The 72,089-nt window shown below is 33.6% G+C and overlaps 1 long non-coding RNA gene across 1 annotated transcript; it reads right to left on the bottom strand.

Annotated features, from left to right (window-relative positions):
- Nucleotides 1-26,584: 26,584 nt before the first annotated feature.
- LOC112636720 lies at nucleotides 26,585-52,211 on the bottom strand. Its single transcript, XR_003122232.1, has 3 exons — nucleotides 52,028-52,211; nucleotides 51,186-51,269; nucleotides 26,585-27,915 (listed from the first exon to the last, which is right to left on the bottom strand). It is a non-coding gene; the product is annotated as an uncharacterized LOC112636720 (long non-coding RNA).
- Nucleotides 52,212-72,089: the final 19,878 nt, after the last annotated feature.

Raw genomic sequence — 72,089 nt, 5'->3', positions numbered from 1 at the left:
TGTTGGATAGGATGTCCTGTTCTTGAGACAACTGGTGTTCAGGTCATCTATATTCTTACTATTTCTGTGGTTGCTTATTCTATCAGTCACTGTTTTACTTTCCACGTTGCATATACATCTAGGCTAGGTCTTCCTTAAAAATCGGCTTCATTATTAGTTAATACCTTCTTGTTTCAAACAATCCTTCTTGTTCTGAAGTCTCAAATTAATCTTTATCTGAAGTTAATATAGGTAAGCCAGGGCTCTTTTGTTTAGTATTTGCCTTGTATGACCTTCACTGTTCTTTTACTTTTAACATATCTGTATCTTTAAGGTAGGTTTCTTATAGCTAATACATAGTTCAGTCTTGTTTTCTGTATTTAAAGTGAAAATTCTTGAATTTTTACTGGTATATTTATACAATTCACATTTACAGCAATTATTGATATATTTGAAGTAAAATGTAGCATATTACTAGCTATTTCTATTATTAGGTTTTTATTTTCATCTTTTTCTGTTTTATAGTTTTAACATATTCCATTTTATCTCTTCTATTAATCTCTTCTATTAACTTGTTACTTATACTTTTTAAAACCCATATTAGTGCTTGACATATGATTTACAATATAAATTTTTAAATAATCTGAGATTACCTTCAAAATAATTTGTACCACTACATATTTACCATACAGACTTTATAACCTTTCAGTCTTAATTTTTTTCCTTGCCTGATTGTCGTACATTTCACTTTTACATATACTGCAAGTACACAGGTACTTTTTGCTATTATTTGCTTCAAAAATTCGGTTTTTAGAGCATTTAAATTAAGAAAAGGTAATATTATAGACTAAATATGCCCCACCCCCAAAATTCATGTGATAAGTCCTTACCCTTAGTATGGCTATTTTTGGGGACAGGGATTTTAAGAAAGTAAATTAAGGTTAAATGTGGTCATAAGGGTAGGGCCCTAACCTAAGGAGATTAATGTGCTTATGAGAAAGAATACCAGAGACCCAGAGAGCACTTTATCTTCTCCCACTTCATATGCAAAAAGAAATTCCATGCACGTCATGACATAGCAAGAAGGGGACAGTCTACAAGCCAGGAAGAGAGATCTCACCAGAAATCAACCTTACTAGTACCCTGATCTAGAACTTCTAGCTTCCAGAGCTATAGAACAATAAATTCATGGTGTTTAAGCCACCCAATCTATGGTGGTTTATTACTGCAATTCTGGCCAATGAAGACACAAATTATTATTTTTTTAATTTTCATCTATTTCATGCATGATGCTCTTAATATCTTTGAGTAGATTTCAGACATTTCAAATACTTTCTGCTTAAACATTTGCTTTAATTCTTGTAGCCTAGATCTGCTGGCAATCAGGTTATCTAATAAATTGCTTATTTTTCCTCACTCTTAAAGAATATTTCACTAGGTATTGAATTATGGCTTGATACTATTTTTTTTCTTTTAGTACTTGAAATATATCATTATGTTGTCCTCTTGATTAGTTGGTTTTTATAAGGCTTCTTATGTACTGTTTATACTTGTTCCTCTGAATATAATGTATACCTCTTTCCTGCATCTTTCCTCAAGATTTTTATCTTCATCTTTACTTTTCAGCAGTCTGAATAATATGAAGAAATGTGGATTTTTTTTTTTTCATGTATCCTGCTTGGTGGTCTTTGAGTTTCTTGAACACATCCTCTGCCTCTAATTTTGAAAACTTCTTCACTATTGTTTTCTTAAATATTTCATGCCATTCTTTCTTATCCTTCTGGAATTGTAATTATGCACATTATACCCTTTTTTATTATCTCAGTAAATTGGATGCTTTGTTTTCTGTTTTTTATTCTTTATTTTTCTATTTGTGTTTATATTTTGGCAATTTTTATTGATCTTTCTTTAAGTTCACTGGTTATTTTCTTGGATGTGTCAAGTCTGCAGATAAGCCTGGTGAGACATGTCATTTTTATTAATGTGCTTTTGATTTCCAGCATTTCCATTTTATCTTTACTTTCAGTGTCCATCTCTCTGTTGAAATTACCTATTTGATCTTGCATTTGTTTTACCTTTTACATTATAGTCATTTAAACATATTAATCACAATTATGTTCTCTGTCTGATAATTCCAGCATCTATTTCATATCTGAGTCTGATTCTGATGACCACTTTATTTCTTTAAACTGCATTTCTTTTGCCTCTTTTCCTGTCTTGTTTCTTTGATGAAAGTTGTTTTGGTAGTAGAGTAGATGCTGAGGTAAGGATGTTTTATGTTAAAAAAAAAAAAAAAAAAAAAAAAAAAAGCACATCTTTCTTTCTACATCTTTGGTGTAAATGTTTGTACTAACCTCATCAGAAATCAGGCTACGACTGAAGCTTGCTGATGTTACAGCTATCTTTATTGTAACTAGAGATTTTAAATTCTAGTGAAACCTTGTTTATTTCTCCCCAGTTGGTTTTGGCCTTACCATTGTCCTATTCCCTAGATAAAACCCAACTCTTAACTTGTCTCAGAGCTATATTCTACTGTTCAATTTGAGATCTGGTAGCATGGTTAAGGATAGTTCTCTGGTGCCATGTTTGAACCTCAGTCTTAAGCAGGCACAGTTAATTTGGATCTCAGGGGCATGGTCTTCGAAAGTGTTTATGCCCTTCTTTGAGTGGTAATGCTAGGTTTAGCATATTAGCACATATTCCCGCCCGTTTTCTATGTGTAGAGTCCACCCCGAGCCCCCATTCTCCTGCAACTGTTTTTAATGACATTCTCAATATACACTTTTCCTACCCTTGCCCCTGAAAATTAAGTTATTTTTCCCATGGGAGAGATAAGATGAATCATGGCTAGTACCATGGGAAGCCACCCTAGGTAGCTGATGGGGTTCTACAGAAAATTCTGCCAGAAACTGGAAATATCTCAATGTCTGTAACCACATCAGCTTCAAAATTTCTTTCTAATCCATATGTGGCCTCCAGCAAATTGTTAACGATTTATGGCTTAATCTTCTTCCTGGCTTATATGGCGTTCAGCAATATTTGTTCCATGACAGTCAGTGCTTGAGTCTTGCTTATTTCTGCATGGTTTTGTTTTTCTCTAGATTTCAGGTTAGTTTTTTGTCCTAAATTTCAGTTCTCTGATTAGTTCAAAATAAAATCATTAACGTGAAATCTGCCTATCTTTTTTTACAGGTATATGTGATTATAGTCTCATCTCTGTATATGTCTAAGCTAAGATATGAGTGCTACAATACTGAAATTTTGTTTTCTTCTAGTTACATCCTCTCTATCATTTTTACTCTGTGTCCATTAGCTGCTTTTAATGTTGCTTATGGAACTATTTTTATGCTTCTTGCCATGCTTACTGATTTTTATTGTTAATTTGTTGAATGTTTGAAGTTGTTGTTTTTTAATAATTGGCTTATGTTTGTTGTGCAATTAAATTAATATCAGTTTGATCACTGTGAGGCCTATTTGAAAGCTTTGTTTTTCTGGATCTAAAGAAGTTTTCAACCTAGTTCACTAAGATGTGCATTTCCTGTCCACTCTCTATTGAATGTCCTGGAAGAATAGTGTTTTTCTTCTGTCTGCAAAGTAATCCCAAAATTTCCTCAGAAAGCAAAGGTGCTATGATTATAAAACTCACTTCATTTGTCTACCTTCTCCAATGGATCAGTTCTATAATGACTGAATCCAAAGTCTGAAAGCATTTTGTAGATTTTATTCAGCTTCATAGTTGTTTATGTTAGGAGGTCACATGTGATCTTTGTCACCCTGTCAAGGCTAAATACAGAAGTGCAAAAGACTTTTAAAAGTGAAGTTTAATCTTTTATCTCTCCCTGCCTCACCCTATATTGATATTTGTGATCTAGAATCTAGTAAAACATTAAATGTAATCATTATTAAATTTTATATTTAGTTATTTTTATCAATTAACATTTTACGTTATCTTGCAAAGGACACAATGAATTCTAGGTGCCCTGTGCATCCTGAGTAAGCATAGAAGTGTTTGCCTACAGCCTAATGAAATGAATGTTAGACTTGATCATTTTAGGAATATTCTGGGGGGAAATAAAGTAAATTTGAAATACCAGGATAATATCTATGCAATTTTATAAGAACTTATTATTCTGAGTGTTTATAAACCTTCTAAAAATATATTAATTTAATTTTTGACTCATTTATTGGTTCTATTGTAAATGTTTTAAAAATCTTGAAAACTCGTACACTTATCTTCCACAGTAAAATGAATATTAAAATACTGATGAGTTTTAAACTGTTTATATGTTTATATTTGTTAATCTTATATTTCATGTGTCACTCAGTGAAACTGTAGATAAAGTAATTAATATCAGTTTTTCTGGGTTTTAATAATTCAAAAATTTAAAAATAAACTCTGTAACAGTTCTTGCAGTAATGATGTCTTACATTCGTAAAGTAACTCTATATTTAAAATAAAAAATAAATATTTATTTTAAATCCATCTCAGTCTTTTAAAAATGTACTGAATAAGCACAGGAGAATATGCAGACCATGTATTTCTGAAAAATAGCATCATTTTGTGCTCAATCTTCTTGTCTAAGAAAATTACTAACAAACCACAGGTGTGCTTTGCATGTGTTGATGAAAAGCGTATGGGTTCTGATAATAACTTGACTTTTAAATGCTGGGTGGGTTCACTCAAGCTTTCCAATATCTAATTGCTGTGTGTTTAGGCACACTATTATTATGCTTAATTGTACTGTCCTCTGATCAGAACTGGTGCATGATTCAGAGATATTTTACATTTCTCAGGTTTATGGTGTTTGAAGAACGTTGAGCAAAAGGGCCAGGAAAACAACAACAACAATAACAACAACAAAAGCAAAACATAAACACCGCTAACAGGAATAGTAAATAAGCTGCAAGAGAGTTTTCTTGCCTTATTCGGGTGTTGGCCTTATTCGGGTTGTAAGATTTCAGTTTAGTTAAAAGTATTAGCAATAATATTAGTGATGCAGCATCCTTCAGTCTATAGATATCACAAACACTCACACAACCATTACCTTCTGTTAATAAAATACTAAAAACTGGTAAGAGCCTTAAAAGCCAATGCTAAATCAATGGCCATATTAGCTATAAAGCTTAATGTTGAGAAATAATTATATCTTGACCAACCCAGTCACAAACAGGTAGGTAATTCATATCAAGATTATAACTTAAACAGGAAAATGAAATATGAGGCTTACTTTATTTGAGATATATATATACATCTTTGTAAATAAGAATGTAAACAATGTATGGTTTTTCTTGGGAGTAAACAAATATCTGATATTCTTATATTTCTGGGATAGCCTGTGCTCCAATGTTATTAGCTATATGGTAAGTTTATAAATATTTTCTGAAAACAAGATATACTTAGAAATATTCTTTCTCGGCCGGGCGCGGTGGCTCAAGCGTGTAATCCCAGCACTTTGGGAGGCCGAGACGGGCGGATCACGAGGTCAGGAGATCGAGACCATCTTGGCTAACACGGTGAAACCCCAACTCTACTAAAAAATACAAAAAAACTATCCGGGCGAGGTGGCTGGCGCCTGTAGTTCCAGCTACTCAAGAGGATGAGGCAGGAGAATGGCATAAACCGGGGAGGTGGAGCTTGCAGTGAGCTGAGATCCGACCACTGCACTCCAGCCTGGGCGACAGAGCGAGACTCCGTCTCAAAAAAAAAAAAAAAAAAAAAAAGAAATATTCTTTCTCATAATATCATATGACAATAAAAACAATTAAATTTTTCTAAATGATTATTACTAAAATGGAAATAGATTTACATCTGAAACTTAGATCAAAACTTTAATTTTTCCGAAGTCAATGCGACTAGTATATCAGTTTGTCTTTCTAGGCTGTAGAATGAAGAAACTGATACATTCTTAAACTGATTGTTTTTTGAGCAAAGTTCAATATGAACATGCATTAAAATATCTAGGACAGAACCTGGCAGATAAGATACACTTAATAAATATTTATTAATCAATAATTCATATTAATTAACATGAAATATTACTAACCAATTATAATTTGACATAATAATGCATAAATAAATTATGGCCTTTGAACTCCAGGAGCTCATTAACTTACAGTTGTTTGTGAAGAAAACTATATCTAATGCAATGTTTAATGCATTCTACTCATTTTTTCTACGAAGTGATATGAAACCATTTCATCACTCTGTCTGAAAGTGGTGGCTCTATTAGAAATGGTCCAAATACCTTACTACATTTGTAGAAATTAGTCACTTTACCTTCAAAAACAGGTGTCACCGAACTAGTTATTGTAATCTACTAAGAAAAATAAAGGTTTTCATTACAATACTCATAATTTTCCTCTCTGATGGTACAATATTTATACATCTGTTGCCTGGAATTGACATTTTCATTAAAACTGTCTCTGCTGTTCTACAGACCACAAAATTCTTCTATGAAAATGCAATTCTGCATTTTCTGTGCAATAAAGATTGACTATATATCTAAAATAATTGATTTTGTCTCTAATGTGGATAAATTAGCAATAACCCTAAATTCTGAAAACTACTGGTGAAGTAGTTTTACAATAGGCCAAGTATTTATGCTGTCTTCCCCTATATTATAGGATTATAGGTAGACAAATGAAGATCAAATTGACAGTAAATGTGCTTTGTACTTCATAAAATAAGCATGATAAGTGGGAGAATAAAACTCATTATTTTTATGAGTTTTATTATATATATTTATAATGAAAGAAATAAAGCATTCTTTCATTATGTAATACAAAAGTCTTGAAATAATATATATATATATAAAATATATATTTATATGGACATAAGATAAATGTTGACATGCAAATATACACACATCTTACTAGAAAAGTAAATAAGATGGGAAGTCATAATGCTACTTAATGGAGACTTTTATCTGGGACTGCCTTGTCAAATACAAAAGATATGCACATGGTCTAATGAAAAAAGTGTACCATATCCCCAAACAAACACATATAATATTCCTTTATAGTAGAAATTCAAATGAAATTATGAGAATATGAATTTATTCCAGAAATATTTATTATCTTACAGTAGCTGACTTCCATCTAAACTAGAGTGCAATATATTTGTATATTTGCATGAAATATGAGTTAATTTTAATGTTTATAGATAAATGCAGTAAATAAAAATATTAAAAATGATTGTATTTATAATCTACCCTGTTGTGATGGGCTATAAACCAGAGGTTCTCCAGAATGCTTACTTAGTACATGAGTTTTATAACCTAATATAGTTGACTTCAAATCTGGGACCCATTTTTTATTAACTACATAATTTTGGACAAGTTCCAAAACTTGAATGAATGTACTTCAATATCTAGAATAAGGGTTAATACCTCATACAAATATAGTTTTGATAATTAAGTGGTAGTTTAAGTGGTGTTTGAACAACCATCCCAAAGAACAACCGGAAATACCCAAGAATACACAGACACAAGGGCACACTGGGATATATTTCAAGGAATTAAGAGAACTATTAAAGCAGTGAAGAATTGTGGGACCAAGATCTGGGAAAGGGCAGTATCTCAGAGAGGGAAGTAAAACTCAGAGGTTGCTTATGCCTAAAGATATTTGCCTCTTTCAATATCAGAGATGAGAGCTTAGAATATTCTATCACAACAAACTCACAAAATCCAAGGGATACATTTTGGAGCTCAAGACTGGAAGAGGATTCAGGACCAATAATCCATCAGGTTTTGAATTGGAACCTGAAAAATTTACACTGTAGTAGTGAGAATAAGCTGGAAATAATATGAGCTAATAAGGGGCTAAAGCCCATTTCTAGAATCATTTCAATTTATTTAAAGGTGATTTTAGATTGCAGATGCTTCTAGCCTGGCCAATTTGCAGGTATTAAAATAAATGATCTCTCATAAAAAACTATAAAATAAATTTTATTTACCACAGCAATTTTTCATATATAATATATGGAATAAAATTTTAAAACATAGTCATGAGAAAATAAGACAACACAACCTAGAACAACTTCATGAAAACAGGTTAATAGAAGAAGAATAAGAAACACAAGGGACTTAAAAAGAGTTATCATAATTGAACTTTAAGATAGCTATGATTTTGACACTATCAAGTAATAAACAGCATAAAAAATTATTGGCAGTATGTATTTTCAGGAAATGAAAATGTATTTTAAAATCTGGTGATTTTAGAACAGAATGGATACCTTTAAAAACAGCACAAAAAGGAGTTAATGAATTGAAAAGATGAAATGACTCTCCATATCTGTAGGTGAGAATTATATATGTCAAAAGTTGAAAATAATCTCCACAAAGGCAATAAGATTAAAAAGTAAATTTATCAAACTAGCTCAATAAATTCAATATATACAAAATCAAGTGCAATTCTACATCCTACAGGAAATAGGAAATATATAGTGCAAAAGTATATACCATTCAAGTGTCAACTAAAAATATAAAATACTAAGGAAGACACAGACTTATTCACAGAAAACTAACATTATTAAGAAAAGTTTTTTTGTAAAAAAACTAAGTAAACAGACTGAATTTGTAGCAGAAAAGTCTGGAAAAACTAGTAAAAAAAACATTGTTTTGAAATTGTTCTCTAGTTTGGATGCAATCTGAATTAAAATTTCAAGAAACTCTTTTTCTAACTATTTTTCTGGCAATTAACAAGTCAAGTCTAAAATTTATATACGAAAGCAAAATACCAAGAATAACAAAAATTGTTGAAGAAATAATATAAGGAGAATAAAGAGAATGAAAAAATGAAGGAGGACTTGTGACTTTGGGTAACAAATATATTGCTATGTTAAAGTAATGGAGGCGGTGTAGTCTTGCCATAGAAAAGACATATACATCAATGGAACTCCACAAATAATTCAAAAGGGGCCTATGTAATATCAACATTTGATTTATGACAAATATTGACCTTCATAGCAGTGTTCAGATAAAGCAAAACAGAAGTATTTTCATTAAAATATTCTGAGTCAATTGCAATATCACTATAAACACTTTTTAAACAAGCTAGACCACTATTTTACATCATGTATAAAATTACTTCTAGGTAAATTTTATATTTTTTTGTTGAATTAAAGATAAAACTTGGGCCTGTGATAAGAAATTTTTTATTTAAATAGAAAGAGAAAAAATTCTACCCCAAAATGAAAATATTGGTACATTTTAAAATTAAAATTTAGCACTACTAAAAAGAAAAAATATATACGTCAAAATTAGAGAATAATAGATTCATATTATTATCTGAAAATAAAGGAAAATTTTGTACATCAAAGAAAAGACAGGTAATGTGATTAAAAAATGGTTAAGAGATTTGAACAGGCATTTCATAATGGGGTTATTCAAAAGCCTATACAAATATGAAAAGTTGTTCCAACTGTTATCCACAAGGGAAATGCAAAGTAAAGCTACAGTTAGATAAAGGTACTATTGTAGGCTGTTTGTAAAGTTAGTTGTAATTATTTTCATTCTTATATTCATGCTACTTCACAATGATATTTTTTAAAGCCCCCTATCAAAAACTAGAGTCCGTTTCCTCAGACTTGAATTTGGTCTGTCACTGTCCCAGCTGAAGAGATCCCAGATCAACCAGCTCAAACTGCCAGACAGCTGCAAAAGCATTAGTGAGCCTAGCTGAGAACAGAATCAGTAAGACTGACCTGATGACACTCATAGTTTCAAGCCAAATAATTGGTTGTAGTTTAAGGCCAATAAATATTGGGGTAACTTTCTATGTATTAAGAGCTAACTAATATTATTAAATACTCATCAAACTAGTTATTTAAATAGTCCAATTTTAAGATATAATAAACAGTACCTCTCATTCTCTGTTGTTGGCAATATAAATTGGTAGAAGCACTTTGGAATATGTTTGGACATTTTCTTCTAGAAATGTAGATATTCATATCTGCACATGTATATGCACATGCACACTGGTATAACTAAACAATATCACTCTTAGACCCCTGATATGTACATCTGTGCATCAAATAACATGCGTCCAAATGTTCAGATCAAAACCTAAATATTCATAATAAATCATAGATTACATATTGTAGTACTGTACAGCAAGAAAAATGAAAGAACTACTGCCACTTAAAACACAATATATGCCTCTTACACACTATTTCAAGTGAGAGGGTCAGACACTATATAATTTGTTCTGTGATTATACAAAGTTCAAAAATAATCAAAACTCACCTAGTGACTGAGAAGTCAGGATAGTGGTTACCAGAAAAAATAGTGGTATGGAGGGAGCACGATAAGATTTCTAATATTCTCCTAAAATTCTCTTTCTCACTGTGGTGGGATGTTTACATGGAGGTGTTCTCTTTGGGAAGATGATTAAAATGTACTCTTACAATTTATGCACTATTCTATATTTACTGTATACTTTTAAATTTAGCAGAATCTAATGAGGCTTCTAATAGTTTACTAGAAAGATGTAGGTCATCCTATTATAACATCTTAATTCTCCTACAAATGTGTGATTACATTCAGTGTTATTGGTAAACCATCCTGTATAAATCCAGACCATGCAAGTACTTCTTCTTCCCTGTTTTATACTTCAGTAGGCTGTGTTATTATTTTACCCTATCTTCTCATTTGAAAATTTTTATAACATGTAAAAAGTGTATAAAAGAGAGACATCTTCTCTAGACGTGTTTTGGCTTCTTGCTTTAGATTCTGCCATAATTCTTTCTCCAGTAACATTTCTCTCTAAATGTGCTCTACACGTCTCTTAAGTCAGTCAAGGTTTATTGAGTGCCTATGACATGCCAGGTTATACAAAGGGAAACAAAACAGAGGAAAGACTTGCCTTCGTTGTGCTCACATCCTATTCAAAGGAAATTAGACAGCCAATGAATATGGCAGGATAACCAATCAATCAAGATGTGACTTTCTGTGTGGTTTCAACATTCTTCTTCCAGCCTCCTGATATAATTATGATTACTAGAAGCAGATTATCTTTTATTTCTAATACACTATAACGTCTATCCTTGTGGCATATTGGATTACTTTTCCTAGTTCTTTACTATGTCTTTATTAAAAAATAATACATCCATGACTATATTCATGGGAATTGTCTATGCATTCTTTGGAAAAATTACTTTCTCCCACTTCCTTAAACTTTGGTTTGGTCATATGACATGCTTTGGCCAATGGTATGTTAGCAAGATTAAAGTTTGCTACATCCCAGTAGAAGAATTAAATGAAATTGCATAATTAGGCTCTGACTCTTTTTTTCATTTCCTTCACCGTGAAAATATGTTTCCCAGATAGTGGCTATTATTTCTACCTGTGTTTGTAAACAATGAGTTTTAGTGTAGAATTAAGTCCAGCCCAACAGAACCCAGTTGAGCATGGCTGAGCTCAGTTGACCTGCCACACAGGTGGCCTACAGCCTTGATGTGATGTGAGCAAGGAATAGAAAAAAAGGTTGTTTACTTTTGCAGGAATAGATGACTACTCCATGTTACATAAATAACAAACTTAAAAACTAATTTGGAGAAATAACTGCCAGTGTACCAACTCTACCCTCTCCTAGTGCTCAAATCTATTTTTTTTCTACAGTAACTATTCTTTTATTTCACCTAAGCTATCCAAAATAAACTTTTTAACATTACACAACTTCTTGATTGCCTTAAATTTATATTCTCTTGGAAATTGTGTTGAATATATACATTTAGCTAAGATCTCAAACAAAGTTTCCATAAGGTTGTGGGAGAGAAAAAAAAATCTTAGATGTAATTAGCTCTGTGAACTCATCCACTTCATAGGATATTGTTAAAATGCCATTTCTGGCTTAGATGTAATTTACTGTAGAAAATTTGTATGTATGTATACAATTGGCATTATAAAAGATCAGAAGCTAGCATTACTGACTAGTGGAAACACAAAGAAGTTTACACAAGGTGGGTAAAATGGTATTGTTTTAAGAAGCTCGTAGATTAGAAAATTTTTTAAAAATCAGAATGTGTTTGTTCAATTTTGTCATCAAGGAGTATTCATGTTGTTTACTCTTTTTACAGGTGCACTAATACAAAAAACATAAATAATAAGTCATTTTTTTCTATAACTCAATTCTTATATTTAATCATAATATTTGCCTAAATTGAATACAGACTTATCTAATTTTATTGTTGCTCTTTCTCCCTTGAATCTTCTGTTTTTAAATCCAGACTGTTTTGCAACTGTTCTTTCACCTTTTAGAACCAGTCAGCCAGGCTTGCCTATGACTCTGATTGCTTGTATTAAGCTTTGTCATGTGATCGTGTCCCCTGTATATACCATAATTCCTTTCAACGGGCTCAGCTAATTAAGTTCTGTAATCAAGGACATTGCAGCCAAAAGCTAATTTAAAAATTAAATGCTGAAAACAGAACAACATAATTTACTCTACAATTAAACGATTAGAGATGAAAGAACTATGGCATATTTTGTCTGTTTGTTACATTTATAAAATCTTCACAGTGCATTTGAACATTTTTCTTTACAATATCAGACCTTTTAGTTTAACCCCATAAACTCTTTTGTCTAATCTAGCTAGTTTTAGGTGTTTTCTAGCAGGTAGCTTTAAGCTTTCTATGTACCTGTTGAAACTGAAGGGCCCTCTGGCAATATTGCTTTGCAGACATTGCTTCCCTATGTCTGCTGTTTACAAATGACACATTTCCATACAGATGTGAATTTGGTAGTCCTGTAATAGTGACCCCAGAGCATGATGCTTGGCTGTGTGATGTCTTTGCAACCCTATTTTTTTCTCCCTCTGTCTTACTTCATTTCACTGTCTCCTACCCAAGCATCAAAAGATGACCACACATATCTCTTAAATATATTCTGCTGCCTGTTAAAACTGGGTAAAAGAAGATACTCCCCAGTTTACTAGATTTGTTAGTATTTCTGTTAGCTGGCTCTGTGAAATGACTATTTATGGCCTGGAAGTTAAAAGAGAAAAAGAACTATTGCAAATTTTGGTTTTACTTATTTGAGAGAGCTTTCAGTGATGTAGTGATATCTGTAGTTTTAATATTGGTTTAGTATCATTCTATATCAAACAGTAAGTTAAAGCTTTTCCATTGACTTGGTCATATGTTGCCTGAAATTGTTCTCTTCTACTTGGAAATGGCGGCATAGTGAAAATGTGAATGTTTATTTTACACATTGATGAACAATAAGGAATGGGATGTAAACTATTCATAGTTAAATATCAAAATTATTAGAAACAAAATCTTTCCCAAAACAACTTATAGTGCCTGTTAAGTTTAAAATAATTTTGAATGTAAGAGAAGATTCTGCATTATTTACGATAGTACAGATTCGATTATTTAATACTGTCTGAAGACCAGCTTATAATTTGAAGATTAATGTGTAATACTAATAATGTTTGGTTCTAGGAAATGTACCATTAAAATAATCTTAACCTTAAACTTTAGTAATCTGGGTAAAGTTAACAAATCAATTGTTAAAGTTAATATATAAGCAACACAGTCTCTATAAATATCTAATATTAAATTATCAGTACTTTAGGAGTATGTATCATACCTTTATAATCAATCACTTATATTCCTTATTGGTTTTAACTTTACTGAGATCTTTATTTCCTCTCTCATGTGACTTCTACATAAAAGACTTTTATGTTTACTTAAAATGTTTTGGGTTCATAAACTTAATAACTTGATAACTATTTCATATATAAGATGTTATTGTTTTACTTTTTAAAGATATTTGACTGGGATGTTTTCTATTTTGAACTTACTCATTTTACAATATGATTTTCGTAATTGATATTAGCAAAGCTATGACCTTACTGGAGATTTCATCAATTGAGGCAATTTATTAATCTTAGTGGCCTGACAAAATAGATGTGTATTTCCCATTCATACCAAGTCCAAGAGGATGCTGAGAAGAATGCCTTCAGGTACCAAATCATCAACACATGAATTCCAAGGTCATCAAACAAGAGGAAGAGATACTAGAGAAAGGACATCCATTTCTACATCTATTTGTTTGTTTTCAAAGTGAAATAAATCAGTAAATGAATTTCTTACTGGTAGTGTACCAAGTTACCACAAACTCTGTGGTTTAAAATAACACAGATTTATTATCTTAAACATCTGTAAATCAGAAGTCCAGAATGTGTCTCACCAGAGTAAAATTAGTGTCAGCAGGGCTGTATTCTTTTCTGGAGATTCTAGAGTAAAATGAGTTTTCTCACCATTTCCAGCTTTTACAGGCTGCCTGCGTACCTTGGCTCCTGGCCTTAGCCCATTTCAAAGACAGCAGTGGTCAGCAAAGTCGTTCTCAAGATGTCTTCTTTCTGATTCTGACTCTTCTGCATTCTTTGTCCCCATTTAAGAACTCTTGTAGTTAAATTGGTCCCACCAACTTATTCCAGAGTAATCTCTTTATTTTAAGGTCATCTGATTAAGTAATTTACCCATCTGTAATGTTAATTTCATCTCTGCAATGTAACCTAAGAGATTCATCAGTTATGGAGATTAGGATGTGAATATCTTTATGGAGCCATGACTCTGCCAATCAACTCAGTATCACTCATGTTGGGCTGCTGAAATATCATTTATCCACTGACAGAGGCCATGAAATGGCCACTTCCCAACAACAAACATAACCGATAATTCAGAAAGAGAACTTAGTACACACAAGAATTCAGGGCATATATAAATATGTTTCATAAGTTAATGGCAAATGATTTGGGGCAAATAATTTTCTAATAACTATTTTAAAAGTAATTAGTTTTTATTATGAATGCATGTTGAATTTTATCAAAGGTTTTGTGTCTATTAAGGAGATCATTATCTTTTTCTTTTTGATTCTGTTGAATCACATTTATTGATTGTGTATGTTGAACCAAACTTACATCCCAGTAATAAGGCCGACTTCAGTGTGGTGAATTAACTTTTTGATGTGCTGCTAGGTATTAAAGGAACATACCTCAAAACTATCTTTCTTCACTGAAAACATGATTCTAACCTAGAAAACTCTAATGACTGCCAAAAAGTTCCTAGAACTGGTGAACTATTTCAGTAAAGTTTTAGGATACCAAATATATGTACAAAAATCAGTAGCATTTCTATGTACCAGTAACATTTTATTTAAGAGCCAAAACAAGAACACAATACCACAAAAAATATAAAATACCTAGGATTACATCTAACCAATGAGGTGAAAGATATCTACAAGGAGAACTACAAAACACTGCTGAAAGAAATCAGACACGATACAAATAAATGGAAAAATATTACACCCTCATGGATTGGAAGAATGTTGTTAAAATGACCATACTGCCAAGAGCCATTTACAGATTCTATGCTATTCTTATTAAAATAGCAATGTTGTTTTCCACAGAAATTTTAAATAAAGTTTCTGCCCCTCTTCCAGAGGTGGAGCTTGCTCTCCATTCCTCCCAATACCTTACCTAACCTCAGCAGATATCTTCCATTTTTCCTATTCTGTTCCCAGAAATAAGAGATTAAGGCTCTTTCCCCTCCTTAGTTGAGAAAGGGAGGCTAGGGTTGGGTGAACTTCCCATCTCCTACCCACAGTATTTTACATGTACCTTTCTGTGATGTCCTTTCCCTACAAGGTAAAGCTTTTGTTCTAGGAGAGGAGTTGTGGTGGATTTCATGGGCGTTGCTCTTCTCTTCTCCATCCTGAACCTTGGGGGAATTTTCTCTGGATTCTTTCTATCTGCCCTGTAAGAACCTGGAGGGATTCCTGGAGGAAAGGTATGAAAGTGTGAGGACTGTCAGTGAGCGTGGCCCTGAGGAGACCTTCTCACTTACACCAGCTCACATTTAACCTCCAGCAACTTGTCAAATGTGCTCTTTTAATGTCCTACTAGTTTATGGGGCTTTGGGTGCCTTCACATAAACAAATACTCAGGTCTTGTGTTTTAAGGTAGATGCCTGTCTTTTCAAATTTTGCCATAGTGGCTTGCGATTTCAGTTCTCTCAAAGCAAAGTCATTGATTTTCAGCTTGTGTTGTTTTTTCTTCTTGTAAAGGCAAGCTTGATTTCTTTCAGCTCTTTACATTTCACACTGGTCCAGGCACTCTGTATACTTTTTCGTGATAATGATGGTTTTTCTCCTACATTAATGTATGAAGTTATTTAAAATGTCTTTTTAATAAGAATATAAACTACTTGTTCTGTAATGATTAGGGAATGATTTGTCCCCAAACCATTTACTATTAACCTATGAAACATATTCATATATACATGAAATCTTCCCATGTACCAATTGATAGTACTCTTTCAGGACTATCAATTATCTGTTACTATTTTTCCACTTTTTTCGTTAGTAGAATTTGTGTTTATTTATTGTAATTTTTATAAATAATTTTAATAATCAGTGTGCAAAGTTTTCACCTCATTATACTTCTTTCTAAAAAAAAGTTTCAGTTTTTAACAAGTAAAATTCACAACCAAATTAAAAATTAACCTCTCAGGAAGCCTTTGAGACAATTTACAACAAATCATGTTATATCATTTTATATACTACTAAAAATATTTTTATATACCTGGATAATTTTTCAAATAATCAATGTTTCTATACATGTATTTTTTATCATTCTTTATGTTTATTTATGCTACCTTAATATATTTTTTCTATTATGTGCTCCATATGGTTTATATTATATGTAAACATGAGTTTTACATATTTAATTTACTTCTAGATTCTTTAGTAACTCACACATCCTATTCCAGTTTACCTTTTTATATTGAAAGACGCCCATCACCAAAATTGCAACTAAATGTATCAACAAAGAAGAGTACAGTAAATGAAAATTAGACAGTGAATATAACTGAAAACATACTCTTTTTGAGAAAACAAAGCAAAACAAAAATAGAAATGTTCTGTGAGTTTTACTTAAAAAGCCTTATTTCACCTTCATTAGGACAGGAAATATTTTTCATTAGGAAAAAAAAACTCAATTATCATACACAAGGGTTTAATATGACTTTAACAAATTTAAAAGAAATACACAAAAGTATACTGCTGCCAAACTGCAGATTCATATAAATTTTAAAAGATAACCTTAATGTTTTCAAAAGTCTTGTTCTATTTTATTGAATTCTAATGTAAATTATTTAATATGAAAAATTGTACAACACAGGGAAATGTAATTGCTGTTTAGTAATTTTTGTCTTATAATATTTAATTACTTTAAAGTTACTGAACATAGCTTAAAGTGTTCCATGGACCATCACTCTCTTTCATATACTCATTATTTTTAGTTGTCTTTTTGGACCAACACTATCATTTTCCCTTTCTGTTTCTTGCCAAATAATTCAAGTAATGTAAACTCGTGATATCATAACATTAAACAGCTTATCCTCTAGCCCTCTTGTACAGCTCCTACACCATGGGCCCAGCAGGCAATACTGCATATAATGATATTGCAGAATTGATCTGATTTGCTTGACTTACAGAACTTTCACAATTCAGTTTGAATAAAACAGTCTTCAACATAAGTTTTTGAAAACTAACATTTATTAGTGTCTATGCCAGTTCATACTGTGAACTGCTTTGTAAATATCTTTTGGGAAATTATAGCTTAAGGTCAATTAGTTTGCTATAGATTCCATTGCCTTTGATGGACTGAGAAAATTTCATATTATTTGGTTCATGACATTTGAAACTATTTATGATTTTCTAAAAAACATTGCTTTTTTTCCTTCAAAACTATTAAATAAATATGGCCATATGACTATGTTAACATATTTTCTATTCAAACTGTTACCAGGAATTCTGCATTGGGCAGATTCTTTAACCAACGAGATCAACAGAGTCGGCGCTCTGGACCAGCAATCTCGGTTCTTGTGATAGTGAGCAAAGAATTGCAAACTAACACCAAAGTGCAAGCTCAAAGCAAAGCTTATTGAAGCACAGTAATACACTCTTAGAGGGATAGCAGATTGATTCCTGTGAAGGGAAATCAGCCCTGCTTTACAAAACTCAGGGGGCTTTTATGGGGTTCTAGGGAAAGGAGTTGAGGTTTGGGCTGTGTCTGAATGACAAGATGATATCATTTGATTGGGAGTTTATGGTTATATAACTAAAACTGAGCATGGTCTTACCCATAATTTGTTAAGAAAAAACCCGCAGGAGGATAGGGTGTAGGGGGAAAAACCACATGTAAATTCTATTATAATGAAAGTATTATGAGCTTGAGGTGACCTGGGGGCATGGTTTTGTGTTACTGGGCATGCGCCATTTTAGGGGCTTTCTACCTGTGTCCTACATTCTCCACCTTCAGGATGTGCTGGCTACAAACTTTACCACGTTCTTTATCCATTAGGGTGGAGTTAGGGCAGTTCTGGCGCTGAACTTAGGTGGGCCAGGGACTATGTTAGTGATAGCCTTTCTTTTCTCTTTTCTTACCCTCTCCCAAGTTCTAACGTCTATTTAACTACCTAACACAACCTATACCCCAAAGTTTAAAAATATGTGTAGGTAAAAACATGAAATTATTATATATTTTAAAACTTTAAATTTTACTTATCTTACCTCCCATTCTGTCTTAAAATATAATACAAAATTAATACAAATATATTTACATTGGAAGAAGAAATTATTTTCTGGGGTAGCAGTTTGAAGGGAAATTCATAAATGAAACCCAATAACACACACAGAATTCTCAATTTGTCCTACATAATATAACAAGAATAATTTGAAATAGAAGACTGGATTTTGAATTTTAATAAAATGAAGGCTAATTCATATAGTTTAAGTTACTCTAAGTTGTAACCGAATAATTGGGTCTATCTAATATATTCACAGTCTTCTTGATTTTATTCTCTGTTGCTACATCGCAGTACCAAAATGATAGGAGCTTTCCAGGGTAAAAACCTCAGGCTTATTAATTTTCCTTATTGTGTGACTTCATTTATAGTGCTTTTCCTTCTTTTCTATTATGACATAGCACGCAGACACTGTCAACACTTGACTAAATTTAATAGGATAATTAGTTAATTCCATCTATTAAAATTATTATTACATATGATTTTATATTTTTTTGGCCATTTAGCCAAGATAAAATATATTGGTATAGTACTAAGTGTTGTGTTCTAGGTGTAATTTTTCTTATTTTAATCTTAGTTTGGGTGATTGTATAGTATACTGACCAAAAACCCATTGGAAATTGAAAAAGTCTAGGCCCAGCACAGTGGCTCAGGCCTGTAATCCCAGCACTTTGGGAAGCCGAGGTGGGCAGATCACCTGAGTTCAGGAGTTCAAGACCAGCCTGGCCAACATGGTGAAACCCCATCTCTACTAAAAATCCAAAAGTTAGCTGGGTGTGGTGGCGTGCACGTGTAATCCCAGCTACTCAGGGTGCTGAGGCAGGAGAATCACTTCAACCAGACAGGTGGAGGTTGCAGTGAGCCGGGATCATACCATTGCACTCCAGTCTGGGTGACAGAGTGAGACTCTATCTAAATAAAAGAAAGAAAAAAGAAAGAGAGAAAGGGAGGGGAAGGAAGGAAGGAATGAAGGAATGAAGGAGTGAAGGAAGGAAGGAAGTCATTTATTTGTTCCAAAAGCTGGGATAGTAGTTATAAACCAGGGCTGTACTGGGAAAACCATGGTAAAAATTAATCCAACTTTTATGATGTTAACTACCTTTCCCTGGGTCAGGGGTTGGTAAACTTATCTGTAATGACCAGATAACAAATGGTTTATGCTTGGTGGGCCATAAAATCTCTGTTGCAACTATTTAACTTTGCAATTCTAGGGTGAAATCAGCCATAGACAATATGGAAACAAATTAACATGTCTGCATTCCAGTAGAAGTTTATTTACAAAAACATTGTGGATTTGCTTTCAACGTGTGGTTTCCCAACACCTGCCCTAGAACTTGTACATTCCTGTCTATTCTAGTTTATTTGTAGCTTTTCCTTTACTTTCTCCTGCTTTTATTTATTCAAGTATATGCTGAAATCTTTCAAAGGTCTTTAGCCCCAATATCTCTCCTGTATCAGGCTTGTATTTCTAACTGTATTTTTTTTCTCTTTTCTTTTGTGACAATGTCTGGCTCTGTTGTCCAGGTTGGAGTGCAGTCACGTGACTTCAGCTCACTGCAACCTCCACTTCTCAGTCTCAAGCAATCCTTCTACCTCAGCCTGCTGAGTAGCTGGGACTACAGGCACATACCACCATGCCCTGCTAATTTTTTTACTTTTTGTAGAGATGGGGTTTCTCCATGTTGCCCAGGCTGGCCTTAAATTTGTGAACTCCAGTGATTCTCTTGCCTTGGCCTCCGTAAGTACTGGGATTGCAGGCATGAGCCACCGTGCCCAGCCACTAGCAGTATTTTCAACATCTCTACTTTTGTATCTCATAGGAATCCAAAACCAACAACTTTATCATCCTTACCCAAATCTGCTCTTTCTAAGCCGAGAATAAATGGAAACAGTATTTTTCCAGATTCTCAGGTTACAAACACTAGAGCTATCTTTTTGTCCTCCTTTTTCTTCCATTCCACATCCAATTGACCAGCAAACTCTGGCAGCTCTACTTTTACAGTATATCCCAAATCTAATAGTTTCTCTTCACCTCCTTGCTACCAGTTGTTTGAAATACCATCTCCTTTCTGATTTGTTAGGATAACTTCCTTCCAATTACTCTCCCTGTTTCCAAACTCAGTATCCTAAAATTTATTCTCCACAGAGCTCCTAGGGTCAGCCTCTTAAAGGGAAAGTCAGAAACTGCCACTTCACTGCCCTCAAATGAGAGAACCGTTTTTCATTCAGACTCCAAAACCTTACAATTACCTTTAGGACTGTATAAGGTTGTGGTTCTCCACCAGTCTCCTACACTCATTCTCTATCTCCAGCTCCAGCCACAACAGACCCCTGCTGTTTTCCACGAACATCCCAAATGACTTTCCATTCAGGGCATTGCAAGTTGCTGTTCTCCATGGAACAATTTTTTCAATGTTTTGTCAAAGCTCATTCTCTCACATCCTTCAGTATTCTTCTCAGATGTCACCTATCAGAAAGACTCTTCCTGATCATTCTGTATTTAATGCAAATTGTTTATTTCTATTTTCTCCATAGCACTTTATTTTCCTCCATAGCATTATGTCATGGGACATAATATATATTTATTTGTTGGTTAATTTTCAGTTTTACTCTAATTGGAATGTAATAATAACTTCCATGCATGGCAGACTTTTATTTTAAGTCATTCTCAACACTTAGAATACTGTTTGGCACTCAATAAATACACAATAAAATGGGTTGCATTAATGAATATGTGAATTTACAATTTTCCTTTTTAGTAGGGTATACTGCTTTTCAGATTACTTACCTCTGTGTCAATTTTAGTATTTCTGTCCACCAACCTGAATTTACTATTGTCATCTTAGTTCACACTCTAACATCTGCTCTGTTAAACCTCTTCTTTTTTATTCCAATGCATTATTTTCATTACATGACCTCACATGAATTCCAAATTATTCACCTCCTCATCCATGTTTTAATTCATTCAACATAAATCTATTACTCACTTAATATGTATGTTCCAGACACTGAGCTATGATTTTGGATAATGTAAAAGGCATTTTCCCTTTTATTAAATGTAGATCTCACATTCTAGTGTGCAATAAAATTATAGCATACATATTTACCACAATGTAGTAAGTTTTATAAAACATGGAACATATACTAGGGCAGAACTAATTTTCACTGGGAAAATCTTGAAATATTGTCCAGAAGAGCAATAATGATTGTTTGGAACTAATTAACAAGTTTATGCAAGAAATGATAAGCCTAGAATGAATGCAGAGCAGCAGAAAGTGAAAAGAGGCATTGATTATACAGCAGGAAATGTAAAGAAAGTAGTGAAACACAGGTTTCTGACTTGAAAATGATGGGTTGCAAAATGAATAAAAAGTTCATCTTTCATGGATTGTAATTTGGACAGAACTGATAATGAGTTCAGAATCAGATATTTTACTTTGAGAAATGACCAAAAATCAAATGAAAAATATCCAGCAGGAAGTTGGATTTCTATTAATATATTTGATAATATCTGTTACATATCCTATTGTCATTAACACTGGATAGAGTGGGATGGGTGGCCTTTTAATTGGTCCTTTTTCTTTACACTTTTCAACGTTGTTCTAAAATTGTCCATATAGACTAATTCATGTCATGATGAGAAAAACATAAGCATAGGTTTTTTCTGATAGAAGGAAAACAGCAGAAGTCAAGACAGTAAATGAGAACAAATCTTTGAGAAAGTTCAGTTAACCAAAGGAGAAGAAACAAAGCTGTAGATGTAAATTGGAGGTGAGTGGCTCTTGGACTTATTCTTATTTGTTTAAGTATTGTAACATCTTTTAAAATTTTTATTTAATGTATTGACAGTACATGGAATTTCAAGATGTTTCAATGAATTGTGCTATTTGTAAAGCTACATATTTATAATCTTGATAACTTTGACCATTTTTAAATTAGATACATGCACCATTTAGAACTCTGCATTTTCATATTTTCTAAAATAAAAATTAATAACTTTATAAAGTAGTATGTGTAGTTTTGAATGTCACAATATTTATCCTTTTTAAATGAATTACTGCTTTTGTGCTGTATACCTATATGCATGATTCAGAGTAGTTTCTTCTTCTAAGGTATCATTTCTATTTTCCTAGATATCATCATTAAATTCATTGTCCACCTGAATTCCTTGGGTTAATTTCCTAGAAGATATTTAAACACAGGATACTTAACTCACCTGATAGTTTTAAGACTCATCATAGTTTGTGTATAACGATAGTATGCTAAAATAAACATAAGTTTAGACATATATAGTGAAATCAGACACATCTAGAAGGAGGGAAAACTACTATTAATTTTTTTAAACAGAAAAACTGTAACTACAAACAGGAAAAGTTTTGCTATAGTAAAAAAGTCAATGATATATGTTTCACTTGTATATTTCCATAAACTAATGATTGATTATCTTATCAAAATGAACAGGACCCAATAATATTGCCAATAACAGATCTAATAATGGCATTACATTTTGAGGAAAAATGTTATTTGTTTTAAAAATAATAGAGAATGAGTCATAAGAATGACTTCATCTTATAAAAATTAATCTTATTTAATAAGAATTAGGGTAGGAATAAACGAATGGATTTTAATACATTTCTTCTCACTGATGAATCTTAAGGACACGGGATAAAAAAAATAAAAATCATACATAGATAAAAATGAAAAACAAAGACCAGAACACCCAAATCTAATAAACAGTGATATTTAAAAAAAAAATTCAAGTAAAAATTCAAGATGGTCAGGGATGACATTTAAAATAAGTAAAATTTCCATAAAAATGAATCAATTAGCTGTCTAGACATTCACTTAAGCCTTGTGCTTCAGTCACATCTCCACTGATTATATATGTGACAAGTAAGTCACCCAGTGATGTTTTGGATTGAGTGGCTTTTTATTATGATTATTACCGTATGGCCGTATTCTTCAGAGTGTGAATTCTCACCATTTCTCTGACAGTTCTGCTTGGTTGCATTCCCTGATTATTTATTTATTTATTGCCACCACCTTACTGCAGGTTACCATCACATAATATATTGTCATAGGTAACTTTTTTGACAGGTTACAGTACTCCTTTTGATTATAAATGAAGCCCCAAGGTAGAATGTTTACAAAGAAAGGAATCTTATATTGACAAACTCTTGGGCAGGACAATTCTAGTCACCATGCCATATGACTTTTGAAGTAGACAAGCAAGGAAAGAGAGACAAATAAATAACAGTTATGCCTGGAAAATGTTCAAATTATTTTATATTTCAGTTGATGTAATGTAAGCTTTTAATTGACGCTTTCATCGCTTACACCAATTTACTTTAAATTCTTAACTCTACATATTTTGAGCCAGCCTTGCCAGCCATGTGATAGGGATGCTTGTGACTTGAAAGGCATGCTACATTTTTAGGAATGTGTTACTTCCTCCTCTTCCATCTACTCCAATTTCTGGAAGCTCTCTATTAACCAGTTCAATAACCTGATAGCAAAACCCCAACTAAAAAGTGTGTGGTCATTGTGAATCAAAAAGAAGTTTAGTCTGAAGTTAACATCGCACACTTGACAGATAGTGTCTTTGCTTAAATTGCAGGAACATAAAGTCACAGAATGGCAAGTTAAGTCCTAGAGCCTGGGAGTCAGACACATGAGTGGAAATCCATTTGTGGAGAATGAGAAACTAATTTTAGAACTTTGAAACTTGTTTGAATCTCAATTTCCTTATGAGAGGTGAAGCCAGCTGTGCTTCTGTGTTGGGTGGGGACTTGAAGAACTTTTGTGTCTAGCTAAAGGATTGTAAATGCACCAATCAGTGCTCTGTGTCTAGCTAAAGGATTGTAAACACACCAATCAGCACTCTGTAAAAACTCACCAATCGGAACTCTGTAAAATGGACCAATCAGCACTCTCTAAAATGGACCAATCAGCAGGATGTGGGTGGGGCCAAAAAAGAAATAAAAGCCGATCTCTGTACCCAGCAGCAACCGGTTCAGGTTGCCGTCCGTTTGTGGGTAGCTTTGTTTTTTTGCTCTTCGTAATAAATATTGCAGCTGCTCACTTTTTGGGTCCGTACTAGCTTTATGAGCTGTAACACCCACCGCCAGTGTCTGCGGCTTCATTGCTGACATCAGTGAGACTACGAACCCACCGGGAGGAACAAGCAACTCTGAACTCGCGGACTTTAAGAGCTGTTACATTCACTGCAAATTGTCTGCAGCTTCACTCCTGTCAGCGAGACTACGAACTCACCGGAAGGAAGAAACTCCAGACACATCTGAACGTCTAAAGGAACAAACTCCGGACACACCATCTTTAAGAACTGCAACACTCACTGAGAGGGTCTGCGGCTTCGTTCTTGAAGTGGGCAAGACGGAGAATCCACCGGAAGAAATAAATTCCGGACACACTTACATGAAAGATACAGATAGCAATACTTTGTAGTTAAAAATAAAACCTATAAAATGCTGGGTTTGTTGTAGAAATAAGTAAATATTTGTTTGCTAGAATTCTCTCACAGAATCCTAGTGTGCCACAAGGAATCCTTTTGCCACATAAATAGGTATGGTAGCTTTTGGTAGCAGAGATGTCTGGGAGATTGAGGCAATATAATATATGAAGGGTAACTTTTGACTCTACTTTTTATCAACTCCATTTGGTTTCCCCACATGTCCAATAGAGATACTAGTACCAGTTTACCAGTTCATGGATTAATGCACAGCCCCTGGCTTATTACGTGATAATAATAATGTTTCTTTTTATTACTGTTATTTGCTGTAAACTTTGTTCATGCAATTTAACAAAATTATAAAAGGCAGTGATTCTCACCTCATGGATCATTACATTACTTCTTGAAAATCTGTGAGTAAGAAGAATGGCAAGGTATAAGTTTTTAATCTTAATAAATCTGCTATAATTTAATATAAACCAGGCTCTTTAATCTTACTATACAATGAAGATTGTTATAGCTCTATTCTTCTGATTCAAACTGCAATGCATAATCACTTTCCTTGGGAGTGTGCTTTTCTAACTATTCGGTTTAGGTAGGTTGTAGAGTTTCTGAAAAGCCTACTTGTGCATAGGTATTAGAAGAGGTTTAATTCTTCTCCTCTTGCTCTGTTCTTTGTTAATAATCCTCGCTACTAATTTTCAGACTCTAAATCTAACATGTAACATACAAAGTAAAAACTAAGGTATAGTTTTATGCAAACCGTCATCAAAGTCCTTTGTGGTCTATACGGTCAAGCACTTAGCTACAATTCTCCAAATACCGTAAGAAGGAAGATAGTCATTTGTGGGATTTTATGTATTCTGCAAAAAGGATATATGAAAGAGATTGATTATTATTTATTGTCTGGCCAGTGATTATAACAATAGCCTGTTCCACATAAACAGTGCCTTATTTTTTTTTTCTCTTCTAACTAGTATTTTGATTGTGTTAGCCTTGTGTTAAAGAAGAAAACCTGATATTGGGCTGGGCGTGGTGATTCACGCCTGTAATCCCAGCACTTTGAGAGGCCTAGGAGGGTGGATCACCTGCGGTCAGGAGTTGGAGACCAGCCTGGCCAACATGGTGAAAATACAAAAACTTAGCCAGGTGTGGTGGCGGGCGCCTGTAATCTCAGCTACTGGGGAGGCTGAAGCAGGAGAATCACTTGAACCCAGGAAGCGAAGGTTGCAGTGAGCCGAGATCGTGCCATTGCACTCTAGCCTGGGTGACAAGAGCAAAACTCCATCTCAAAAAAAAAAGAAAAGAAAAGAAAAAATGAAAAGCTGAAATTATACTTTCATTTTAGAGATGAAAAAAGTATGAGGAGAATGAGATGGGTTCACTGACTTACACGTGACCACATGGCTATTAAGGGTAGATTAGGGACTAGAAATCTTGCCCTCTGCTAATCTAGTAATCTTTCAATCAAAAGCAGTCTTTCACCCAGCATCCTACTTTATGAAATAAACTTTTCATTTCTATGTATGTGAACAACTCACATATTCTATTTCAAAACCTTTAATATTTGTTATAATTGCTATAATTAGCATCATATAAATTGAATAGAAAAACATAAATGCTTTACATGTAAAGTAGTAATTTTAGACATGGGACTAAGTACAAAAGATTTCAAGGGGCCAAGCTTAAGACTCCTTATGTACGTAAAAATGGCCACATACAATTAATGCTGGATTGTTCCCACAATTTTATTATTGCGTAATTACGAATTAAAACTCTGTTTTCTAAAAACAGTCAAAAAGACAATTCTGATAAGATGAAGACATTGTAATGAAAAACAATCTATAATTGTATGTTAGATATATTTGTCGAATATATGACCTTCATAGTCTAAAATTTAGGCAAGTAATGTTTTTGAATTGATCTGCACAGCTAATTAACCAAATTCACATACTTAAAATTTGAAATTCTAGCAAAGATGTATATAAAAAACAATTAGACAATGTCCAACTGAATTTTAGAATTATCCGAAGTATTGCTAAGAATTTGTAGATTAGTCCTCATTTTAAATAATACTTGGAAGTATTCCATAATTGTTTATGCCCAAAAGGAAGCAGGAATCCTTTAGTCCAATTACACAGAAAATATGAAATCATAGGTAGGGCTTTTGATTTTTTGCTCTTGTGGGGTTTGTTCATCTATAAGTTAAAGGTTGTATCCATTAAGTGTAAATTTAATCAATATAACCGATATTTGCAACAAGGGCATTTCAGAATGCAAAGAGCACCTTTCTTGATTAACTGATCTTGAAGAATGCTTTACCCTTAGTCCTGCACATGCCTACCCTTAGGAAAGCATGCTCTCCGCAAAGGTTGTATCTTTAAATTATAATTGCACACAACATAAATGAATGACCTGATCCCATTTATGTGAATTCCCCTCAGAAATCTCAGGGCTTGTCAAAAAGAAACATAATATTGGCAAAGGCACCTTTGTTTTCTCCAGATTTTTTTTTTTTTTTTTTTTTTGAGCAGATTGTTATGCTTGGCCAAAATAAAAGCAAACATACGGCATTGAGAAATGTATGAAAAGACAGTGCACTCTGAAATGCCTCATGATCTCTTTTCCCTCTGCTTGCCTGCTGCCACATTTTGCTGCCCTAGGAGTAGGCCTAGTGTCTTGTAAGTATGAAATGCGTTTATGGAGCTAGAGAATTTCATTTCGAAGACTGACAGATTTCGCACTTCCCAGTCCTTTTCCAAAGGGTCCGCTGTCCCTGGAGACTCCCAACCTGATGATGTCATAGTCCTCTTCCAGGAGCTGTTCTTAGTTCCACTTTGGCTGATTTCATGAAGTGTCAAATGCACCAAGCCTGCTGGGGTGAGAAATATTTTAGTCTCAACAGATTTGTGCGGCATTGGCATTTCTTCATTATTGTTTTACCATTAGGTTTTTATTAATGAGGTCTAGAGTGGCCCCGGGCTTATTATGCAGGATTAGAAATGTAAAACTTGTTTTCCGGAGATAGTTGGTGTCCTAACACTCAGATTTTCCAGCCCTCAAGAATGTTATAATAAAATTACTTAATTCCTAGAAAAATGAGGCAAATAATTACATTTATTCTGTCTTATTGTTAGCCTATTCCAACCGACATTTTTTGAACAGGTCTGTTTTGGTTTGACCCAAAGCATTGGAACCCACTGTGAAAACTGGCAGGCCATAGGAGACCAAATGTCTGTTCAGTGTTCTGGGATCTGCCAGCCTTGGCCATTGATGCTCTCAAATAAAGAGAGAAGTAAATGTTCTGCTGGGTTTTCTTACTGAGTGCCACTCAGTAAGACCTGAACTGCCCACCCTTAAACTATTTTAACTGAACTGGCTCTATATTTATTACAAGAGATATGGTGGAAAAATAGTCTCTCCGGGACAAATATTTTGTTCATGATTTATGGAACTGGTTGACAAGTCACTGTTTATGTTTAGGAGTACTTATTTCACATGCGAATTCTCAGTGAAGATTTATGAACAGTTGTTTCTACTTTGCTCTTTAAACAAAACATGTAAGGAAAACCCTCAATTTTATTTAATTCTTCAATCCAGTGGTCCATTTTAAGATGGGAATTGTCTGTAGGGTATCAGTGAATTATTATCTATCAGTCACATTTCATCACATTTCAAGTGATAATATAAAGCTAAAATTGGAAACAATGGCTATGATTTTCTAGTATTTTCTTAAGGACTTTGATAAGTCAAAACAAGGAGTTCCTTCAATGCTTTAGTCTTTATCTGTAAAGACAGATCCTTAATATACAGTATATAAAGATTCACACTCACTGCATGTAGAGAGATGAATCACAGGTGTGAATATTGTTTTGACTATCCTCCCACTGGGCACTGAGACAGACAGCAAGGAGTATTAGGAGCTACTCTGTGAACCAAGAGATTTGGCTTCTTCTCCTCCATTCTGTTTTTGTTGTTGTTGTTGTTCCAGGTTTACTGGAAATATTACAGCAGAGCAGAAAGATTCAACTGGCTTCAACTGGTGTTTTGAAATTCATCCCAACTGTAGGCTGAGTGACCTGCAGTTTGGACAGACTGCTGAAGTCCAAAGGCTTCAACATTTATTTTTTGGCATGAAAATCTACTTCAGTGATCTCTCCTTCTGCACCTTGATAGAGATAGCTGTCACTAGGTCTCTCTCAACCTGCTTCATCCAATGCAAGACGTAGCATGCTATCTTCTTGTGAGGCTTCCTGCTGGGATCTCCTTGCACACTTGCTTGTTCTTGTTGAAGTCGTTCCCTCAGTGCTTGTACTACTTCTCAGTGATGACCTGGGCCACCTTCATGATTTTGATGCAAATGCAGCCCCTGTTGGTGGGTCCTAAATAGAGAGGAGTATATTGTAAATCTTGACTAAGTGCCAAGGCATTTAAGTTCTCTGTCTTTAGTTTCCTCAGCTGTACTATTTAAACAATACTGTAAAAGAGATTGAACTTTCCTCTGGAGGTTACAATGTTACGTGAATTTGTTTCTTTAAAAACTGGGAGGAAATGGTCGGACCCTGGTAGGAGCAGATCCTGAGAGTCTGTTGCTTGCTGAAAGCAGTTTGTAAGCTAAAAAAAGTGTATGTCTACAGGATAGAAATATCACTTAATATCTCTACATATTTTCCATGGAATAATCAAGTCACTAGATATTAGTGTACTGTATACCACCATCTCAATTCATAATTACTAATTTTGACATTCTATAGTGTAATCTTTTATTATATGCTAAGTACTATACATAAATATATAAGATAGGATCAAAGCAGTCAGTGGAGAATCTGCAATATTTATAAACCTGGTCATCCAAGGGTAGAAATAAGATTTGAACTGTTGCAGAGGTATCCCAAAAGAAAACAAAACAATGTTGAATCCTTGAAATTGAATGTAGATTTGTTCAACCTTATGGCAATCCAATACCTTATGAATATTCTTCTAATCTTTAGGACGATAAATAGCAAGCTTCATAAATTCTGCCTGAACCAAGGAGAAACAGAAACTCTAGCCACCCTACAAACGTATGATTTGGAAGAGAATGAATGAGGAAGCAGTTTCTGTATTAGGTATCTATTTCACAGCAGAGACATCTGACTTTCGAGTTCAACAACGGTCACAAGGTCCACTTCCTAGTACACAGAGAGCACTGGTGCTGATGTCAGTGGCAGTGTAAGTCAAGTTGAAGGCTCCAAGCACAAGCATCTAGTGGCGGGTGACAGCAAGCAAATTTGTGCTGTTCTCCTTGCTGCCACTTTTACAGTGGTTTTGGACTTTGGTCTGCACGTACCCTGGTGCCCTCCTTCCTCTGTATGCTTAACTTTTATGAAACCTGTGTGATATCCTTTTAATAAATTTCTGTTGAATCAGCTGGAATCATCTATGACTAACCTATATTTATACAATTGAGTACAGGCAGTTTGATTATTTTTCCCCAACATAAACTTCATGGAAACAAAAGCTTCTCTGGATCAGAGTACCTCAATTCAAATCCTGGTGCTGATAATCAATAGAGGTATGATTTAAGAGTGTCTTAATCTGTGCTTCAATTTTTTTATATGAAAAGTGAAATAATAAATATTTATATGATTATATCAGGTAATACTGGCACAGTGTTTATTTAGCATAGTGCTTAGGATATACAAAGCACTCAATCAATATTTGTTGGCTGATACAATAAAATAGTAATATAACAATATATTATGTCAGTCACTAATGAAAATCCATATCTACATGTTTCAATATTCTGGTTTTCATAATAGTAGCTGTTAATAAGAATACATATTTAAGTCAAACTGCATAGGACTATTTTGTCTTTATTTCTTCAAATTTTTAGAGTTATTTATAAGACTCTCATTTCTTCCGACAACTCTACCACATATGAAATGTCTTTCTCTTGGGATTTATCTGATTTCGGTATTAAAATAGAACACTAAAAACTTGTGACAGGTCAGGCATGGTGGTTCACACCTGTAATCCCAGCACTTTGGGAGGCCAAGGCCGGTGAATCACGAGGTCAAGAGATCGAGACCATCCTGGCCAACATGGTGAAACTCAATCTCTACTGAAAATACAAAAATTAGCTAGGCATGGTGGCACATGCCTATAGTCCCATCTACTCAGGTGGCTGAGGCAGGAGAATCACTTGAACCTGGGAGGCAGAGGTTGCAGTGAGCCGAAATCATGCCACTGCACTTTAGCCTGGCAACAGAGTAAGAATCCCTCTTAAAAAAAAAAAAAAATTGTGACAAAGCCTGGCAATATTTGTGGCCCGGCAAGAATTTTTTAAAGATCAGAAAACCCTTGAATAAAACACACTTATAAATTTGTAGTCAAATTATTTACACATAGAAGTGAAATATCAAATGTTATCACATCAGTGAATCTGAAAGTTTTGATATTTGTCTATTGATTTTGAAGAAAAACAAACAAAAAATAAACAGCAACCAAAACACACGTGTACATTTACACGCATACACAGTACTCAATTTCATTTGCCTCATTATGTAAACTTAAAAACATTTACACAGCTTTTATATTACATTTAATTTTAACTATATGAGAATTAAGAATAAAATGTAAAGCATTGTCTGTTTATTATGAAATTTAAGTATTTACTTCTCCACTTAAATGTAGACTGTCAGTGGAGGTATTAAGCAGACTTTTAAAATATGTGGCTTTATTCAAAAATGATTTTTTATTCTTGAAATCTACTTATTAAATCTAAAAAATAAAATTGACATTTAACCTTTATTCATATAAAAGTGAACATATAACTTGTCACTACCAATGTGTTTTGGTGCTTGATATAAACAGATACTGCTCTTAAAATCATCTTATTTAAAGTAACTCAGTTAAGAAATGTTAAAAAACCTCTTTTCTCTTTTTAGAATTGTGTGTGGAGCACAAGACATTTAAATATGTAAATGTCAGTGAGTGATTAATATATTCCCTAAGCTATTGTAACTAGAGCATTTTACGCTATAATTAAAAGACTTGCTTAACTACTATAACTCAGATAATGAAATTCTAAGGCAATGGGAATTATAACATAGAAAATCAGTCTTGTTTTGATAGAAAGAACAAAAAATAGAGTCTCCAGCTTATTGCTCACGGCAAAAACATAAAAGTGTGAGCATTCAAGGGCACCTAGAAATTGATGGAATATTTCCCTTAAGTAATATTACCTTCTAGGTCACCCGCCTTTTGCTTTCTCTGCACTTCACCTTTTAGGTCATTCAGGTTTGTGATTGAATAATACTTTATAATTCTTGAGGAGTTTTCCTCATGTTAAGTTTCCTTTGTGGCAATATATTATATCCACTCTAATAAATGTGAATTATTTTGAAATTAAAGTAGGAAAATATCAATAAATGGTATAGCCTGCTCCTTTTCTAAATAGACAAATCCTTGACTTTATGGACTATTAAAATCCTTTTAACCGTTTAAGTTTTATATTACAGTTTCTTACTCTATTTTTTAAAATTTTCTCATTATACATTCATTCTCTATTTTACCTTATACCTATTTATAACTGAATGAATTTCTACCATCAACTCAAACCTTGAGCCCTTCACTGGAAAAATCTCTATATTATGTATCATTCTACACTTAATGCAGTTACTGCCACATGGAAGGCACAAAGTAAAATTGGCAGAAGTGAATAGAGGAATGATTAGATGTTCATAACTCGTATTAAATAACCCAAAAGTTTATTTATGGGCAAAAATCTCAACATGATCTACTAAACTAGAAAATTCATATTATGTTTTGACACTTTCATAAACATGAAATAATTTATATTCCAATTTGGTATTCTTTATATTTTATCTAGGAAATCTTTCATCTCCATTTAAAACAATATGAAAATTATGTGTTTTGATCTTTGTAATGTGAAAATGGAAACTTTTTACTATTGAAGAAAAAGTTTTAATGATATATGAGCTGGATTACGTTTTAAAATTAATCCTATATAGCAATATTTGCAGAAGATCCATACACTCCATCAAATTGCCATTTTATGGGTATAGTTAAGCAATTTTTTTCTGAGAAAAAATATTACTTTAATCAATATTTATAGTCCACAAAGGTCCTTCAGAATTGGAAAAATATAAATACATTACATAAGCCTTTTTGTACTTATATACACACACAAATACATATACAATTCTTTATTAAACTGAATAAAACACCCACTTTTGTCAATATATGCAAGGGTAGTGAAAGCAAACTTATAAAGAGATTAATCCCTTCCTAAGCAATAAAATCAGTAGTGCCAGTTACACTTTTTCATCAAACCAACTTGGAAAATTCCAAGACTATCATTGCTTGTTTCTTTGCATATGAAGCTGTTTTATTTGAAGGAAGTATGGCAGTTCACAATTTTTAGGTTAAAAGTAAAGATTCTTACTGGAAAATGCAAAAGGCTCAGACTGATTGTAACTATCAAATATGAGGTTCTTCGTATTATCTATAACCATCAATTTTTTTAATTTCTCCTATTTTTCATTCTATATGTCTTCTTTAATAATCATAATTGTAAGAAGAAAAGTCAACTATAGCTAGATGAGGCAGCAAAGGGTTTTTATGTGAATAATGTTAAGAATTTGAGAATTAATGACAAACTATAGGATCAAACTTTGAAAAGAGGTAAAAAATTAAAAGGAGGTCAGGAAATAAGTATTAGACAGTCTGGTTGGGACTCTGTCCCTACCACAGTAGAAACCTCACACTACGGTCCTGGTGCTGCTCTCACTGAAAAACACCAAATTTGTTATAAATGAGCCCTAACCCTTCTTCTTTGTGCCTCTAACTCCAGATTCAAGTTTTGTGTGGGAGCAACTGATTGGCTGAGCCGAAGTCACATGCCCAAAACTTTGGTCATCAGTGGGCAGAGAACTAAAAATTAGTCCAACTTATACTACCAAGGTGAGAAACAGGACACTGCATCTCATAATAATACACGAAATTGGACAGTCCTGCAAAACGAGAGAAAGCTGACCCAGAACAGCCCAAATAAGCAATGTGAAATATTCATGCCATTCTTTCATATTGTCTTATCACTGCTTAAGGTTTTGTAATTTTGTGATATATTAAGAAGTATATATATTTGGTCTTTGTCTCCATTTATGACACAAAGTGCCTAAAATCCTTGGAATCTCCAAAATAATAAGTGTTTTTCTGTGTGCTAATGAGATGACTAGTAGCTGAGGGTTCCAGGATAGCCTCAGGATGGTGACCGGTTGCCGGGAGAACCAATCTTGTGATTAGAGGGTTGGAAATTTTAGCCCCAACCCCTGACCTTCTGGGAGGGAAGAGGGACTATGGGAACCTATTCAGCAAAGGTCAATGGTTTTAGTTAATATTGCCTAAGAATGAAGGCTCTATAAAAACCCAAAGGCACAGGGTTCAGAGAATTTAGAGAGCTTCCGGGCTGGCAAACCTGTGGAGGTGCTGGGATAAGGCGTGGAAGCTCCACACCTCTCCTGGACACCTTGCCATGTGATTTTCTTCCATCTGACTCTTTCTGAGTTGTATCCTTTTGTAATAAACTGATAAGCTAGCAAGTAAGCTTTTATCCTGATTTCTGTGAGTTGTTTTATGAAATTATTCAACCCAAGGAGGAGGTCATGGGAACCTTTGATTTAGAGATAGTTGGTCAGAAGCACAGATGATACCCTGAAATTTCAGTTGGCATCTGAATTGCATGTGTGTGGTCTGAGCCTATGGGATCTGTGTTAACTGTAAGCAGCCAATGTCATAATTGGTTGGTTGGAAAACCCACATATTTGGTGTCAAAATGTTGACAGCACATAGAACAGTTTTTGTTTGCTTGCTTTTCATTTTAGATTTAAATTACCACTGAATGATTGCTCAATATGTATCTTCATCTAAAAACTCATTCCTGGGCTTCATACTCTTATACACAAATGCTGATGAATATTTAAACTTATGTATTTCACATATGCCTCAAAAACTAAATACACTGCATATATATTGTTATTCACCCATTCCCCTCTGAAAAAAAAAATCTGTCCCTCGATTCTTTTCTCAACAAAAAGTACAATCATTCTCCTAATTGCCCAAATCAGGGAGCTGTTGAAATTACTGTACCTTTTCTTACCTCCCCACTACCTGCAACAAATCATTTACCAAAATTGGTTGTTTCTATGTCCCACCACCTCTCAATCAACAGCCTACCACCTTCTTCCTTCAGGGTTCAATATTTGCCAGATTGTGGCGAACATCTGTTTTCTCTGTCTATACTATTGCTCCTCTCCCATACTTTTCTTCTATGCCGTCTGTGTGATTTCTCTAAAATGAAAATCAAATTATATGAAGTAACTTCTTCAAGGAAATCAAAAACTTTGTGTGATCACCAGTATGGTTTAAAAGTTCCTTATCGTGGTTACAACTTGTAATGTGTTTGACACATGTTTTGATCCTTAGTCTCATCTCTCAATATTTTCTTAGCATCATATAAACCAAATTTATTAAATTACATTATATTCATATTTTTAATAGAAAATATAAAGTATTTAGGAATAATTAATGGCTACATTAAATGTACTTAGTAATTGTAAGAAACATGCTATTTTTCTGAAATAAAGTGTAAGAAAAGTATGTGTCTTGTGGCTGACAGCTAGAATTCCATGAACACTTACATTTCCTGTCATTTCCATGCCTTGGCAGAAGCTACTCTGTCATCCTAGAAGGTATACTTCACCTCTGCTGTACCCTTCACTAACAAACATTTAGTTATCTTTCAACACTCTACTTAAAAGCTGTGTTTTGGCAAAGTTTACTGACCTACTATTCAGCATCTTCCTCAATACCTTAGGATGCTCTTAGCTGCAATATTTTGACTTCGTACCTGCCCTTGTCTCTACCCACCTAGTTAAGTAGTGTGGTATGCTGAATAATGGCCCCCAAGGTTAATGTTCTAATCCTCAGAATCTACAAATTTTGCCTTTCATGGTAAAGGGGACATTGCAGATGTGCTTAAATTAAGGATCTTGGGTTTTGGAGATCATCCTGGTTATCTAGGTAGGCCCAATATAGTCACAAGAGTCCATATGAGCAGAAGGCAAGAGGGTCAGGGTAAGAATAAGAGACGTGACAGTGAAAGAAAAACTGGAGGAGTAAAAGGAAGAGGCTATTTACAAACGAATGCAGATAGCTACTGAATACTGAAAAAGACAAGAAAACAGATTATTCTCTCAAGGCCTCTGGAAAGAACCAGCCCCCCAAAATTGTTAACTTTAGCCAGGTGAGAATGAATTTGGACTTCCATCCTTCCAGAATTGCAAGCGATAAATTTGTGTTGTCTTAAACCACTATTCTTGTGGTAATTTGTTACAGCAGCCAAACAAAAACAAAACAAGACAAAACAAAAATAGGATAAAACACTAAAAGTAATTCTAATACACATACTTTTAAAATTATGTGTTATATTTATCTCTGTCATCATTAGGTGTCTTAATGACAGAGATCATGTATTTATCTCTGTAACCATGCACTTAACAAGACAGCCAGCATAGAGCTGTGATTAAAATGTGTTGAAAGAATGAGTGAGTGGGTGAGTGAATGAATAATGTTCAGATGTTTAAATTAATGCATTAATAAACAGAAATCCATAGACATGTTTTCTGGTTTCTAAGAGACTTTGGACTTTCTAAATAATTCCAACAAGGGCCAACGATTGTACATCAACTCTGCATATTTGATTTATAGTGAAAATATGCTGACCTACTTGAGTTTCCTGAAGTTGCTAATGCTTGAAATTCAAGATATGAATTAGGACTGTAATCATAGACTCTAGAGTGTTCCTACTTTGATATGTCACCAATTGTGCTCTCTGAAAATAGAAGCAAAGTGTAGGGTACAGGATGTTTATTAGGACTCACTACATGTGAAGAGAGATGTCAGTATCAGACTAAGGAAGAAGTCAAACCAAGATGCAGGTCTGACAAAACATCAGAAAAGCTAGCAAGGAGTTATGGAGTATTGCCTGCGGAAGTGACACTCTTAAGGTCAAAATGGCAAAGGCCTTTGTACTCTGTCTCATTCATTCACCAGATGGAGCTGCCCTGACCCGTGTGTGACCTCTAATAGGTTGTCTGTGGTTGAGGCACACCCTGCAGGAGTTTCAAGCTGGTTTGTAAGTCCTTCCTTGAAGGACTGAGCAGCACATCTTTGTATCGATAATTAAACCCATGTACTGAAAGTTTTCTTCGTCCCAGGTCATTAAGAACAACTAGAATTCCAGACACATCTTCATTTTTCTTTTTCACCATGAATAAATGCTATGTTTAAACTGAAATACATAAATGCTTTATTTGTTTGGAAATATATTCAACTCAATATTTTATTTAAAAATAGAAAATTGGGTGTAATGTCGAGAACTGGTGGATAGATTGGAGTACTTACTAGAATTACTGGAAATTATGACATTTGACTAAGCCTATGGAATTAAAGAAAGATATGTCTCTGATAGAATGAAAGGAAGATATGTCTTTAGACACATGGTAATATAACATGTTATAAAGCAAGCTTGTCATTTCCCATGCTTCCTACTTCAAAAGTAAACACATGTTACAGACTTCATGTAATTTTTCATAATACAAATAAACATGGGTGCATGTGATTGTATAATCTTCAAACTATGTTCAGTAAATAAAAGCCTAGAAGTTTTAATTAATTTAGTAAAGAAAAAAATGAAATAAACATTATTAAGTGAAAAAGATAATTAAACAAAGTCATTTTGACATTTGATTATGACAAAATATAAATAAATTTATAGTAAGTAACTCATTGTAAACAAATAAAAGAGATGATGATTTTCCAAATAGTTGTTAAAATGTAAAAGTTTCAAATTACAAGAACATAAAGACCTGACTGCAAGTCTACTTAGGTAATAGTTGTTTAGATTGAGGGACTGAATACGGAAGTTTTAAAAAGTCAAAATAGAAAAAAAAAAAAAAAAGGAGCCAAGAAAGCATAGTTTAGATAGGTTTTGGAAACATATTACTGCTGTCAATTAAGCTATTACTTTAAAAGTGGCTATAATTATGTATATTTAAAACCTGTTAATTTTCGGTATAGTATACAAAATTTAACAATAACATATTTTCAAAAGGGCTATGAAAAACAGGAAAGATCTCATTGTTAAGCAGCAGTCATTTTCAGCTCAGTGTCTCACATAGTTTCTGTTACCTAGTAGCCATTAGTTATTAGTTATTTGGTGAGTTTATTCTACCCCTATCCCCAACATACTCTTCAGCTTAAATTATAATAATTTGGACACTGAAGAATCTTTGCAGTAGTGACTATTGTATAACAGATTGATTTTTTTGGCTCCAAATGTTCACTCATACCCCTATGTAATATAGTACATTTGAAATGCTATCTTGACCCAGTTTTGTGGTTTTGACTAGAGCCTGGTCAGTTCCCGCTTTCGAGCAGCTAAGTATTTGCCTTATTGTATTTTCACACTTGAGCCCAGTAAGCACCTGCCTAAATCACCCTAGGGCCAGCTATCAGACAGTTAGAGACAGCCTGTATGTCCCTGAGCCAATGAAATTATGCAAATTGGCCAATCCTACTCATTCTTGTGCTAGTCTCCGTTAGAGAGGAACATGCTGGCCACATACTGGTATCTCCTGGAAATAGAGTCTTTTATAGACCTTAAGTTTGTGACTCTTTATATCAAGCTGCCAATTATGTTTTGAGTTGCAGAAGCAGAACCAGACAAACTGGGCACAGCTACAAAGGACTTCTTGATGTAGAATGGAGTAAATCTCAGCCCTCTGGCATATTCCACTTGCAAGAGCGGATGTCCTCCAATGTCCTCAATCGCTTGCCAGATGCCATGGTGTTGGAGGTTACCCCTTTTCCAAGCCCTTTGGATATCTGGGAGCCGCTTGTGATTAAGTGAGTGAACAGCAGTGGGAGTTTGTAGAGTGTACAATAGTACTGGCACTATCATACATTATGGAGTACAGGGAAATATTGCTGCTTTCCAATTTTTACCCAGAATGTTCCAGATAAAGAATGAAACCCAAGAGTCTGGTCGCTTGGTCAAACTAGGTAGTCATCTTAACACCTTAGATCTTAGATATCTTATGTCATCTTAACATCTTAGATACCATGGTCAGCAAATGGCTCTATCTCCACATTTTTGCAAGCTTTTGAACCATTGTCTGAGAGTTGTCCCCTTCAGAGTAAAGAACTTTGAAAATCTCTTGCTTCACAAGTATCCAAAATATAAATCAAGGTTACACATGTTGCTGTTTATACTAAGGCCACAATACAGAGTCTTCCTGGGATGCTTCTTATTCCATTTGAAGTGTCAGACATTACTAATAGTGACTAAGTCACACATTTCGCATCCCAGAATGCACAATAGCGGGCTCTTACAAAAGGCATTCAATGGAACTTTTCTGTCTGAGATAGGTCCCAAACAGCTAATTTAATTGGGAGACTTAATTGGACCTATCAAAGAACCCCTATATAAGTTACAAAATGACAAATGAATTCCTAAATGCATCTGTATCTTGCCCCAGAATTTGATTTTTTAATTCAAGGCCCAACATATGTAACACTAATTTTAAATATTGTTCCCAATTCCCTTTGCTATTTTGAAAGTTAGATACCTCTGGCTTCTGTGTGTACTCATGGCTCTCTGTAAAAACATACACTCCTAAACTCCTATGCCTTAAGGAAGAACTCGTAGCAGTTACTACCATCTGTGCCTTTCTAAACATTAATGAAGATTATTACTTTCCCCAGAAAGGAAACTACCTCATATCAGTCCACCCATTGAATCCCTTGGAGAGTGAAACTCCCATTTCCCAGTGCCCTCTCCTACTCTTCCCACTTCAACTCACCATCACGACCTCCCACTCTGCATTTCTGAACATGACCACAACCACCTCTTCCCTTGGTTTCAAACAAATATCACTAACCTTTACATATGCTTTACTAACTATATACCCTCTACAAGATAACTACTGGAACTACCACCTTGACCCAAGGTATTATTATGGTAAAACCACATAATTGATACTTTTAAAAGATTTTACAACTCCCCCAAGATATTGTTAGGGCCCCCAGAAATTCCAGCTCTGTTTTCTTAGTAATGCCATAAAATGGAGACCTTGGTGATGGACTGGCCTACAAGGACTCTTCATTCTTCTACATGTTTTTCCCCTATTTACTCCCATAATAAAATGTTTTCTATGCTCTTTTGGACAATTTATACTCTACTTGGTGAAAGTCTTTACTCCTACTTGGCCATTGAAATATGCCAAGTAATCAAGCTCAAAACTGATGTCAAGACTTTAAGGGGTAGATTGTAACACAGTTTTTGCTGTTGTTTAATCACTGTCTGGAACCAGGTTAGAGGTCCTGGCTAGAGGGTAGTAACTTCCCCTTCTTGGCAGCTGATTAAGTCCACTCCCCAAGCCAACCACTGCCCTTATTGAGCTTTCAAACTTTTGGCCACTATGTAGACCCCTCAATAGCCCCAGGTCCAGGTATCAGGCAAATAGACACACTCCCTAAGCCCTCCAGCCTGAGAAATTGTTCAAATTAGCCAATACAGAAGCATCCTGGGAAGGTAGCTGAATCCACTATACTTGTTATACATAAATTGCCCCACCATAGCTTCAGCTTGCTGTTACCCTTTCTCTGGATGCAGCTCCCTAGGTGGCCCTGCCTGGAAAATTTGGAGTTGTAAGTAACAAGGATCTGTCTTTCATCTATTAGAGTGTTTTTATGATTTGTTGTTTTTATCAAAAGGATCTTTAAACCTTAAACAAACACCATATGCATGCACTTTAACTTCCTCCCACTAAAGTTGGAGTACATGTTCCTGTCCCTTTACTTCACTGTTGTTCGATTTGATTTATTTTTAAACAAAAAATATTGCTGGAAGTGAAAGTGCACCAGTTTTTAGCCTAAACCTTCAAAGACATCTCATTCTTCCCTCTTGCTCTGTTAGCGTTGTGAGAAAAGATACCCTGGGGTAGCTGCTATCCCTTCAGGAATAATGAACTTAGGTGAAGCCAAGCTTCCCTAACTAAGCTCAGGTAGACTCAGACCGGATAGTAGAGCCATCCAGTGGAATTGTGGAACCATTCCAAGAGTGGGATTTGAATGAGCTGTCCCAGTTGACCATGGGTGGATCAAAAGCAAATGTTTATTTTGTAGGCCAATGAAATTTTGTGCCTCTGAAATTTTGTGTTTTTGGCAATAGTTGACAGCTACAATATGCATACATGTTTGACTAACTCCTCTAATTATGTTTGAAAAAAAGGATGGCCTGCAACTTTTGAAATCTGCTTTAGTATCAGGCAGCTATAAAAGAACAACACACTAAAGAGATCTATCTTCTCTTTATTCTTTTCTGTAGATTGAAAATATTATGCAGAAGCAAGATGGGATGTCAGGAATGACAATAGATCATTTTCTTTCAACAGTGAATCTACATGCACAAATACCTGAAATAGTACTTCTAATTTGGCAAAGACTCCTCCTTAGTAGTGGTGACAGGTAGCCATGCCTGTTAGTTTATTGAAAATAAGCATGCAAGTCCTCCATTTCATATGAGTGAGGACACCACTCCTCAAACTAATGAGTGAAGAGTAATTGGTCATTATCCATTAGGATTCAATTATTCTAAGGTGGAACATCAGAAGCACCTAGAATGGACAGGATTAGATCGTGGATATCACATAGGGATAATCACGTGTCTCTTATCATCGAGTTCCAGTGAAAGCCACGCCATTGACAAGCAGAGCCCCTCAGCAGGTGCCAGGGTAGAGTCATTTCCAGGTTTTGTTAGGAGCACCTCTTCAGAAGAAATCTGTTACTAGAGGTTGATATATTATCTTGTTTGAAAGTGGTATAGTTAATTTCTGAATTAAAAAGTAAGGCCAGGCTGGGTGCAGTGGCTCATGCCTGTAATCCCAGCACTTGGAAGCTGAGGCAGGAGGATTGCTTCAGCTAAGGGGTTTAAGATCAGCCTGATCAATGTAGTGAGAACTTGCCTCTTACTAAAAATCAAACAAATAAAAAAAAAAAAATCAGCAGGGAGTGGTGGTGTGTGTCTGTGGTTCCATGTGTCAGCTACTCTGAGGCCAAGGCAGGAGGATCACTTGAACCCAGGAATTTGAGACTGCAGTGAGCTATGATCGTGCCACTGAATGCCATCCTGGGTGACAGCAAGACCCAGAGATCCTGTTTCAAAAGTAAATAAATAAAAATAAAAAATAAACGAGGACAGAGATTCGAAACTGGAGGCAATTCACGTGATCAATGAGTAAAATAATGCATTGCATTTCTCTTATTTGCTCAGTATGGTCATATGATAAGTTTAGGGGAATAAACCATTGTTTATACTGTAAGGATAATTTTAAGATACATAAAATAAATTCTTTAGACAACATTTATAAGGAAAATAATATTTAGGATTGAGACATCTCATTAATATCCTGAAAAAATATTTAAAAGTCTTGATACTGAAATTATTTTGAGGAATGAAAATATATCAAAGTGTCAGCAAATACAAAGACTGAATGAAACTATAAAATACTTGTTAGTTTTAAATTTATTCGACCTTCTACTTGTTGAAAGTACACAAGCAAAAATTTTGTGAATAGTTAAATGCTAAGTATTATGGGGAAACAAGGCAATGGAAGACCACTCTTCTCATGAGGAATTTATATTACAATAATTAAACAAGTCGACAATATAAGAATACTCCTAAGGCAAAGAAGTTTCATTCAATATTTATTATAATTGAAATATATCTTTACTGTATGGATAAAGTTCCTGTCATACAGAAAGTTTCAATGCTTTATTGAGGCTACACAGCTAAATGGAAGTAGAGTCCTAAGTAGAACCCAGGTCTCTGGACATGAAGTTCAGGGATAATTTTTTATTCATGGATCTGTACATGAAAGTAAATAGGGTGGTAATAATGTTTTATTAAGCATAGTAGAGATTTGAAAATGAGAAAAAAAATTTGGTTTCAGTATTCCCGAAGGTTCTCTGGAAGTTGTACACCCGAAGATACGTCTTGAAGCATGGTTGAATATAGAGACAGAGGGCTTGGAGAGGTGAAATAGGCTAAGATAAGCAAAAAATTAAATTTTGGGTTTGAATACCAGTGATTAGAGAGTTAGCATGACTCAAGTGTTAATATAAATAAACAAAGTATGGAAACTAAGTTGCAAAGACTGTGCATTATAAAGAAAACAAACTTCACATAATAAATTACAAAGGGGATTTTGGAAGAGAGAAGTATATTAGTGTTCTACCCCGTAACTATAGTTTTGAAAAACAGTTTAACAATGTTATGCAAAAATAATAAAAGCAAATAGATGAACAAGTGATTGCAGTTCTGATATGAGAACTGACATATTTATTGTTGGTTGGGGGAAAATAAAAGGAATATTTATATATGTGTGTGTATATAGATATATATATGTGATATGATAGACTCACTGAATTTCATACTTAAGAACATTTACTTCAACTAACTAAACATTGCCTAAGTCTCTTCTACAATACAGATCTAGTATTTGGTTTTCTGGTCCATGTTTGAAAACTCCAAGATCACTACATTAATATTTTCTTCCAGTAGTCAACTCAGTTTTTGAATATTTCTGGCTCTTGATAAAAGTTTTCCTTATTTGGGCCTAAAACTGTAGTTCAGTGCTTAGAGTGCTTTATAATTTTCTTTTTCAACCGTATACTTATATTTTCTTCAACCATACATTTTATACTAATAATATTGAGCCTCTAAATGAATAATCCTATATTCCTGTGTTTTGAAAGTAGAGTGTCCATATACAAACATAAGACTTCAGGCATAAAATATTCAGTCTATAGGAGAACAGAATTATCCTCCTCAGTATTCTAAACACTCAGTTTCCATTTGTATAACATACATTTTTTTCTTGGACAAAATATCATATTGTCTTAAACTGAATATGAGATCTCAGGTTCAATTCTTTTTCACAATGCTATTGTTAAAAAATCCTTTATTTACATGAGAAATTGGTATTTTGTAACCAAGTACAAAACTTACTCTTGTTAAATGCGCATTTGCTATTTAAATATCTGCAAACTGCTTGTTCATTTTTAAATTTGAATTTTGTTATAAAATGTAAAAATTACTGTTTTATAGCATCTACAAAATTAATAGGCATACTGTCTAAATTTTTGTCAAAATACTGAAAAATATTGAGTAGGAGAAGAGTAAAAGAATCACACTGAATTGAAAGTAATAAATGACCAATTGGATTAAAGTCTGGCTATTGCTAAGACACAAGGAAATAATAAGCATGTAGCTTAATAAATGGGAGGAAAGAAGATCAAAAGTTCCTAGACAATAAGGAGAAAAAAAAAGCAAAATAATCACTTTTATTTAATTATTATACTTAAAATCAGTGCTACCGTTCCAAGTCTTTGCCATATACATTCACAAGTAAATATGTTCCATACGCCACACTGTAGAGTTCATAGTTTTTCTCTCTCCACTTAGGAGTTCTTCAGGGGTAGAGGACGTGAACCATATATTGTTGATAACTCTATAGTTCCCAGAAAAAGACTGAATATATAACATTATCGTTGTAATCACATTTTGATTAACTAAACAAAACATCTCTTTAAGCTTCATGGTCAAAATGATGTTCATGTCAATTAAGGCCTTTTTAAATTTTGGGAAAATATTTCTGCATTCATTTTAAAAAGTAGATGTATAAAGAACATAATGACATTAAACATGAAAACATATTTAGGCTGGTTTCAAACAGAATTCCATATAGAACATGAAACACAATGAATCTATTAAATGAGCCAGAATATCAAGTCACAGCTTCCTAAGTTATTAGAAGCTGTGTGGCTCCTCTCAGCTGGAAGTGACTAACTCTAGGTGTCAGAGCATCCTGCTGACAGCTTAGCTCTTATATGACAGTCGTGATTAAACATTATCCATAAATTTTTTTCATTTCATCAAATTGAATCATAATTTTCAAGGCAAATAAAAGATTCATTTTTCACAAATATTCATAGAGCTGTCCTCAAATGATACTGTGAGATTCGACTTCTTCCAAACCCAACTTACAGAGAATGAATTTTAAAATCTCAATATAATGTGTCAAAAGTGAAAATTAACTCCATATTCATCTTCTACGTAATGATAGGGGAAATTTTCCGTGGCTGTCCTCTTGTCAGATTTTCTATTTCAGATATGCATATAATAAAATACAAGTGTTTTAAAAAATGTGATATCCTTTAAGAATGTAATTCTTTCTATGTCTGAGGTGAAGTAAAGGTAACAAAGGAGCCTCATAGCTTCCCACGTCACGTCAGAAGATATTGACTTCCGGCTTTTTCTTTGTTTTGTTTTGTTTTTTCCCAATGAAATAAGGTAATAGGAATCATGAAAACCTTAAACTATAAATCGACAGGATTCGATATAAAAGTTATGTGTGTAAAAAAACTGAGAATGTCTAGTCTTTTTTGGCAGATAAATTATTTGAATTTTCCTTTGAAACTTCCTGAGGAACAAGTTTAAGGAGGCAAAGTTATCTTGTTAGTTCTTGTCAATTCTACTTCTGAAAGATCAGAGTAGTATTGAGAGAGGCCACCTCTGAGCCAGAGGCGAGAATTTTGATGCATTTATTTTGTATTACAACTTTTTCACTGAGCACCTGTTATATAACATACAGGGCATTGGGTGTTACCTGGTGACAGGGAATGAGAAAAACATTGTTTATTTGCTAATTAATGCAACAAAGATTGGTCAAAGCAGGCTGTTCTACAGGTGCTGGGGATAATGCTTTAAACAAATCAGACAACCTCTTGTGTGTTTTATATTTTAGTGGAGGAGGAAAAGACTGAAAAAAAGCATTATATTATAATATATAATGTTGCATAGTGAATAGTACCATGAACAAAATTGAAACAGAGAAAGGAGATAGAGTTAATTTGTTCTTTCTTTTACCAAACATTTATTGAATGTATACAGCACTATATGCCAGGTCCTTTTAGGCAAGAAAGACCTATCAGTTAATAAAAAATTGAAAAAGTAACCCTCATAGAGCTTACATTATATTTTAAAGGGAAAAGCAATAAATATTTTAAGTAAGCAAATGATATATAATCATAGAAGGCAAAATGTGCAACAGGAAGTTCCTCATGTGCAACATCGAAGAAGGAAAGAAATTGATCTGATTAACAGAAGAGACAGCCCAAAATGTTGGTGCAAGCTTGCAGTGGACCACTACCACATTTCAGTCCCAGTCAGCATTGGCCTTAGAGACAGCAACAAAGGGAACTTCTCCTGGTGAACAGAGCTTTGAGCAGTCAACTCAGTCATTCGTTTTGCATGAAATGAGAGATGATGAAAGGTACAGATAATATATTGATTCCTGGGTTGTGGCAGTGGCATGACTCAATGGTCAGCGTCCTCAAATGAAAGACTAATAAGTCAGGGCTAAAGAACTCTGGGAAGGAAGTATATGGAAGATCCTACAGGAGTGGGCACAACACATGCACATATGTGTAACTAATATTAATTTCTTCCAGAGAGAACCCATTTCCAGGGAGCATCTCTTCAACAAGGTAGACAGGATGACTATTGCAATGCTTGCACAATGAGCACATGAACAGGGTGGTCATAGCAGAAGGATTAAGGCTATGCATGAGGGTGATAACATGTATTCATCTTCACTAAGGCTGATCTATTGCTACCATTGCTGAATGTCCAGCCTGAGAGCAATGCATATCATTGCAGAGTCACTACTTTTCGGGCGTTTAAGCAGCCACTTGGTGACAGATCAATGAAATAAGACCCCTTCCACCAGAAATGGGATAATGATTGTCCTTTTCAGAAAAAAAATGCACAATCTGGACATGAGTTTGCCTTTTTTGCACAGTTCTTCAATCAACACCATCACTTAAAGGCTTAAAAAATGCCTGACATCTCAACAGAGCATTTCATGTGGCATTGCTTTAAAACAAGGAGCCTACTTTATTACAAAAGAGGTATGATGACGAATAGATAATCACAGGACTCGTGGGGCTTACTACTTGTATTCTATCATACTGATAGAATAAAGACTCAGTTAAGGAGCCAGCTCAGAGAAAAAATACCAGGGTGTTGTCTTCTAGTGTACACTATATGTACTGAAGCATAGGTCTGGGAGGCAAGGAGTAGAAGTGGGATCCCTGCTTGCCATTATTCCCAGTTATTTTTAGCATATTCCCATGCTCAAAATATGGTGCTTTCCATCCCGCCTTAGACTTTGCTAGTTTAGAGATGTTATTTTCCAAGTGGAGAAGAAATGTATGAAGTACCTTGAACTCCTAATCCTGGTGCAGCTGGAATGTACTAGTGGGAGTCATCAATCCTGATAATCATGAGAAGATATAGTTGCTACTACACAGTGAGGGCAAAAAGAAATATGTCTGGAACCCAGTAGACTCACTGGGATATGTCTTGGTGCTTTTTATCCAGTGATAATCAAAAATGTTAATTGCATAGAACACATGTCCAGAAGCTCAAAGTAACTTAAGAATAATAACCCCTAAATCCAAGGTCTGGATCACCTCATTCAGTAAGAACCAAAATTATAGCTGAAGGTGGCCAGCTGTAACTTCATTGGATAACATCATATAAAGTTGTCTGTTTGGTGTTTGTTTAAGGACGTAGCAGTTCACAATAATACTTAAAGATTGAATTTTTATGCTTCTTCTTAGGGAAGAATTGAAGGTAAGGATTGAATATCGTAGTACAGTGTGAGCAGATCTGACCTGCACAATGAATGGATTGTACCAAATTCAGATTATGCATGACCCATCTCTGCACACTTGCTTTGCTTTCTAAATGGGGTGGCACTCAATGGCTGGTAATATTCCCATCCTGTGCCCACTCTCATTTCAACAGACTGAAAACCTTGCTGGATATGCCCTTTGGGTGCCTTACTTCAGCCTACATTGGAAGTCCTTCCTTTTCTTTCCCTGGGTCCCTGATTGTTGCTGAAGTATAAGATACTAGAGGAATTAATGCTCTCTGGGATGAACACTGAAGGCACGAGACAAACTAGATATTTTTTTTTCTCCCTGATTCCCCCAAGGTAAATAGTCAGAGAAGCAACCCCTTGGAAGATGGCTCACTAGACAGAGAAATTGTTTGTCTCAAAGTTCTGACCTGTTTCATATGCCACTCCTTATATTTGTTTTGCCTCCTTCCCCTACTAACTTCTCATCCTCTTCCCAACCTCAAGAATTTCTTGAGTTGCACAATCAATAACATAGTTACTATAAAAATTTTGCCTAGGGTTTGTATTTTAGGGCAACAGTCCCCAACCTTTTTGGCACAAGGAACCGGTTTTGTGGAAAACGATTCTTCCGTGGACAGGGTATGGGGATGGTTTCAGGATGAAACTGTTCCACCTCAGAGCATCAGGCATTAGATTCTCATAAGGAACTAAGGAACCTGTAACTTAGATCTCTCACATGCACAGTTCACAGTAGGGGTCACACTCACAAAAATCTAATGTCACCGCTGATCTGACAGGAGGTGGAGCTCAGGTGGTAATTCTTGCTCACCTGCTGTTCACCTCCTGCTGTGCGGCCTGGTTCCTAACATGCCACAGACCAGAACCTCTCCGTGGCCTGGGGGGTTTGGGAACCCTTGTTTTAGGGAACACTAAGACAACAGGTTAAAAAAGAAAACAGTTGCCCATATTCAGTATCACCTATGGGGACCCTGTGATATTACTATGAGAAAATTAGAAGACACAAATGTACTGAAAAAAAACAAAAACAAAAAACAAAAAACAAAAAAGTATCTGTTTCCAAAATTTTAAGCAGACTGTGCCTGAAAGCCCTGATTTAACATATATATCTTCAGAAAATTCATTCTATACCATTCTGTGCAACATGACTTTTCAAATAAAAATCATTGTTCTAAATTAAATAGACTCATTTTTGCTTCAAAGTTTTCTTGTTCATGTGTGAAAATTGAAGATACTGCTGTTAATGTGCTGGTTCTGCTAGCAAAAAAAAAAAAATTTCTCAACCAGTTAAGTAATTTCAGTTTATTACTTACATGCTTTATTAATTGTGTGTATCAATAAATGTTAACAAATAAAACTCATGGAAGTTTATTCTGTAAAAGGTGAAACATTTAATGTGATTGTGAATACTATTGAAAATTCAGTTTAAAAGTTTATCACAAAATTATTTCTTTTTGTGTTAATAATTCAAATGAAAATTTTGGTATAGCATTCGCTGTGGTAATAAAACTGTAATAACTAAATTACTAGGCTATGCCGGGCGCGGTGACTCACACCTGTAATTTCAGCACGGTGAGAGACCAAGGCAGGGGGATCATGAGGCCAATTTCAAACTGAAGTTGACTATGATTTGATAGTGTCAAGGTTTACAAAAGTAGTCTATAGAATTTTAAATAACAAAATAGAAGACAAGTTTTGACTTCTAAAATATTTGTCAAAAATTATAATTGGAGGCAAAAGTATAGCATCTGCAAAAATATACGAGCTGAAATATTTATATATTTCAAATTGAAGAAAATAGACTTGATAACATTATTTATTTAGCAGAAATGTCTCCAAGCTTACAAGCTACTTCATTCTCTAGAAGAAAATTATTTTCTCAATTAAAAACTTTAGGATTCACAGAGATTGAGATGAGGGTTTCAGTATTTTCAAATTTATTAACCAAAAATGTTCGTGGAAGATAATTTTTAGGCAAACTAAAAATAAATAAACAACATTAAAATATTTTGAACAAATACCACTGGCATTGTATTAGAGTTGGATACTATAAAATTAATTAAAGAATCAAAAATATATTAAATAAATTACTACTTACACTATTGTAAATCTTCCAATGATAAATATAGGGAACTTTTTGGTGTTTCATATACATATGCTGTTTTTAGTTTTAGAAAATAACTTTTGAATAGTACTGTTTCATAGATTTAACACTATCATAACACCAATTGTTTTTTGTCAATAGTGCCTATGTCAAAATTATATACTTAATTATTTTAGCTTTCCCCGTCATTCACAAAAGTATTTTAGGGGGCATCAAATAATATGGTCATCATAATGCTACTGCAGAAAACAAACCAACAAACATGTAAAGTACACAAATAAATGTTTGATATAAATATCAAGTGGTGAGAAAAAGGAAAAGAAAGTTTTGATCAAGACTACTCTGGATCAGGTGGTCACTGAAGCTATTTTGGACAAGGAAACCTTTTAGCACATATATAGAAGTGATGATGGAATTGTGAATATCTATTGGAAGAGTAATCTAGACAAAGGCAAACTATGAAAAAAAGAAATACCTGAGCCAAAACCCAGTCTTATAGTAGCGAAAAGGCTAAAGAAATTGAAGGAGAGCCAGCAAGGCCTAGCAGCTGGAAATTATATGAAATTTTAGGGAGAGCCTGGACCAGATCATAGAAAGTCTTTGTAGATTTTCAATATTTTTTTTTTCTTACTTTCTATGTGTGACAGAGAACAGTGGAAGTTTTGTGGGGCGGAGTGACATCATCTGGTTTATGTTTAAAAACATTCTTCTAGTTGCTATGCTAAGAATAGATTGTAAGGATTGGAGCTAAAGAGGAAGGAATAAGTATACAAAGAGCAGTAGAAAAAATATTAATAATTAAGAGGGAAAAGGAACTTAGCTGATGAATATGAAGAACTGTGCTGGACATCTACAAAAATTATCTACTATTGCTAATGGATGTGTGTATATATTAGTTGATTTGCTTCAACAGTATACTATAATTGAAAGTTTCAATTGCTTATAAGTTATTCAAGCATATATGAAGATAACATACAATTTTAAGTATATTTTAACTACAGTTAAAAATAGTACAATCTGAAACTTTCACAATTACTCTTAGAAGGATTAGTGTTCAGTACTGAAATTAATGAAATGATATTATCTCAATATGCATATTCAAATATGAATAAGTAGTTAAGCTCAACAATAGCATAAGCAAAAGATTGTGATAATAAGCTCCATTATCTGAATTAACGAATGGCTCACCTCACTTGATAAGGTCACATTGAGTACCAGTGCATCTCGTAATACAATTTTATCATTCAGTTCTATGAATCTGCTGAACTATTCCTGTATATTTTAACAAGAAATAAAAATCACAAAGAGATAAAGGTAAGTTGCCTGTGGGAGCCTGAAAAAAAAAATCAACCAGAATAACAAATTCTTCTTGGTTTAGAATATTCCCAAATTGTATGCTTTTTACATTTTTTCAATGATTTACCATGCCGGTATTTAAATAGTAAACAAGGCATTTAAATATTTCTTTGATATAAATCCCTGTTTTAATCTCTAGTTAAGGTTCCTCAAATTTCTTGTCTCATACATCTAGTGATTAACAAAATTATACACATAGTGTCATACACATAAGATCTATGAGGACCTCACTTACTGAATATTCACATGTGGTTATTGTATTACTCTCTACCTCTGTGAGTTCCCTAAAAGGGAAATTGTGTGCCCTGAAAATAAATTTATGTGTGATTTTGTCAAATCATCCTTGGAGATAGAACCTGGAAGCAAACCATATTACAACACCAAATGTGTTTCTCAAGAGGCCAAATAAATTAAATCTTCTTCAGGGAAGCCATATAAAGGCTGGATTACAACATCCATGCTCTGCATTCAGACTGAAAGCACCAAGGTTATACAAAACTGAGTGGCCCTATCAAATCATTTTATTATTCCCCGCTAATTACACTAAAACCTCTATCCTTTGCAAAGCATTTTTATTTTGTCTTCTAAATGTTAGTAGTTTAAAAATAACCATGATTTAAGCCATTATTACTATATTCTCAGCTATTATATACATAACGAAATCTCTTACTCACCCCAATTAGAGGAAGTTACAGACACAGGTTATGGCATAGGGCAAAAAGGTGGCTGCCTAATTGAAAAAAGATGCTGTCCAGGGACCTATAAATAGCTCTTTAAAAACCTCCACCTTTGCTATCGTTTTCATTCAATTTATGACCTTTAAAACTGCGGTTCCCAAACTGGGTGCCAAAGTGCCTTGGGGCACTACCATGAATTAACAGGAGCACTGAGGGATATTTTAAAATTTCTAGGAAAACAGAGTGACATCTATTGGGCACCATGCAAGTTACAACTAACTACTAACGTGGGAGCTTACTATTTAATACATGAAGCTGTTAGCTTTGTGCTTGGTTTTTATTTAACTTAGGTGTTTTGTGGAAAAAAAACAAAAACCTGAGACACTAAAGTTGGTCATGAACTCAGAGATTTTGAGAACCACTGTTTTATACATAATTTCAGTACAATGTGCAGTGAAGCCTCAAACTTCATAGTGAAGCATGCCAAGATCAATTTTTAAAGAAAGCATATATAATTTTAAAAATTATTTATTTCATAGATAACTGCAATTTATTACAAAAAAAAGATAAAATGACTTAATGTACATATGCCAAAAAATAGAAGAAATTATAGAGATGTATCTTTATGATATCTATGTAAAGGAAAATTTTATAAAGAGGTTACTAAAGATGCTGACTATAAAATTTAAAAGTGTTAACTTCAACACAATAAAATTTAAAACTTTCATCCATCATAAGACATGAAGTAGAAAATATACAACAAAGTGATACAGATATTTTCAGTAATATAATAATTCATATCTAAACCATATAAAATTCTTATAAATTAATGAGAAAAGCAATCCAATAGGAAAAATGGGAGGGCAAAAAAATAAGCAAGCATTTCAACAAAAGCAAATTATAAACGGTTAAAAAAGAAACAATTTTTAAACAGAGAAAATGCAAATTAAAAGCACACTGAGATTTTATTTTATGCCATTTGATGGGCAAAAATTATTGTTCGATCACACTAACCTTTGGCAGGGTAAGCAACTCTGTGGGCGTCAGTATACTCACACCGGTAGGATAAATAGGTACAATTACTTTGAAAAATGATTTGGCATTATCTTGTAAATTCGAGCATGTGACAATCTTATAACCCAGCAATTTCTTCTATTTTTTTACCTTAGAATAACTCAAACACATGCCTCAAGAAAGTATACAAAATAAAATTTAAAACAGCATTATTTTTGTAACAGCAAAAACAGAAATAGCAGAATATCTATAGACAAAGGAGTCAATAAACAAATTGAAATTTATATAGTCGAATGTCAAAGAGTTTAACAATAAACAAATTATACCTGCCCAACACATTACTGAATTTTAGAACCATAATGTTAAGTTAAAAAAAGCAAAACACAAATAATACAACTACAATATATTAGTTAAAAAGCTTAAAACAAGGAAAGCTATACAATCTTATGCAGACATATGATAAAACAAAAATTTTGAAAGCAGAAGAAAAAAACACACAATTCGGGAAAGATGTTGCAGGGGGAGATTCAAGTGTTACTGTTTTAGTTTTTAAATTAGATGATGACTTTATGGGTGCCTTTGTATTATTATTGTTATGCTTTACATTTATATATTCATTAGAATAATTTTTTGCATTTTAAAATATTTATAATACATGGAAATATATGCATGTTTTCATTCAGTCTTCACTAACATGCTGAGAACTAGTTAAATTCCATACTACTGAAAAAGAAACAAATGCTAAGAATCACTTACCCATGTCACTCATCCAATTAGAATCAAATTGAAATTAGTACCTTTCCAGTGTTCATATCACTTTGCAATGAACATCTTTTTTCTCAGAAATGGCAGAACATAAGAGGGATCTGATAACACAAGGTTTTCCCCAGACTACTTAGTGGAATTGATTTAATGCCATAATGGGCTCATACAAACATCATTTTAATTAATTTTGAACATGACTCAGAAATATAAATCTTTTATTTATTTATTTTTAGTGTGGCAAGTGGGAGGGGGAATGATGTTGAGTTCGTTCCATTTAGCTCCACAGGTAGACAGGTTCATGAGCCATTCCTTTCTGCCGTCACTGGTGGAATAGGAACATAGGCTCACTCTTTATCTCAGATACTTGCCAATATCCTGAAACTTTAAAAGTGTTAGTGGCAGTTTAGCAGAAATGAGGGGTGTCCTCATGGGATAATTTTATTATGAATACAGCAAAGTTTCAAGACGTGTTTAAGTATCATCCCTTTTGAATGGCCAATGGAAGTTATGCCCAATGTTCATGAAAGAAGAGATGCTAAAAGAAAAGCCAATTAATTAACTCTGCTAATACTTTGGTAAAGGCACTGTGTGATGCTCATCAAAAGAAGACTAAATGGTTTGTGTTCTCTAACTTGACACTCATGCAGTTCACAGACTAAGAGATGAGTGGTGTTTGCTAAAATTATAGCTGGGCAGTCTCTCTGAATGTTAACTTAAATCATGTAAGGCAAGGTCCCACTGGGGTTAGCTCTGTCTTTTCACACCCTATCAGCTTCATTACGTTATTTTTCATCCTTCTTCCAAGCACTGGGAATTCTTTCTATCGTGGGTGAATCTTTACTTTTACCCGTAATGTAGTTTCCCTTTGCCCTCAAATTTCTTCTGTGTCATTTCTTTGCTGGATAATAAGCACATAATGTTCTTAGTTGAATCATTGCAGGACAGCCAACTGATACAACAAAATACTAGACATAATTGTTTGGATTATTCCTTCACATTATGATCTAAGATTTACTCAGGTGTTTTATTTATACTTGTAACCTGCTAAATAACTGTTTTTAGCAGAACAACTGGTAAGGCACTTTTGTTGAATAACATGGATATTTAATGGGATTTTTCCAGATAATTTATGTTTTTGAGGGTATAAACTGCAGATATTATCAAAAATGTAATTTTATCTCCAGAATGATAATAATTACTTTTCAGTTCATTTCACTTGATACTGAGATGCTATATAAATCTAAGGTTAAAAAAATACTTTGTATGTAATAACACTATCTGTAACATTAGACATTTATAAATACATGTCTATTTATTGTTTGATTATTGTCTTATACAATAGGGCTTGCAACATATGATTCCATTCTTTATCCAGAAGAAATTTCTATAACTAGCTTTAAATCTCCAAAAAATTGTAAAACTGTATAAGGTTCAATGAATAATGCAGACTTCAATCATAAATAGCCTTCTATTTTAACATATGCAGTAATGTTTAGATGACAGTAGCTATGTTCTAGCTCACAGTAATTACATTGTTTTATTCTGTTCTTAAAGTACTTCACACAGGTGATTGTTTCTGCAATTGTTTTAATATGAATTATCTTGCAACTTATTTTGAAATGTAAATTAATGTTATTAATTACAATAGTATTCCATATTCATCTATATGTGGTTTGAGCAAGAATGGTCCATACAAGCCCTAATCCATGAAAAAATGCAGAGGTCAGTAGCTCTCTTCAAATCTGTTACTGAGAGTCCTTTTGCTCACTCACAGTCATTAGAATATAAGATCCATAAAAGCAGGAGCTCTATTTTTTTTAACCATTGTTTCTCCAAATTGTAGAAAAGTGCCATTCACATAGTCGGTGCTATTTCTTGAGTTGATGGATTTAGATTTGCTCTCAAGTTACTGGCAATCCTGTTGCTGCAAACTTATGCCTGCCTCTGCTTACGAGTAACCTTAAACCTCAAGACTCAGAATATACTAGTGTGAGGATATAAAATTGAAATAAAAGTCTAAATAGAATCAATGAATATTTAAAAGTGTGAAAGTCGTTGATATAAGGGACCAATCTCCAGTTTACGTATATAATCATACTTTGAATAGCAGATTAAAAGTCATTAAGTACAAAAATATTGATCTAATATTCAGATATGTACAATGATGGAAAGTACAAAATAAGTCATATTTTATAATTACTCTAATTCTATTTTAGAAATATGATTCCATGTGGATTTTTTAACCAAGTTACAAATAAATTAACACAAATTTTTAAACATGTATTTTAAGTTGCTATATCTCTTTGGTGATGCTTTTAGTAATCCTGAAGGAAAAATTCATCAACTGTCAATTGATATGTTCTTTTACATCTTTGAAAAAATGCGTGATTAATACTAATTTTAACTCTGATTTTTTAAAAATGACTTCAGAGATAGTAGATATTGATGTTGCCACAATAGCTTTAAGGGGTGTTGACATTTAAGCTGGTAAAATGTTAACATGAATTCGCCTCTTCAAAAATAAAGTTATTAGTATTGAGCTATGCAATTCTAATGAGTGACTATTTAAAAAATTAAAGTTGTACTATAGTTTAAAGACAACTTTTGAATTAGGAGTTAAATTCACATTAGTCAAGTGTCCCCCGTGATTAATTAGAAGAAGATCAAGAAGTGCTAATTGTGCCACTAGGGAATCTTTAAAGTTGGTTCTGCACTTGCTTTGAAGTTTTGTCAAAGGAAAGGACTTGGGAAATATTTATATATGTGATACCTAGATATATAAGTGCCACCAGTTTTCTAAATTATAATAAATGTAGCACTTTTATGAGTCTATCCAAACATAATCACATTGCTCCTAGAAATCTAATTTTTAAAACATGTAATTATTTTTCTTGTAAATTGGGCTTAAATAACTATTAATTTTTCATTAACTCTTTAAAATTCTGAGAAATGTTTAAATCAGCTTTAAAGAAATAATGACTGAAGGGTTGCTTTTTGAACAATGTTTTTCTATCTAATTTAGACTTTTTAGGTGGTTTGATCTCCAAAAAACATAAAACCTTAAATTCTGAGATTCTGGATATTAAAAAGTATAGGTGCAGTTGCAAAAGCAATATTAAAATACAGCAACAACAATATGAATGTACAAAGGATTTTATCTGTTTTATTGGCAACAAATGAGGACCAAACTCAGGATTTCACCTGTATAAGCTTACTGTAACTACAATCCTTCAATGTTGTCTTGCAAATTCCTAGGATCTGTAAGCTCCATAATTCTTTCCTCAGTAGAGTTAAATAAAATTCTAGATGAATCTTTTTATGTTTCTGGCTAATTCAGAGAAAACCAGTTATACAAAATATTACACCATTTTTTATAGCATATATTCACTCACTTTCTAAACCAAGTCTTTCAGTTTTTCTAACTACACAACAGAGTTTTTGAAGCTAATGGAAAATGTATAGGGAATCTAGTTGGTCTCCATTCAGGAAATTTGTATTTGTTTCCTATTACTGTTAAAATAAATTACCACAACTTAATGATTTGAAACCAGTCGTATTTATTGTTATAGGTTTAGAAGTCAGAAGTCTTAGGGATGTGTTCCTTCTGGAGACTTTAGCAGATATCTGTTAATTTTTCCTTTCCTTTTTCCATTTCTGTAGGCCACCTATGTTTATTAGTTCATGGTCCCATCCTCAATCTTCAAAGTTAGCTGAGTGGCATATTTTCTCTTTTCTGATCTTTTACCTCCCTTTTAAAATGATCTTTGTGATTAGTTAATTTTATCATTTATTGGGAAAATCAAACCTCATAGATTATTTGGATTGTATGTATCTAAATGAACATAAATGTGTTTTGGTTGTTGTATGAAGTTTTTTTTCTTTATATGATTATGTTAAGATATTTAGCCAAACTTTCAAAGAGCAGATAGTACTAATACACTATAAATTGTTTCCAAACATTTCTAAAATAAAACAATCCTAATATCTTTTATAAAACAAGGAAAATATTGTCACTTAATTCCAATAAGGAAAATATAAATAAGTTTAGACCAACATCATGAAAAATATTCATGCAAAAATATTAAATATAATATCATAAAAGAGAGCTTAAGATAACAAATAATGTGAAATGACTAAGGACTAAGTGAAATTAAATCCAGTAATTCAAGGTTGGTTTGATATTAGAAAATGCACTTATATTATATAATATATCAATAGTTCTGAGGAGAAAAACATATGTTTATTCCCATACATGCTACAAATAATTTCAATACATTTTAACAACCATTTCTTAATTTTTAAGTCATCTAAAAACATAATTGAGAAATACTTTAGTGCTAAAGTCAGTATCTTAAATGCATAACAAACATTAGAGACATTTTTTAGTCAATCCAGGAAAGTCTGACTACTATTTCTGCCACAATTTAACATTTTACTAGAGGTTTTAGCAAATGCAATTAGACAGAAAAATAAAATAAACAACTTTTACACAATCCTAGTGAAAATTCAGTGGCAAAACCTTTCTGGAGAACCAAACAAACCTCAAATGAACTTACCTTTTAACTCAGAAATCTCATTTATAGAAGTCTATCGTGAAGGCGCACTTCCAACAATAAACAATTTCATAAGCAGAAGGTTATTCCTTACAGTCTTGTTCACAGTTACAAAATATTGGTAACAATATCATTGTCCATATTTGGGAGGGTAATTAAAATATGATACATTCACACAATGTAGTGCTGGGTAATAAAAAACTAGAAGGAGGAAATATATATAAACTGATACAGAGTGATTTCCAGGATATACTCTTAATTTTTGTTAAAAAGAGGAGAAATAGAGACTGCATATCATGTTATATTCTTCCGTAACAAGAAAAAGAATATAATTTGGGGGGGATTATTTTATGAAAAAAGTGTATCTATAAGAAACAATAAATAATGAAATCGATGATCTATAGAAGATGTTAGAAATGAATTAAGAAGACAATAAAATTTGTAGAATGTAGCTAAAGCAATGTTTGTATAATTTTAATGTATAAAAGTTTTAAAATATTATAGAATTAAATGCTCATATTAGATAACAAGAAATATCTCAGATTTTAAGTTCTAAATTCCAATATGATATCTTAAGAAAATAGAAAAAGAAGAACTAAAGAGCCCTGGAGAATTTTCAGTAGTGTATTTATGTAGGTAACATTAATTAATTTAAAAAGTAATATAGTATTTTTCTTTAACAGTTTTATTCATAAAATAGTTGTATTATTTTAAAATATCATCTTTTAAATTCATCTAAAACTTGTTTGCTTAATTAAAATGCAAGAGTTACCTTGAATATTTTCTTTCAAATTAGTTACATTGCATTTTTATCGTTTTATAAATTTTCTGCTTTTCTCTATTTTAATACTTAAATGCAAAAAACTCAAGTAATTTTCTAAACAGTATTATTAATATTCATATATATTTATGTTTAAAGGTCATTCTTCAATTCAATTTGTGTAAATATGTATATTTGAAACATTATCATTAAAACATTTTAAATTTTTTTCTTGTGCAAAATGTATCTTAAATTTTTTTATTTCTGATTTTCAAATATATTTATAGATATAAAATATTTTATCTTTTATTTTAAAATGAAAAGAAATTCAAATAGTGGGCACATATATGAGATTCTTGAGACTTTGTCAAATCATTTTATTTATTTTCTTTTCTCATACACCCAATTTGTCTCCTATAAATGAAGCAAAATGAAGCTTATTCTATGATGGCAAATATATGTTTGTTTCTCTATATTCTAAATTCAGATTTGATTTGTGTGTGTGTGTGTGTGTATAACAGAATTATTCATTTTGTTATACAAACTCAATTTAAAGTCTTTGGTCATATTTCAGTATCCATATAACCATTAATTTTTAAAATGTTTCAGAAAAAACTTTTAACAGTCTCTCTCTGCACAATATTTTAGACATTTCAAGAATCACTTTTGTATATGTGACCAATGGAAATATTAATGTTTGGGAACAAAAGCATCTTCTTCTAGGGGGAAAAAAAAGAAAAGCTAAACTCTACTTAGAGCTTACATTAGGTATCCAGAGGAGGAAGCCAGTGGACACATATGGGAGGTCATCTTTTTCTCCCAAGCTGGAAAAAGTTTTAGGGTGTTGGTATCACAGGTTGTAGAAACTTAAGCAAAACTCAGTGGCAGTGCCCCAGGAAGATAGCAGGGACTCATACAATGAGTGTAGAATGACTTTTGGAGCTGTAAACCAAAGAGAAGTCTCTTTAAAGATTCTAACAACTTTGAGGGTGATTTAGAGACAGGAGGGCAACTCAACCTGAAGGGGCGATGGGGATTTCACTGGTAACCAGCATATATGGCAATATAATGAATGTCAGGGGACATCTAGGGCCTTTCATGCAAGTTAAGCCATCAGAACTTTGCAGACCTCAAGCAGAAGCCCTAATCATAAACAAGATAAAATTTCCTGAAACATGGTGGGATAGAAAGATGGATTTAAGTTTATTTAAATTTTTATACACACCTTAATTTATGGAATGAGATTCATTTTCAAGTACCAAAACCATATATAGGGGAAGCACTTTTTAATTTTTTTTCTCTTTAAAAATTATCTAGATTTAGTTTACCCATTGGAAACCAAAACATGGTATGGAGTTAAATTACACTCTGTTTATGGTAGATATTTAATTAAATTTCAAATTAATATGTATAATAAAAATCCACTTTCATCATTGTTTTGAACGTAATAGTAAGCATTTCCCCTAGTATAGATATTTTTATTTTCTTTAAGACAAAATTTTTTTCAATATTTTGCCTGATTGTTTTTAATAGAGAACAAACTTGCATTTTGTGTTTTTCCCATCTGTCATTAATGTTTTGTTGAAACTCCCATGATCACAAATCAATGTGATTACTCTCAATGACTAATTCTTGTTCATTACTTGCCGTTTCCACAGTCCTTATTTATGTGGGGCATGCTGTCAGAAAATGCCAGAAGTCGACACTTTTACAATTTTAATTCGCCTTAAAACTAGTAGGTATATTTATAATTTTTAAGGGTATAAATTTGTTATTTAGAAACTGGAACTGCCCATTTGTAGTTCCACTTATACGTACTCCGCTCCCTTCTTATTTAAAAGCTTGTTGCCTTAACAGCCCTAAAAAATGTAAGAGTAATGTTTTTCACCCAGCTTCTGAGAATGAAACTTTTTTTTATAGCACTGTTCATGCTTCAGGCCTTTGGCAGTATGTGCAATGTCATTTGTTTATTTAAAGAGATGTTATCATACAATTGTTTCCTAATGAACTCTTTAAAATCAGTTTATAAAAACATCTGCACAGTATTTTCATTGAGATATTTTTTGCAAAATGTGTGTATTGCTCTGTTTAGGTAAACTAAATATAAGGTTTGCAAAATTGTCTCATACAGGTGAATGATAATATCCCCTTGGAAAATTTGCAGTTGTTGGAGGCGTTAGAAGTGCTCAGATTCCCCTTTTGATATTTTATTTATTCTGCTGGTCAGTAACTATTCAGAGGATGACAATGTTCAGTTATAGTACCAACAGCCTATTCTCTTCTGCTATGGTGCACTTTGTGAATAATTGATCTAAAACCTATATAATTTTGGAAATGGTATTTAATCCTGTGTAATTCAGTATCCTTAAATAAAAATAGAAAACTGGGATAATAATAGTGTATGTTCATTGTTTTATATGTAGATTACATTTTTTTCCAATCATTAAATAAATGATTTTAGATGCTATGCACTCATGAGTTACATAATTTTACTGCATTTAGTCTGTAAAACTCTAGCTTCAGAACATGACATGTTGAGCTTTCTCACTGTATTATGCCTTCAGCTTAAATATTAGCGCCTTAGAGAAATCTTTTTACCCTATCTAGAGTAGCCACCCTTAACCAGCTTTGTGTTTGCTTTGTGTGTGGGAACATATGTTATCATTTCTCTGGAATATATACACGTAGGAGTGGAATTGCTGGGTCATATGGCAACTCTAAGTTTCACAATTTTAGAGACTGCCAAACTGTTAGTGTGAAGTAGTATTTCATTGTGGCTTTATTTGCATTTCCCTGTGAATAATGATTTTGAGCATATTTTCCTGTGATTATAGGCCATTTGTGTAAGCACTTCAGAGAAATGTCTATTTAAATTCTTTGTCCACTTTTTAATTGGGCTATTTCTCTATTTACCATTGAGCTCTAAGAGTGTTTTTGTGTGTCTAAACAGCTTTATCTAACATATGATTTGCAAATATTTATTCCCATTCTGTTCGTTGTCCTTTTATTTGCATGATGGTATCACTTAAAGCACAAAAGTTTTTAATTTTGATGTAGTTCAATCCATTTTTTTGTCTTTTGTCACTTGTGCTTTTGGTGTCATATCTAAGAAACTATTGCCTAACCTAAGGTCACAAAGAGTTGCTCTTTTATTTTCTTCTGAGTGTTCCATAGCTTTAGCTCTTAAATTTAGGCTTTTAATCCATTTTGAGCAAATATATCTAGATGGTGTAAGGGAAGGTTCCAATTTCATGCTTTGGCATGTGGCTATCCAGTTACCTGAGCACCATTTGATAAACAAGTTTTTTCCCCATTGAATTGTGGCAGCAACCTTGTTTAAGAAAATTCACCATAACTGGCCAGGCATGTGGCTCAACGCCTGTAATTCTAGCACTTTGGGAGGCTGAGGTGGGCAGATCACCTGAGGTCAGGAGTTCGAGACCAGCCTGGCCAACGTGGTGAAAACTCATCTCTACTAAAAATACAAAAAAAAACTGCACCACGTGGTGGCAGGTGCCTCTTACTCAGGTGGCTGAGGCAGGAGAATCACTTGAACCCAGGAGGTGGAGGTTGCAGTGAGCCGAGATCACACCACTGCACTCCAGCCTGGGCAACAAGAGTGAAACTCTATCTAAAAAGAAAAAAAAATCACCATAACTATATGAATATATTTCTGAAACTTCATATGTACTCTATTGATCTATAAGCCTATCCTAACGCCACCACCACACCATCTCTGTAGCTGTAAGTAGTAAGTTTCAAAATTAGAGAGGTTTAAGTATTCCAAACTTTTTTTTCAAGACTTCTTTAGAAATTCCAAGTCTCTTTCTTATCAATATAAAATTTAGTATCTGCTTGTCATTTTAATAGCTTGTTTTATCTATTTTATTTATGTTTAAAATATAATAATTATATGCCTTCTCCACTAAGGAAACATAATTTAATTTTTTGTGTACAAATATTGACTATATTTAAAATGAAAATATGAGAATAATTTATAATAATGCAAAATGGTAAAATATTGAAAGATTTACTTTTTAAAAAACAATATTTGATTTGAGAAACATTCTAGATGAAGGGTCACTAATAGTTGAAAGAATTGGGGAAATCAAAAATTATTGAAAAATGGAACTTATTACATGTTCGGAGAGAAAAGTCCTGATTTTCATATGCAGCTTTGGGAAGTGTGTGGAATGGAGAAGCTGTTTCCAGATAAGTTACAATGCTGAAAAAATATGAATCATGGAACAAAATGGCAGAATAGGAAGTTTGAGGTCTTACTCGACTACAGAAAGAAACAACAACAAAAATATCATAGGCTGTCTGAGCCACTCTTGTCAGAGCTCTGGAAAACAATCAAAGGTTCATAGCAACCATGAGAATACCTCAAGAAAAAAAAAATCTTTAAAATGCTAGAAAAGTGTTGTGATATTTTATTTGCCCTTATTCTACTTACCATGTTGGTCTTAGTCTTGAATGACAGTAGCCCAGGATCCCCAGTTCTCTCCCTCAAACTGGAGGGAACAGAGCTGACTTTGCAAATTATTGTGTGTATCTGCTATAACTCTCCTGAGAGTCACCTGAAGGACTGACTTGCTCATCTTTGGCTCACATAACTCAAAATGCAGGTGGAAAATCAGGAAGAAACTGCTTATTAAAGATATAAGGGGAATAAAAACTTAAGACCCTTGGGCAAGAGATTCCATGTGGAGACATAAATAGGCCATCCAAAGCATGGAAAAAAAGTTTGGGTGAGACTCTGGAAAAGGTGGAAACAAACCAAATGTCCATCAACAGATGAATCAGTAAACAAAACGTGCTATATACATACAATGTAATATTATCTGCCCAGAAAGAAAGGACATTCTAACACATACTACAACATGGATGAACCTAGAGAACATTATACTAATTGAAGTTAGAGAAACAAAAAAAAAAGGACAAATATTGTATGATTCCATTTCTGAGATATATAAAATAGACTAATAGGGACATAAGTGTAATGGTGGTGGATAAGGGCTGAGGTGAAGGGGAAATAGTTATCATTTAATGGGTATGGAGTTTCTGTTTGGGATGATAAAAAAGTTCTAGGAATGGATAGTCATAATGGACGTACAACATTGTGAATACACTTAATAATGAGGTATGCCATAAGAAATTATTTATTCAGCAATGATATATTTACAGAAATATAGTAAAAAAAAGAATGGCATGCTTGTTATTCACATCTTTGGTAAGCATTTCTGTTTTATATTTTGAGAATATCTCAAGTTATAGACATATATTCACCTATCTCTAAATTTATAGATATTTAGCCATATTTTCTAGGAAAAATAAATATAATTAAATAAATATAAGGGAGGGAGGAAAAGGTAAAAATGGAGGAAGGGAGAGAGGGAGGGATGTAGACAGTCAATTTTACAAAATTGACACCAAAAAACAACTACATATATTCCAACACTGTAATCTAAATATATAAACTGCTATAAAATACAATGAAAGAAACAAAAGTGAAGCAAAGGCTACTGTTTTCTCACAACTTCAGCCCCCATAACATTCATGCACTGTCTTAAACCTGAGCAAAGGTATGATTGTTTGTCCTACATATTTGCCTAAATTCTCTCCCTAGGTAAATATGAATTCACAAAATGTGGTAAGGAGTCTATTTATTACCCTGTGTCTCCTCCCTTTACAACATAGAGTATCATTAAATATAAGCCAAAGATGAGCTACAAATTGAAATCTTTTTAACACTATTGAATATGAACTTATAACATACTTACCAATATTACAGCAGTAACCCAACACTAGAATATCACAGTTCACTGCCATACAATATTAATGTTCTATTTTAAAGAAAAAGACAATTCCAAGAAAATATTTTGAAAGTCTGTTTTATTCTCTTCCCATGAGGTTTATCATTTTCATAATTTTACTAAACTAGTAAAAACAATTTACCCATTAACAAGGCTTATCATACTATTCACAATAAAATAGTGATTTTATGCAATCAAATCTAAAGAAAAGAGTTAAGTAGAAAGCTGCAGTATGTATGACAGTTCACAAAAAAGAAAAGTATTCACCTTGAAGAAAAAAATATCTCCATGTCAGAAAAATTTAGTGCAGAAACACAAATAAACATTACTCCTTATCTTTCTTCAGCATGTAGAAAAATAAGAGGTTTTGTTTTTCTTTCACATCAGGAAAAACAGGTAGAATTAAGATACAAAGAAAATCGTGTCTCAAATTTTCTATTCAAAATAGCTCATTTCTAAGAGTAATTTGTGAAAATAAATTAAACAAAAACAGAAAATTCAAAGGAAATGTGACTTTATTGTCTCAATTTTGCAAATGTTAATGATCTGTATAGATCATATATATTTATCTCTCAGATAAAACCTGTGGTTAACATTTTCCAGGCACATTTTAAAGCTGATAAAAAGAATTGGTGTTTCCATAATGGCTTATGTATAATAGACAATATGAAAATAAAGTGTGTTTATAAATATAGGCTTAAATCCTTCTAGTCATATAAAAGTACATGGTTTGACTATAGGTCATTCAGTAGTTGTTTGAACTGATAGTCCTCTGCACTTGCAACCCTGTAAGGGCCTCCTTTAGGATTTTCAATAAAACAATGAAAGAATGCAGAAATGAACCTCAGGAAAATACTCATGTGCTGTCATTATAAAATGTGAATTAATAGGACACAAAAACAGAGTTTAAGAAAAGATTCAATTGAGCAAGAATTGAAAGAGCATCTTCTGTGCACCAGGAATTATGGTTACCTCTGAAAATACAGAGATACATAATATTTTCTCCTAATTTCAAGTTCACAGCTGTTAGGAGTGACAAACATGTCACTGAAATGCATTACAATATGTTATGACATTGTGATATGTGCAAAAATAGAAGTATGTATCCAAAGTACAAAGATAACATGGAGGGGAGTCTTCCAGGATGAAGGCTGTCCCATAGGTAGATAGTCTTTCCTGATGGTCTTTCCTGATGAATAATAAAGTTTCTAGAAATGTGATTATGTGTGGGAGGGAGTGTGGGAGAGTGAAGAGAAAAGGTAAGTGTCGTCAGCAAACACTATGGTTTGCCCAAAGAAATACAGTGTAATACCATTAGTAACGTTATAGTGTAAAGTCGCCGGGAGAAAACGTCAGGAAATGAGGAGAGAGAGGCCAGATGGGGCAAGCCCATGAGTTTATTTGTATGACAAAGGAAAGTCTGGGACATTATCAAGTGAAAGGGAGGCAGTGAAGATTTAAAGAGAGAAAACATTATTACAATTGTGGTTCATAGAATGGCTGTTAAATCCAGGAATGGAAGAGACTAAAGTGTTCTGGTTAGAGCAGGGAGGGGAAGTGAGTGGCAAATGCAACAGTGCAGTAGACATAAGGAAGGCCTTTATCAGGTAGTCTTATAGATATTAAAAAAAATAAAGACAGACTATTAAAAATATTTTAGAAGAAAACAGAATAGGATTTAACTTTAACTTATACAGAAGTATATCAGGGAGAGGGAGAAATTCAGGCTTCAGAATTTGAAATGTGGTAGTTGATGCTATCAATGAAAAGAAGATATATCAATAAAATATAAGAGGGTGGTCTTTACTGGGTAGAATATAATAAGCTTATGTTGGACCATATTGAGTTTTAGTTTCAGGAGGTCATCAAAATGCCAATGTCCAATGGGCAGTTGAATTTTAAAAAATCAGAATCTTCAAGGTAATTAAATTAAACCGCATGGTGGTTTGGGAGGTATATAAGACATTATTAACCAATCATCTTTGTAGAAGTAAAATTAAATAGGAAAGAAAAGATACTGGTCTCTTTTAGGATGAAGGGAGGGTCATAAAATCAGATAGGGACACCAACAGGTGCTTCTGAGACTCTCAGATTTTATACTTCTTGACATTGTAGCTTAGGCAGGTATTTTCTTTTCTTTTCTTTTCTTTTCTTTCTTTTTTTTTTTCGAGATGGAGTCTCACTCTGTCGCCCAGGCTGGAGTGCAGTGGTGCAATCCCGGCTCACTGCAACCTCCACCTCCCATGTTCGAGTGATTCTTCTGCCTCAGCCTTCCCAGTAACTGGAGCTACAGGCACGCACCACCACGCTCAGCTAATTTTTTCTTTTTTCTTTTTCTTTTTTTTTTTTTTTTTTGTATTTTTAGTAGAGATGGGGTTTCACCATATTGGCCAGGCTGGTTTCAAACTCCTAGCCTTGTGATCCGCCGACCTTGGCCTCTCAAAGTGCTGAGATTACAGGTGTGAGCCACCGCACCCTGCCAGGTATTTTCTTTATAGCTGTTTGTTGCAATATGTATTTATGCTTTATGCATTTTTTTCAGCTTGTGTATTCTGTTTGCCATCAAAAATGTTTTAAAGATGATGTTAGAATTATATTGTTTTATCTCGTTATTCATGGGCTGATGACGTTTATAATTTAGGAGTTTAATGAACTAGTTTTACTGTGAGATATGTAAACGATGTTAAATTGTATATGCAAGCTTCCATATAATTTCTAGTGGTATAAGTGTAATTTTGTTTGTTTGGAGTATAAAAACTAGTGGTGTCTGAAAGTATTATAAAAGATATAAGAAAGAAAAGATTTGAAGTAATATATGGTATAATGGTGTCTTCACAACAGGTTTACTATAAAAGCAACTCATCACAAATATTTATTTAATGCTCAGATGTATAAAAATGGAAAGAGGGTTGGATAGTTGGTCACTATATAAATAAAATGTGAACCTATATTTACTGGAGATTCTTCTCGAGTAGAACTTGGATTCATCTAAGTCTCTAAAGATTAATTCCTAGTCATGGTAAAAAAATACAAACTCAGTGACCTTAGAAGCAGTAAGCATTTATGACAGGCTAATTATTAATAGTTTGTTCTTCACTATTATGAAGAAATCTAAATTTAAGACAAAGTGTGTAAGTTTACATTTAAGTATAAAAGTGTGTATGGTTTAAGGCAGAACAAAAGAAGATGGTGAGGAAAGTAGGTATGAGGAAGAGTGCTACTCAGCCCTGTAATTTTATCATTAAAAAAAACTGTAGTATATAATTTAAAATCTAAATACATGGTTTTTGCTTGGTCAGTGTCTTAGATCTGTGTTGTAGAAAAACTCTGAATAAAAGATTTTCATGCAAGAGGTTAATTGGTAAGAACCCTAAAATTAAAACTTAAAGGTAAATAAACACAAAAACTAGCCGGGTGTGGTGCCAGGCACCTTCAATCTCAGCTACTGGGGAGGCTGAGGCAGGAGAATCACTTGAACCCAGGAAGCAGAGGTTGCGGTGAGACAAGATCATGCCGTCGTGCTCCAGTCTGGGCTACAGAGCAAGACTCTGTCCCCAAAAATAATAAAAAATAAATAAAGAGAAATAAAGACAATGGATTGGGAATAGGGAGGAGTTCATTTGTGAATCTTTGATGCATTCACAACAAAGGATGCCACACCAGGTGATTCCACAGGGAGTTCTGGCACCCAAATAGCCCTTCAGCACTGTCCCTGAGGCAAAGGGGATGGGAAAAACCTATATATCCTTGTAGCAAACAGCCATTGGAGGAACCAGTCTTAGAGAGAGGATTTAGCATTGAGTGAGATGGTTTTCTTAGTCTGAAAGATCCAGCTCTGAGCCATCAGCAGCCAACTGAAGAACCACACCTTGGGTGTGAAGGAGACTCATCAGTATCCACTATAAGCAAAGAAAGCTGATTTTCAGATTAAAAACAAACTCTTTCATATCAAAGCAGACCAATGCATGACATTTTAAATATATTCTTAGGGGTAATAGGTGATATTTATTTTTTCAATATCTCAGGAGGTGATTTGCTAATGTACTGAATACTGAAGTTATCTTTAGAGTATTATATATTCTATGGTTTCAGGTATCACTATTTTCCAGTTATATTTGTAAGGGTCAAGCTCTTTTTTTTTTTTCTTATTAAAGGGACAGGAATACTATTAAATTGATGAAATAGCTAAATGCAAGAATGAGGGTAAGACTTTTGTGCCCTGTAATAACCTTCTTTATGGTAAATTTCTGATTCGTTGGCCTTTATTGACAGAAGAAAACACATTTTGTCAGCATGTCAACCAAAGATAGCATTTACAGCTTCTAAATAATTAGGTATTGATTAATTTCACCAGGAATATATGGGCCATTTTTTTCAAGCTTGCCCATTCTTAAAGATCATAAAATTTCGACTAGAGAAATTACAAAACAGAACCTCAATTTCTAGTAGCTAGCTCTCATTGCCTATCCTACACAATTACATGATAGCCTCAGTTTTGTTAAACTTTCTAGATTTTCATTCTTACAATGGTTGAGGTAGAAGAGAATTGGTAGCCTTTTCTTCTAAACTTTAGAGTTACAAATGAATATATGCATTAAGAACGCCCAAAATGCAATGATGATGTGTTAGGCTATATGTAACTAGATAAAAATAATAGCAGACCTTACATCCTAGCACTCTCAAATGAGAGCTATAAAAGTTTTTCAGCTAAAGATTTGTAAGGTCAGTGCCATGGTCTAGAGTTGATGGTAGCATCATTGCTTGAGTAACATCCTTTCACGGGTCATGGAGGATATTAGAGAAAAAAGTATGTTTTAGTTTCTGATCATTTGGCTATTTCTACCTTGAAAGATATTAACAATCATTAATAAAGGCATTTTTGTGACAGATAAGTATAGATATGTATACGTAGTTATAGAAGTCTATGAATACACAAATAACGACTATTGCAAGATATAGACATAATAGACTCTTGGCTGGAAGAGCATCCAAAGTTTCCAGTTTTACTATACTTCAAATAATGTTTGGCATGTTAGTGGTTAAAATATTGGCTGAATCTTCAAAGATTTCTGTACTCTGAAGAGATTAACACAGAACTGCTTTCTCTCCTCTGTGAAAATTGTAAACTCTAGCCTAAATTTATCTAAGCAGTAATCATTTAAAAAGATGCTTCTAATCTCTCAACTCAGGAGACATAATTTTTCTGTAAAAATAATCTCATCAGAAGTATCACAAGCAATTTTGAGTTATATAAAGTTAATAATCACTCCCTCTCTTTTACGCGTCTTAACGTGGGCAACGGGGACATATTTTCTCACTTTTTAATGTTAATATAAAAAATACAGTTATCTACAGATAGATAAAATTGCATCTATAGACAGACAGAGTATATGGGGAAGAAGAACTTAGAGATGCATATGCATACGTCTTTCTTACTAAAAATATACTTATCATATTACACTCTAACAAACATAGAGCCTCGCTAAAGGGTATACAGCTAGACAGGTGAGTATGCCATTCACACTTATCCCAAAGCACTCAATTTAACAGAGTAGAGAGATTTATAAACAAATTTTCCCACATCATAATGAAGTATATCTAAAAGTTGGTCTAATAGAATTCATAAAATAATTGATTGAGAAAAAATAATTCTAGTATCATCAGCACTAATATTATCAGTGTTAACTTAAAATTTGATTCACGCAATTGATTGATTGATTGATTGATTGAGACATGGTCTTGCTCTGCCACCCAGGCTGGAGAGCAGTGGTGCCATCATAGCTTACTGTAACCTCAAACTTTTGGGCTCCATCAATCATCCCATCTCAGCCTCTTGAGTAGGTGGAACTATAGGCACAAGCCACCATGTCGAGCTAATTTTTAATTTTTTGGTTGAGACAGGATCTATGTTACCTAGGTTGGTCTTGAACTCCTGGCCTCAAAAGATCTTCCCTCCATGGCCTCTCAAAGTGCTGGGATTACCAGCATGAGTCACCACACCTGTCCTGACATATGCGGATACTTTTTGTTTTTGTTTTTGTTTTTTTTATGATAAGGCCTGAACACAGGCAAGCCATACGACATATGATCATTTTCTAGCTCTAAACGTAGGATGGTTCTGTATGTCCAGCTGTGTTTTCCTTTTCTTCCTGGCTAATTGAAATACTTTCGTTAAATATGCTTCCATGCTTCTACTTATTAATAGTGCTAATTTCAACAAAGCTGTAAAAAGTAGTTTTTTAGTATGCAGCCTAAATTATCCAGGAAAACTCAGTTTCTTTTAATGTGTGTGAATGAATTCTGAGGATCACCAAATGTCGAGAGTTCACAGTTTGTTTATTTATTTATTTAACAAACACTTAGAGTACCTCTCATATTAGGCACTGTTCCATGCCTCAGGCTTCGGTAGTAAACAAGTCTGGCAGAGACAGAGACAATAAAAAAGATAAACAAATACATGATTTTATACTTTAGAAGATAAGTGATAAGAAGGAAAATAAGCAGCAGAGTGGGATAGGGAGTTTTTGAGGCAACGAAATTTTAGAAAGGATGTTCAGGAAAGGCCTTCCTGAGAAGCTGATCTTCGACCAGGGGGCATTTGCTCGGCAGATATTTTGGGGGAGGCAAGGAAGGTAATGAGAAGTTCCACTTGTGGGAAGAAAAGACTAAATGCTCCGTGAAAGGTGCTTTGGCTAGTGATTTATAGGAGCAGCTGTTACAAGACAGGATTAGAAGGTGTTCAGAACAAAGGATCATGCTTCTCTCTTTTCCCATATGGCTGTGAGGACTAATGGTATTGTACAGAGGAGGATATGAAACTTAAGGGAGGGGACTTGAAAAGTTGATATTTTGATATGGCTAAGTCAGGTTTGAGTTCCACTGCACAAAATTGTACCAAGCAGTGTACTTACTGTAGTCTTATTAGACATTATCCCAGAGCATTAGCATGAATTTCTGGAGGTAGAGGAATGAAAAATTGAACCCATCAAAGTACCCATATTTTCTGCTTGCCTATGCACAGCAAAACTTCTACTTATTTGTGACTCAATTGCTCAAAAAGTACATTCCTAACTAATGAATTAGCCTGGGATAAATTATTGAGCTACACATTTATTCTTTCCTTTACAATAATCCAATGGTCAATATCAAAA

The sequence above is a fragment of the Theropithecus gelada genome, chromosome 12 (assembly GCF_003255815.1).
Source record: "Theropithecus gelada isolate Dixy chromosome 12, Tgel_1.0, whole genome shotgun sequence".
Classification (NCBI taxonomy): Eukaryota; Metazoa; Chordata; class Mammalia; order Primates; family Cercopithecidae; genus Theropithecus; species Theropithecus gelada.
The sequence above is the reverse complement of the archived record's forward strand: the minus strand, read 5'-3'. Positions and strand labels throughout refer to the sequence as shown.